The sequence below is a fragment of the Pogona vitticeps genome, chromosome 3 (genome assembly GCF_051106095.1).
Source record: "Pogona vitticeps strain Pit_001003342236 chromosome 3, PviZW2.1, whole genome shotgun sequence".
Taxonomy (NCBI): Eukaryota; Metazoa; Chordata; class Lepidosauria; order Squamata; family Agamidae; genus Pogona; species Pogona vitticeps.
In genome coordinates, this window is record NC_135785.1 from 171,897,599 (window position 1) to 171,954,055 (window position 56,457).

Here is a 56,457-nt window from a genome sequence, read left to right on the forward strand (position 1 = left end):
TTGTTGTGCAGGTACTAAACAGAAGAACATTTTAAATGCAAAAGATGGGCTTGAGACACAGCAGAATCCGCCGCAGCAGCTGACACATGCTGGTGGACCCCATTGAAAGCCCATCAGTTCCTGCTGGACTCTTGTCAAACTTTCAGGTGAGTAGGTTGTTTTGTTGGTTAATGTCCAAATGAGGCCTCAATGATTTCTGACCTATAGGCTGCTGCTGGCTAATACCATGATATTAACTGATGGATGTGTAGCTGTAAAGGCTTTTCCCCCAACCTGTTCTTTGCAAGTAGGTGGAGGATCTTTTTTTTTTTCATGTATGTACTGATAATAAAACTGCTACCAGCTCCCTTTCCTCTTTTCATACAACAGGGAGAGAGGGTTTGCCCACAATGAGAACATCTGTTCAGCCCTGTGACTGGAAGGCCCACTGAACCAGGACGTCTGTTGAAAAGCTGAAAGTTTCTTAACTTGGGAAGCATGTGAGGGGGAAATTCACTTGCAGGCTGGGTTTTTTTCTTAAAAGGAGGTACTGTATCTCAGAGGTCTTTCAGCTTTGTGTAACATTAAGAAAAAGGGAGTATAACATATCAAATTTTTTTAACAGGTGACCCAAAGGGAGAATAGTATCACAGGGCTTCTTCCTTGGGCACAATTTGATTAAACAACAATGTGTACAGGCAGTCTTGAGTAACCGTCATAACAATAATAACACAGATGCCACTCATGTGTCTAAGCAAACAGTCTACAGCTTATTCACAACCCTTTAATCCTTTCCAACTTTCCCAGGCTTCAATCCTGAAGACCCCTGAGTGGACCTGATTGACTATTGAGCCATCATCAGTATTAGCATCCTTGACATCAAAGGACTACTTATATTGTGATATTAACCTTTTCTTGACATGTCAGCCTGTAATGGGGAAGACCTGTACTTTCTGTTTGTGTGACCACATAATGGAACAGTGAAATCCATTATCCATTCCCTTCTGAATGTGAACCTCTGTGATTTTCAAACCTGCCTGGCGAATGAATAACATCTGGGCAAGTTCAAGGCCAGTCTGAAGGAAGTGCACAATGGCAAGGCAAAGAGGTAGAAGACAATGGTTGGGAAGGATAAATGCAGAGCTGAGCAGGAGATTTGGATTGAGGCAAAAACTCATTATACCCATGTGCTACAAAGTGTTTCTAACTCATTTCCACAAATTTCTTCTAATCCATGTGAAACCTGGTACATTCAATTGTCTCAACAGAAAAACGGTTTCTGACCTGGAAGGTCATCAGTACTGTGCAGCATCAGGTGTGGATTGATTGAAGACACCCACTCAAAGTATTGAAGGGGAATGAATGCGTCCAGACATGTCCTTCGTGAAGGACTGATATAGAAGGAATATAAATTTGACGGAATCCTAACAGTGTTTCTATATCGGTTGTGTTCCTACATTCTTTTCCCCCACCTCACTAGCTGTCAGAACTACAACGCCACCACACAGAAAACCAGCCCAGAGAAGAGAAGAAAAATGGTTGATTCCACGGATCCATTCGCAATCCGACAATTTGAAAGTCCTCCCAAGTTTTAACACACACACAGGCACGACTCATGACTCTTACCTTGGAAATGAGAAGTCCATACTGGTACTGATGTAAGACTTGAATACTTTCAAAGTCTTCAATAGAATCCATTCCTCTTCACTGCTCTGACAGGCACTGTGCCGTCCTCCTCGCCTGAATTATGTGCTTTTCCTGATGAGAGAACACTCCAAAAGATCACAAGAAAGACCACCCACCCTTAGCTACCTGCACAAGGGAATCTAAACAAGAAAACTGGGGGATAGGCAGACGGAGAGAACTGGGTCTAAGAGATAAAATGAAAATCTGTGGGTTTTCTACAAGAGAGAAATGTAACATCAGAGTCACAAGGAATCAAAGAACCCAGAAACTAATCCCCTGGGACAGTTTGGAAAGAGGAAGGCTTTGGGAAGTGGGTGGTGGGTGAGTGGTGGGAGGGAGAATGAAACTGCTTACCCAAGGGAGCCTGCGGAGAAAGAAACAAACCTGGAAAACAGTAGGATTGGCTGCACTCCGGTTGCATCACCTCCTTCTATAGACTGTGGGCGTTAGGGTTAGAATGGACTTTAACTCCTTCTTGTCTAGTGGAATGTACCTGGGACAAGGCAAAAGGTCTAGTGAAGCAATTGACCCTCTTAACCAACAGGGGAAAGTTTCAAACTTTAGTCACACTTTCTTCCAAAGCTGAGCCCAGAAATAAGCCTATAAGGGTGACATTCTGTGGCACTATCCCCCTGCAAATAATGGTTTCCTGTTTCAGCTGCTTTCCATGTTCTCTATTTCTTAAGGACATCGACATCAACATGAACCATTTTATGCTGTCTTGTCAATGTCAAGTTATGGGGAACTTTTCCAGGGTTTTCTAGGTACAGTATACACTACTGAGAAATGGTTTGCCATTCCGTCCATCTGGGGGCTCCCTGGGACTGTGCAGCTTGCTGACGCCTACTCAGGCTGGCTATTCTCTAAGGAGGCTCAATAAAGAATCGAACTCTTAACCTCCAGCTCCACAGCTAGATACCTGGTTGGAATTTTTAAAAAAATCCCGCTAGATTCATTGATTTTTGTCGCTGCAGTACTTTTTTCTCTTGTGTAGTGTAACAAACTGGAACAAAGGTGGTGGTGGTGGTGGTGGAGAACAAGTAGAAGTCTCTCTCTCTTTCTCTCTCTTAGCAAATACCAATACAGTAAAGCAGAGGCAACATGCTCCAGTTGCCAACAAATTGGCAGCTGGAAACGGAACATTCTTCTGAGTGTCTGGAGCACTAGAATTTGGTTAGGAAACATCCCGACAGTATTAGAAGCATGGTCTGTCCTTTATTCTCCCTGTGTATATTTTACTTTTATCAACCCTATGATTTCCACCTCTTTGTATTTGGGTAGAACACACTTTGAACAAACAAATACTGGGTTATCTTACTGATTTATTGATTGACAGATTCAATTAAAATGACTAGTCATTAAAATAACAGTTCAGTGTAATTCAAGAAGACACCAATGTTAACGACACAGCAATACATTTACAATATGTATTGTAAATCTATCAGCTAGCCTCAAGGTGTTCCTCACAAATCTCCATGACCAATTTATAAAATCCCATTTTAGTTTTGTCAGGACTAGATTACATACTATCTGCAATGGAAGGCAGCTGAGAATTTATGCTACTTGCCTCCCAGATCATAAATGAGTGGGAAATGAGAAAGATTAAATACTACCATACAAACTCCAGGTATTATCCATAGTATCAGGGAACCTTTGCAATTTTTCCTCTGATCTAATAATTCAAAATCACAATGGCAGATAACAACCTTGCAATCTGATCATTTTGGAAGAGTTAGCTTGTTAGTCTGTTCTAGTGTATCAGGCAAAAACAAAACAAATTATAAATAAAGAAGACAAAAAACATTGTGGCACCTTAAAGACTAACTGCTATATTTTAGTGTGAGCTTTTGTAAACAAGACCACTTCCTCAGACAATTTTTCTTCTTTCTTTGTGGTCTGTGGTCTGAGGAAGTGGATTTGTCCATGAAAGCTCACATTAAAGTAGAGCAGTTCGACATGTACACCTAATTCCTGCAAACTGCAGTCATACATAAAAACTTGGAATAGAGACAAAAAAAAATTCCACAGGGTAAAAAAAAAATCTTGATAGAAGAAATATTTTTGGACCCTGGAGAATAAAAATGTCCACATTTGAATAAAAAGGCCACATTCTAAATGGCTATTAGAAGACCACATTTGCACTTCTAACAGCCAAAATCTACAAAGTCGAAGAATGCATGTTGAAACATGCCATAATTTAGGAAAAATTGATTCTAATGTATATGATTTTGGATGTGGGAAGCAAGGATGAATGAGATGAAATCAGGACTGAGGAATTTTTTTGTCATCACTAAGCCTGTATCTTTCAATAACCAACCACAAATCAAAGCACACTCCATGCAATACAGGGAAGCAGGGAGAGACAAATGAGGAACACATTTCTTTCACCAGTTGGCGAAAGGTTGGAATAGGGTAGCCTCAGCAATTATTACTCAACAACCTTGTTTCAATGATGGGACACCAGCCACATATTTAAAATTATACGAAACTGGATCTTATTGATGCAATCGGCAATATTCGTGTAGATCTTTGAGCATCTGGTGCTTTCTGAGTTGTAGCAACTGCATTGGGTGCAACACCTAAAGGAAGGCAAGGATATGGAAGCGCATAACTGATCTGTTTCCACATTTAGACCATTTTTAAAAAAAATACAGAAAAGTATGGCCTGCAAAAAGCTTTAAAAATGATTTGGCAGCATGCCATGTGTTTTCTTAAACAGAAATACAAGGTCACACTCTTCTCCCACCCTTCTAACAGCAACTCTACAAGAGTGAAGCCAATTCGGGTTGAAGACGGCAGGTGGCCATGCGGGCCTATCAAAGCCCATATTCCGAATCGCATGCTGCAGAGCTGTAGAAATATCAGTTGCCCTGGTTTCCCCCCACTTAAATAGGGTGGAATAGAGTTGAAAGGTTTTGAGGTCAAAATGTATATGTCTCCAGCTGAAGTGGACAGGGATCACATGCAGGGAAACAATATTTTTAGTTAAATGGTGTATTGTGAAATCTGTTTTCAAAACTGTGGTATTCAACTTCAGTTACTGATTCTCAAAAGTACAACCAGTTCTTCTTCATACCAATAAACAGCGGGAGAGGCAAGTATAGATAAGTCTTGAGAAAGACACAGAATTGGCTGAGTTGACCCCAAGGTATAGTTGACCCCGGACCCTGACATTTTTTTGTGCATTCCATGAGCAACTTTTGAGATTATATTGAGATTAGTAAGTGGCAAATTCTGTCTAATGCAGCCTTGCAATAAATAAAGCCTTTAACCATGTTGACATGTTTCAGCCTGAAGGGTAGCAGTTTCTTTAAAAGGTCCAAGACGCTAAGTATGGCTACAGCCACCATGCCTCCATCTAGCTAATACTTTTGGTAAGGAGGAAGAGAGAAGAAGCCCAGGAGAGGTGTTCTCTCTCTCTCTCTCTCTGGGTGGACAGCTAGCAACTGTAGTCTGCATGCAAATATATGTCTTGAGAAGTCTTCTGTCAAGCAAAGGTGAATCAATCCATTAAGAACAGGAAACATTTGAAACTAATAAACTCTTCTAATTAAGTCAATCATTTTGATTGTCTTTTTTTTGTACTTTTTATTTTTTATAAGGGATAACAGAAAGGAAAAGGGAATTGGGATTGATGAGGAAGAGGGGAGACAATAACATACTTTCATCCATTCTGTACCTATTGCCATATCAAGATTTTAAATTATTCTGTTTACTCTTTTCTGCCTTCTAGATTCAGTTCTCCTTTCAATATGTACTGTTCACAAGCTGCCTGTTGATTCTGTCCACTTGTTAAATAGATCCCATCTTTCTGTTGCCTTTTGCAAGGGATAGTCCTTCATGACTTCTGATAAAATGTCCATTTCGGCTATTTCCCGTATCTTTTCAATAAGATCTTCTTGTTTCGGTACCGTTGATCTTTTCCAATTTTTAGCATATAAAATTCTAGCTGCCGTAACTATGTATATAATTATATAATTCTTTGACTTATCTATATTTTCAGGTATCATACTCAATAAAAACAGTTCTGGGGTTAATGGCACTTTACAGAGCAATATTTGTTCCAACATTACATGCACTCTTTTCCAATATTGTTTCGCTACTCCACATGACCACCACATATGATAATAGCTTCCCACTTGTGATTCACATTTCCAACACTTATTTGATACATCTGTATACATCTTTGACAATTTTTCTGGGGTCATGTGCCATCTATAAAACATCTTATATATTTTTTCTTTAAAGTTCACTGATCTTGTAAAATCATTTTGATTGTCTTGAGGTGCTGATAAGAGTTAGATGGACTCTCTCATGCCATGATGTATTTAAAATAGTGGTGGGCAACCTCCACAGTTCCAAGAGCCACACACATGAGCCCCTGCACTGTGAAGGGCTCTGCCCCCTTCTGTGCCTCACTAATCTCAACATATTTTGATTCTCACAAAGCTTTTCATCTTGAAAAAGGCTATTCATGTCCTCTTGTGACCAGCGTTTTTTGTTTTTTTTAATTAAATCCTGGAGGGTAAAGGGTGCTATGATATCCAAAACCCATGGCAAAATTGCCTCCCTCACCCCTTGCAGGGTACAAAGAGACTATAGATTTAAAGATGTTATGAAAATATATTTTAGAATATTGGGGTCTGGAGTAGTTGGGGGGCCAGTCCATGGACTATGGATCTCTCACTCCCGATTTATTAGCTTTGACTCCTGTTGAACAAACAGTGATCCAGAGTAGAAAGCAGATTTAATTCCTGATGGATCTTTGACTTTTCCTTGTTCTTTCCGGCCAGATAATCATACCTTGTTTTAAATCTTACATTGAAACAAAGTAGTCCAATTCCACAAGACTAGCAATTGTTTCATAGAGATTATGTTCAATGAAGACTTATCCCTGCAATTGTTCTGTGAATATTTCTTTATTTCTCCTGTTTGTACAGTGTTAAATGGGTCTTAAAAGTGAGGTCATGCTGCTCCGGAAGCTATTGTGACAGCACCTGAAATCAAAGTTTAGGGAAGGTAGAGATAGCGTGGTTCTCAGCCATAATTAGCGGGGGACCTGCAGAAAAGAGAACGAGGCCTCTCCAGACAACATTTCCCTAGAAATAGGTTCTTCCCAAATGTATGCTGAGGTTTGAATTATGGATTCCTGGGGGTGCTTCCACACCTAGGAGGGGCTTCTGAATGTTGTGTGATTGTCACAGCAGAAGATTTGTGCATCTATTGAAATTTGCAAATTAACTAGTTTTGCTTGTGTTTGGTTTCTGCATCTACACACTTCATTTGCAAATATAAAAGAGAGAGTCAGTGTGTGTAGTGAACAGTGTCAGTCTGGACCTCAGGACACTGAGGTTTAAACTCCATTTGTCACCAGAAACTCCCTGTTGGGTAGCAAGGGTAAAACCGGCCTGAGCTGACATAGTCTAGAAGGATGGGATGAAAATCAAATGAATGAATGAATGAATGAATGAATGAATGAATTAGTAAATAAATAAATAAATAAATAAATAAATAAATAAATAAATAAATAAATAAATAAATAAATAAATAAATAAATAAATAAATAAATAAATAAATAAAAAGTTCCACCAAAAAAAGTGCACTAAATTTTGTTTCAGATGAGCAGCAAATGTTAGAAAAATAGTGGAAGTATTGATATTTGGGGAAAACTGGAACTTACAACACTTACATTTTAAGTTTTGTTTTTTTGTAAAATTTAAATACTACTCAGAAAATAAATTCAGCATAAAAAACTTACATAAAAAACAACAAATACTGTATGATAAAATGGCAGCCACCAGAAAGATTCCCATCTAAAGTAGTATCCAAAACAATCCACGCCTGCAGACATTGTGCATTATTCTGTTACTGGCTTATTATATATATAATGATATGTTGTAAATGTCCCTCAGAAAGTAAGCAAACTAAATGTGGCTGTTCCATGTAAAACATTTAGGTCCAACTTCACTTGCTACCCCCAGTTAGATTAGAACCCATTGAGGCAAAGGCCAAATACTTACTTAGGCTCCATTGAGTCACTGGGTCAACTCAACATCATTTGGGACTAGCAATTGGATTTAAGCCCTAGTATGGAAACATACCTATGTTCTGTCACTCCATGAACACATGGAATGAGATGGTAAATGGAATATATACTGCCCAAAAGCTTGAAATCTACAGTACTTGATTTTTCCAGTGGACTAATGAAGGTATCACCAAGTACAAGCTGTTGTTGCTGTCTTTTTCTTCTTATGTTTTCGTATCTGCTTAAATAACCACGGTTTCTAACACAAGGAAGCACATTCAGACTGTAACTCCAAGCCTTAGCCACTTAGAATCTATGTGATGTCCATGGTGCAGCTATCTCTTTGCTGCTCTCAATCCATTCATGTGACAAAGTTTGTGTCCTTTCCATTCCCATCAGATAAAATGTCTCTCCTTATAGCAGTGCATGAGTGTTTACCATTTATAGCCCAGTGCCACATCAGAAATCAAAACAAACATTGTTATAGTCTATCTTTCTTAGCCAATGAGAAGCTCAGATTTTGAAGACCGCAGGATCTGCCCATCTCAGACTCAGTGAAGTCCAATTTCTTGCATCCCCAAGTCTTGCTTCCCCAGTTCCTGGCTGTTTTAGGGCTGGAATAACATCCCCCCTCCCTTGAGCTGTGCTAGATGGACATAAAATAGCCAGTCATTCTAAGTGGTTTGGTGAGGAAATATTTGTGTATGTGTGTATGTGTGTGTTAACAGCATGCGTAAAGCTAAATAATGCTTTTCATTTTTTATTTTCTTATTATAAGAAGTTTGATGTTCCAGAACATATTTTTAAGAAAGCTTTTAAAGCTTTTGGAGTTATATTGCTTTTTACTTTTAAATGAAATATTATAGAGATGTATTCTTTGCCTTTGTAGGCTATCAGCGTCTGTGTTTTAATGGACTTCTATCTATATTGATATATATTAACATGACTAAAGTTCTTGTCTGGACTCTACATAGCTATAAGCTTACAACTGAGATGTATTTTCTTACTTAAGTATTTGCCCAAAGATTAAATTCAGTTTTTTTTAGATTGTTAAGATAAGTCAGAGTGCGAGAAAGAATGACAACTTACTATGGATGAGAACATGGATTGCCCAGTTCTGAGCCAACACCATGGTAGTCATTATGTCATATTGATTCTCTTCTTTACCAGTCACTGGGTTTTCACCACAGAAGATATAATATGTAAAATGTGTGTTTATTCCAAAGGTAAGGGTTTGTAATAAACCCACAAAAGATGCATGAGGCAGTAATCTGGGCTAATATAGCAGTTCTTTTCACCAACAACTGAAAACAATCTGAGTTTCAAAATAACTCCTTTAACCCACCCTGGAAGTATTTTGTGTAGAAGGACTGAGATCTGAAAGCCCCATAAGCTGACATACTGCACCCGTTTAAATGGAAGACAACTCTTTTAGACACAATAGCCAAAATCCTATTAGTATTCATGCAGGTATTTGGCAATTTGCCGCTGTTAATTACAGCTAACTGACCAGATGTCAGACACAGTCAGGTGCATGATAAGGCATGTGACTGACACATACCTGGCCTCCTGCCGATTAGCTGCAATTAGCAATATAGTGAACTAAAAAAGGTTTTATTATTCTAATTCATTTAATAGTTATTGAACAGTAATGAATGATGGCGAGCATTATTTTCTTCCCAAAATGGCATCAAAGAACTTTCCTTTCTTCGACTCCACATCCGTGAAGCCAGCTGCGCTGAGGAGCGTGTTGTGCTCTGAAAAGGCCCGTCCTTTCCCATCAAAATGGAGTAACAAGGCCGCAGAATAAACTTGGGCTTCCAGTGGCCCACTTCTGTCTTCATCAAGAAGTGGTTCAATGATTAACACTCCACCACCTGTTTCAAAATACATGTCACTAAGTTAGGAAACAGCATTTTGAAGAATACAGTGTATAGAATACAGCCTATCCTAATATGGTCACATTTGACAACGGATAACCTAAATAACTTTAGGCCTGTTGCCAGTATCCCCTTTATGGACAAAGTAATTGAGCCAGTGGTGGAGGAACAGCTCCAGCTGTACCTGGACAAGGAAGATTGTTTGGAGCCATTCTAACCTGGGTTCAGGTTATATATACTGTATATAAATTAGCCTTCAGACTCTGACTGTGCCCTTTAGTTATTTATATACATATATAAGTTAGCCTTCAGACGCTGACTGTGCCATTTAGTTAACTGCTTATATATATATAAACAGATCTGTGAGCGCTCCACACCAGGGAGCAAGGCTCATTAGGGTGAAGAACATGACAATAATTTTGCTCTGAATGGCCCGTATCCTACTGCTGATTTATGCTTGCATAAGGGAAATTGTTAGGATCTTGGAGGCAAACTGCAGATCATTGACAAGTTGCTCAGGAACCTAATCAGCACCTTGTTGTGTGTGTGTTTAGTCGTTTAGTCGTGTCCGACTCTTCGTGACCCCATGGACCAGAGCACGCCAGGCCCTTCTGTCTTCTACTGCCTCCCGGAGTTGTGTCAGGTTCATGTTGGTTGCTTCGCAGACACTGTCCAGCCATCTCATCCTCGGTCGTCCCCTTCTCCTCTTGCCATCACACCTTCCTAACATCAAGGTTTTTTCCAAGGACTCTTTTCTTCTCATGAGATGGCCAAAGTACTGGAGCCTCAGCTTCAGGATCTGTCCTTCCAGTGAGCACTCAGGGTTGATTTCCTTTAGTATTGATAGGTTTGTTCTCCTTGCAGTCCAGGGGATTCTCAAGAGCCTCCTCCAGCACCACAATTCAAAGGCATCAATTCTTCGGCGGTCTGCTTTCTTTATGGTCCAGCTCTCACTTCCATACATCACGACAGGAAAAACCATAGCTTTGACTATTCGGACTTTTGTCGGCAAGGTGATGTCTCTGCTTTTCAAGATGCTGTCAAGATTTGTCATCGCTTTCCTCCCAAGAAGAAGGCGTCTTTTAATTTCAGGGCTGCTGTCTCCATCTGCAGTGATCATGGAGCCCAGGAAGATAAAATTTGACACTGCCTCCATATCTTCCAGTGGCCAGTGGGACCAGTGGCCATGATCTTAGTTTTTTTGATGTTGAGTTTCAGACCGTTTTTTGCACTCTCCTCTTTCACTCTCATTACAAGGTTCTTTAATTCCTCCTCACTTTCTGCCATCAGAGTGGTATCATCTGCATATCGGAGGTTGTTGATATTTCTTCCGGCAATCTTAATTCCGGCTTGGGTTTCTTCCAGTCCAGCCTTCCGCATGATGTATTCTGCATATAAGTTAAATAAGCTGGGGGACAATATACAGCCTTGCCGTACTCCTTTCCCAATTTTGAACCACTCAGTTGTTCCATGACCAGTTCTAACTGTTGCTTCCTGTCCCACATATAGGTTTCTCAGGAGACAGATAAAGTGGTCAGGCACTCCCATTTCTTTAAGAACTTGCCATAGTTTGCTGTGGTCCACACAGTCAAAGGCTTTTGCATAGTCAATGAAGCAGAAGTAGATATTTTTCTGGAACTCTCTGGCTTTCTCCATAATCCAGCGCAAGTTAGCAATTTGGTCTCGAGTTCCTCTGCCTCTTCGGAATCCAGCTTGTACTTCTGGGAGTTCTCGGTCCACATACTGCTGAAGCCTACCTTGCAGGATTTTGAGCATAACCTTGCTAGCGTGCGAAATGAGTGCAATTGTACGGTAGTTGGAGCATTCTTTGGCACTGCCTTTCTTTGGGATTGGGATGTAGACTGATCTTTTCCAATCCTCTGGCCACTGTTGAGTTTTCCAAACTTGCTGGCATATTGAATGTAGCACCTTAACAGCATCATCTTTCAAGATTTTAAATAGTTCAACTGGAATGCCATCACCTCCACTGGCCTTGTTGTTAGCCAGGCTTTCTAAGGCCCACTTGACTTCGCTCTCCAGGATGTCTGGCTCAAGGTCACCAACTACATTGTCTGGGTTGTCCGGGATATCCAAATCTTTCTGATATAATTCCTCTGTGTATTCTTGCCACCTCTTCTTGACGTCTTCTGCTTCTGTTAGATCCCTCCCATTTTTGTCTTTTATCATGTTCATCTTTGCGCAAAATGTTCCTCTAATATCTCCAATTTTCCTGAACAGATCTCTGGTCTTTCCTTTTCTGTTATTTTCCTCTATTTCTTTGCATTGTTCATTTAAGAAGGCCCTCTTGTCTCTCCTTGCTATTCTCTGGAAGTCTGCATTCAATTTTCTGTAACTTTCCCTATCTCCCTTGCATTTTGCTTCCCTTCTCCTCTCTGCTATTTCTAAGGCCTCGTTGGACAGCCACTTTGCTTTCTTGCATTTCCTTTTCTTTGGGATGGTTTTTGTTGCTGCCTCCTAGACAATGTTACGAGCCTCTATCCAAAGTTCTTCAGGCACTCTGTCCACCAAATCTAGTTCCTTAAATCTGTTCTTTACAGCACCTTGTTAATAAGTAACAATTTACCACCAAGACCTAAAAAATGATTTTCCTTCTGCAAATGTAAAACAATAGTATATTGCCACTGTTTCAATAGGACCCACCTTTCATGTCCTTGAAAGAAAAGAAAAAAGTCCTTACCTTTGGAAGACCAGATGAAAGAGAAGCCTACCCCAAACCTCTCACTACTATAATTCTTGATTTCAAAGGAAACTAAATCAGAGTGTAGCCACACAAATATGCTGGATTTTTAAAAAGCCAGTTTTAATAATCTTCGAACAAGGATGAGTAAGTTCCAATAGCAGGAGATCCTAACAAGAAATGGAGGTCAAGAAGGGTGGGAGTTTCTTTAAAAAAAGGAATTCTAAAAGCACAACTTCAAACAATTTCAACAAGAGAAAAAGGTGGGAGGCAGCAAAAAATGGCAGTGTCATTTCACAAAAGGCTCAGGGAGGACATGGGGGGGGAAAGGGACACATATCAGAATTGGAAAGAAAGTCAGGTCACTAAGGAAGAGTACAGACAAGTAGCAAGGAAATGCAAGGGTGGCATCAGGAGAGCAAAAACTGAGAATAAACTGAGATTAGCTAGAGACACTAAAAACAATTAAAAAGCATTCTTCAGATATGTGTGAAGCAAAAGACAAAGAAAAGAAAAAGTGACACAGCTGCTCAGTGGAGATGGAAAATGATAACAGATGACAAAGAAAAGGCAGAGGTGCTCACTTTCTCTTTTAGCTCAGTCTTTTCCCATAGAACAGACTATGAACCTCCAGACACATGTGAAGCGCAAGTGGAGGGGACAGGATTGCAGCTGGAGGTTGATAAACGAACAGCCAAGGAATACCTTCCCAGCTTGAACAAGTTCAAATCTCCTGGGCCAGACAAACTGCATCCAAGAGTACTGAAGAAATAGACTGAAAAACTCTCAGAACCGCTATCCATTATTTTCTTGAATTCATGGGAAATGGGTGAAGTGCTGGATGATTGGAGGAGGGCTAACGTTGTCCCTGTCTTCAAAAAGGGCAAAAAAAAAAAAAAAAAAAAGAGGAACCTGGGAGCTACAGGCCATTCAGCCTGACATCAAAGCCAGGGAAAATTCTGGAACAAATTATAAAAGGGTCACTATGCACGCACCTATAAAACAATGAAGTAATAACTAGAAACCAACACAGATTTGTCAAGAATGAATCTTATTAATCTGATCTCAATTTTTGATTGGGTAACCTCCTTGACAGAGGAAACATTGCAGACATATCGTATTTGCCGGCATATAAGACGACTGGGCGTATAAGACAACCCCCCAACATTTCCTCTCAATATATAGAGTGGATGGCTCTGCTGCGGCACCGGCGGCGGTTGCCCGGGGCTCTGCCTGGGCCCGCCCTGGAAGTTCGGAGGGCGGCGGCAGCGGAGGAGGAAGAGGAGGAGGGGAAGCAGCTCTCCGGCGGCGGGTGGGCGAGCGGGCAGCTGGCTCAGCGGCGAGGAGGGTAAGGAGGAGGGGCAGTGGCCGAGCAGGCCCAAGGAGGGTGAGGAGGAGGGGAAGTGGGCGGCTGGGTGGCGGCAGCAGAGGAGGAGGAGGAGGAGGAGGAGGGAAGTGGCTCTCCGGTGGCGGGCTCTGCTTCCCTCCCTCTGTCCGGACCAACTGCCTGCCTGCCCACCTGCCTTCCTCCCCGATCGGTGCTGCCCCACATGACTCACTCAACGGCGGTGCCGGCTCGTTCCTGACCCAACTGAAGTGCACCCGGCGTATAAGACGAACCCCCCCATTTGGAGGCATGTTTTTTAGGCCAAAAAAGTTGTCTTATACGACGGCAAATACGGTATACCTTGACTTCAGCAAAGCTTTTGACAAAGTGCCCCATTGATATCCTGATTAGCAAGCTCACTAGGTGTGGGCTGGATAGATCAAATATCAGGTGGATACACAATTGACTACAGAATTATACTCAGAGGGGGAATGATTTGGATGAGGAAGTGCGGGGAATGCTTGTCAAATTTGCAGATTACACAAAAATTGGGTGGAATAGCTAATACCCTGGAAGACAGAAATAAAATTCAAAATGATCTTGATAGGCTGGAACACTAGGCTTAAAACAATAGAATGAAATTCAACAAGGATAAGTGCAAAGTACCTTGGAAAAAGAAACCAAATGTACAGGTACAAGATGGGGGATACCTGGCCCAGCAATATTACAAACGAGAAGGTTCTTGGAATTGTCGTAGATCACAATCTGAATTGTGAACCAACAGTGTGATGTGGCTACAAAAAGGCAAATGCTGTTTTAGGATACATTAACAGAAGTATAGTTTCCAAATCCCATGAGGTGCCAGTTCCCCTCTATTCAGCACTGGTTAGGCCACACCTTGAGTATTGTGTCCTGTTCTGGACACCACACTTCAAGAAGGATGCTGACAAATTGGAACAAGTTCAGAGGAGGGCAACAAGGATGATCAGGGAGCTGGAAACCAAGCGTTATGAGGAAAGACTGAAAGAATTGGGTCTGTTTAGTCTTGAGAAAAGAAGACAGATGGGTGATATGATAACATTTTTCAAATATTTGAAAGGCTGTCATACGGAGGAGGGACAGGATCTGTTCTTGATCATCCCAGAGTGCAGGACACGCAACAATGGGCTCAGGTTAGAGAAAGCCAGATTTTGGTTTAATATCAGGAAAAACATCTTAACTGTTAGAGCAGGAGGGCAGTGGAACCAATTACAGTGGTGCCTCACTTAACGAGTGTCCCATTTAATGACAAATCCACATAGCGATGGCTTTTTTGTGATCGCTTTTGCGATCGCATTGCGATGTTGCCTATGTAGAAAAATCGCTTTGCGATTTTTCCCCATAGCCCCATTTCCCCCCAGCTGACCGGCAGGAGCTTCCGAAGGACTGTGGGGGAAGGCTCCCCCACGGTCTTTCAGAAGCCACCGCTACCGCCAGCATTAACACCCAGCTGAGTGGCGGGGGCTTCAGAGACGGGAGTGAGGGGTGGCTGTGGGAGAGCTGGGAGGCAAGGCAATGTCCAGGTGTTCCTGGCGGCCCTCCTCCCGGTGGCGGTGGTGGAGACGGGGGTGAGGGGTGGCTCAGGGAGAGCCGGGAGGCAGGGCAAGGCCCAGGTGTTCCTGGCGGCCCTCCTCCCACCAGCGGCAGCAGAGTCAGGGGTGAGGGGTGGCTCAGGGAGGCCCAGGAGGCAGGAGAAGGCCTGGGTGTTCCCGGCGGCCCTCCTCCCGGCACCAGCGGCGGCAGCAGAGACGGGGGTGAGGGGTGGCTCGGGGAGAGCCGGGAGGCAGAGCAAGGTCCGGGTGTTCCAGCGGCCCTCCTCCCAGCGGTGGCAGCGGAGACGGGGTGAGGGGTGGCTCGGGGAGAGCCGGGAGGCAGGGCAAGGCCCGGGTGTTCCGGCGGCCCTCCTCCTGAGCTCTCGCTCGCCCGCCGCCCAAGGATGGCTGACTGGCTGGTGAGCAAGCGCCGGGTGGATGGCCCACCCCTTCCCACCCCAGGCAGCTGCCTCCGAGCCCTCACTCGCCCACCGCCCAAGGACGCCCGGTGTCTCCTGAGCTGGCTGGCTGGCTGGCGGTGCTTGGCCATGATCGGTTCTCTGCTTGGGGAACCGATCATGGCAAAGCAATGCTTTTTTAACAGCTGAACGGTGGTTTAATGCGTTCCTATGGGTTTTTTTGTTCCGTTTAGCGATGTTTCCGTGGAACGGATTAACGTCGCTATGCGGGGCACCACTGTACCTCAAGAGGTGGTGAGTGCTGCAACATGGGAGGCATTCAAGAGAAACTTAAACAACCACCTGACAGATATCCTTTGATCTGAATTCCTGCATCGAGCAGGGGGTTGGACCTGATGGCCTTATAGGGCCCTTCCAACTTCACTCTTCTACTCATGCAAGGGCCATTTAAGCATGTGACCTTCCAGCCTGCAAGAAGCACTAAACCACCACGCTTTTTCTGTATTTTTGAGGAAGTCCCAAGATTCCTGGGAATAAATTACAATCTGACATATATTGCGGCCCCTGTTTTGCTCACGTGTCCTTTACAGCTCATAAATGGTAACTTTATCCGCTCCTGCTTTGTGAGTAGACATACCAGGTTTGCAGACCTTGTTCAGCTTCCTTAGCAGCTGCATACACTTCTCATCATCCCAGTTGTACAATATCCTAGCCAAAATATAGAGGTCAGCTTCAGGAACTGGATCATTAAAAAAATCACCTTTAAAAAAAAAGGTTGGAGAAGAAATGTTTCATTACATATACAGTTATACAGGAGAAATAATAGTCCCCTCTCCCATGACCAGGAATCACTAGTAGCAAGGTATGTCCTGCTGTCCACATGTCTATCTCGTGCACTATGTGCTGAGTTGTTACTGCTGCTGCTACTTGCCGTCCAGTCAGAATCAGCTCATAGCGACCTTAAAAGGACATACACTTTCAAGGTAAGTGAGATATTTAAAGACTGGTTTTACCAGTTCCACACCCTCATGAGGTTCCATAGCTGAGTGTGGATTCACACCCAGGCCTCCTGAGTTCTGGTTCATCTACTTTCTCCACTACGCCACATTGAGTATCAGCTTGCTAGGTATACATTACCAAATCTACACCTTCCCAAGGTGATGCAATGGGACAGTGACAAAACTGCAACTGCATTTCAATTTTACTAAATTTCTTTAAATCTCACCTGCATTTTCTTTATTCTGAAATTTTGAAGTTTCTTTTCACACTAAAATTTATGTGCACCGTTAATGCAGTTTGCCCGGCAGAGGCATGCATTGGTCCGGTTTATCTAATTTAAGTATATTTAAGTCTATTTTTGTGACATTTTCAGTTCTGTGGATTTAAGTATTTGCATTTTGAAATAAGCATAATTTTCACATACTGTTATTACGAAGAGAGAGCCTGTGGTCTTATGTGAGCCGTCCTCCAGCCCAGTTAACAGAAGAGCAAGAGGAAGAGCATGAGAGAGCTCTGAGTACTATTATTTTGTTTCCTTTTCCAAGCCTTTTTTTCACTCTCAACCAAAATTTAAAACATACAATTTTGTCTCGTAACAATAGTTTGAATACTTAAATGTGCTAACCATATCTTAAAAGCATGACTTTTGAATTTCAGCTGTCTTACAAGTGATGGAAGAAGATACAGTGTCCCAAATGCAGGGTGGTTAGTGGTGGGTGGGAGTGCACATACACGCTCGTTCCTTTAGCCCTCGAAAGTCGGTCTCGCCGTCCTGGTCCTTCCAAGGACACAGACCAGTACTGGTCCGTGACCTGGGGGTTGGGGACCCCTGTTTTAAGTGAAAAAGCTAAAGCAATGTGAAGTGTTAGCTTTTATTGAAAAGCTAAGAGACAGACCCAGCGCAGCACAGGTAAGGAACCCTTTTCCTGTCTTCTCTCCATTCCAAGACTTGATCGCTCTGTCTCCTTATATATATGGAGGCATCTTCCTCTCCCTTCACCTACTGCAGGACTCTTTTTCTCTCCTTGCTCACCTAGACATTCACCAAGCCGACTAGTACAAAAATAAGGGTGGCAGTGCCTTTACTAACTGGCTAGAAAGTTGAATGGGTTAGGTATCTGGCTGTGGAGCAAAAGCAAAAGTGTGCACCTTATATATCGCCCCACAATGCTTAAAGCACTCTCTGGGCGGTTTACCAGTTAATTATGCAGGCTGCACATTCCCTCCGCCACCACCGCCTCCAGCGAGCTGAGTACTCATTTTAGCAGTCTTGGAAGGATGGAAGGCTGAGTCAACCTTGAGCCTCTAGAGTCATTTTAACATAGCAAAGTGCCTTCTGGGAGAAGAGCTAGCCTGTGTGGCCTTGGGCAACCTGCACAGTCCCAGGATGCCCCAGAAGAAGGGAATGGCAAACTTGAATATTCTCTACATGGAAAACCTGGAAAAGAGTCACCGTGAGTCGGAATTGATTCGATAGCACAAGAGTATTAAGATTCCCGGTGTGGTCGGGTGGATAGAGTGACAGGCTAACAATCTGGAGAACAGAGTGTAAATCCTCACTTGGCTGTGGGAACTCACTGGGTTGTGGAACCGGTAAAACCTTAAACAACTCACCTATCTCGAAATCCCTCTTAGGGTCGTTATACGTCGATTCTGACTTGACGGCACAGAACACACTTTATTGGGCCATCATATTCACACATACATACCTAATATTTATTATTTTCCATCACAGTGCCAGTTCTTTTTCTCCTGTTGCTTTGTTTTGGTCACATCCTTACTCTTTTTCCCTGTTGCTAGTCTTTCTCTCCCTCTGTCTTTTCCCTCTGTTCCTCCCGCTTCCCATTCCTTTACAAGACAATGGGATTTCTTTTTTCTGCGTATGTGTGTCTCCCTCGGTCCCTCTCTCCTCGTTTTTGGAAAAATAAAAAAAGGAAGCAGTACGCCATTTTCCTTTCCAGGCCTCTGGTTCAAATGGAGAGAGAGACCTGGGAGCAACTAGAGAAGAGAGCATCCCAGTCCTGACGGGTTAGTTTGGTGTTTGGTACAAGTGTGTTTGCACCAAGCCCTACAGTTTGAATGGAATAGATGTTGAAAACCTTAGACCAAATGGATTACCCTATAATACAAACAAATATCTGAATTCCAAGGCTACTGGCTAAGATACAAGCTTTGACATGAAGGTATTCAACAGTGAGAGGATGCACCACAAATGAGCTTCTGTTTGGGATTGAAGCTGAATCCAGGGGTGCAGCCCATGCTTTGGATGCACAGGGCTCCACGTGAGAGCAGCCTCAGAGTTAGGTGAGGGGAAAGTCTAATTTCAGAGCCCAAGAGATGAGGTACATCAGCAGAGAGAATGCTTACTGAGGGAGACAGACCAGTACCCTGACTTGTAATAAGGCACTTTCTTAAACAGGATCTCAAAACAAATGGCACTTTTACCTTCCTGGAAAGCAATCTGGCGTCCCCCCGAAGAGACAAGGTGTTTCTTTGCTGTTTCCACCACTTCAGGTCGGTCTAAAACGGTCACAGTAGTATTTGGGTACAGCGAAATACATTGCTTGGCCAGGGCACCACTACTTCCTAAAAGAAAGAACTGAATGAATGAATGAATGAATGAATGAATGAATGAATGAATGAATGAATGAATGAATGAATGAATGAATGAATGGATGGATGGATGGATGGATGGATGGATGGATGGATGGATGGATGGATGGATGGATGGATGGACGGACGGAGGGAGGGAGGGAGGGAGGGAGGGAGGGAGGGAGGGAAGGAAGGAAGGAAGGAAGGAAGGAAGGAAGGAAGGAAGGAAGGAAGGAAGGAAGGAAGGAAGGAAGGAAGGAAGGAAGGAAGGAAGGAAGGAAGGAAGGAAGGAAGGAAGGAAGTGGATCTGAATTATTACAGGGTAGGAAAGAACCACTGGGTTAATGCAACACATAGCAGAATGTGGTGGAACAGTACTGGGGGGGGGAAGAGTGTGCTCAGTATTACAGACTAGAGAATCAGGACAGATTAACCATTTCTGCCTTATTATTAAAATCAATCTGCGACACCTCAAGGGGTGAAAGAATGGGAGGAAGACATGTCCAAACAGCCACTCTCCATCCTGAGCATCAAGAAGGAATTTCAGTCTAATCATAAAATTATTCTTAAATGGCTTTCATTCAGCTTCTCAATCTCATTATGTCACATGTGCCTAAATCTAGGTTTATTCACAAACATCTTTACAGAGAAGGAAGTTTCAAGATGACATTGTGTTTAGTCGTTTAGTCGTGTCCGACTCTTCATGACCCCATGGACCAGAGCACGCCAGGCCCTCCTGTCTTCTACTGCCTCCCAGAATTGTGTCAGGTTCATGTTGGTTGGTTCGCAGACACTGTCCAGCCATCTCATCCTCGGTCGTCCCCTTCTCCTCTTGCCGTCACACCTTCCTAACATCAGGGTTTTTTCCAAGGACTCTTTTCTTCTCATGAGATGACCAAAGTTCTGGAGCCTCAGCTTCAGGATCTGTCCTTCCAGTGAGCACTCAGGCTTGATTTCCTTTAGAACTGATAGGTTTGTTCTCCTTGCAGTCCAGGGGATTCTCAAGAGCCTCCTCCAGCACCACAATTCAAAGGCATCAATTCTTCGGCGGTCTGCTTTCTTTACGGTCCAGCTCTCACTTCCATACATCACGACAGGAAAAACCATAGCTTTGACTATTCGGACTTTTGTTGGCAAGGTGATGTCTCTGCTTTTCAAGATGCTGTCAAGATTTGTCATCGCTTTCCTCCCAAGAAGAAGGCGTCTTTAAATTTCAGGGCTGCTGTCTCCATCTGCAGTGATCATGGAGCCCAGGAAGATAAAATTTGACACTGCCTCCATATCTTCCCCTTCTATTTCCCAGGTGGTGATGGGACCAGTGGCCATGATCTTAGTTTTTTTGATGTTGAGTTTCAGACCGTTTTTTGCACTCTCCTCTTTCACTCTCATTACAAGGTTCTTTAATTCCTCCTCACTTTCTGCCATCAGAGTGGTATCATCTGCATATCGGAGGTTGTTGATATTTCTTCCAGCAATCTTAATTCCGGCTTGGGTTTCTTCCAGTCCAGCCTTCCGCATGATGTATTCTGCATATAAGTTAAATAAGCTGGGGGACAGTATACAGCCTTGCCGTACTCCTTTCCCAATTTTGAACTACTCAGTTGTTCCATGACCAGTTCTGACTGTTGCTTCCTGTCCCACATATAGGTTTCTCAGGAGACAGATAAAGTCGTCAGGCACTCCCATTTCTTTAAGAACTTGCCATAGTTTACTGTGGTCCACACAGTCAAAGGCTTTTGCATAGTCAATGAAGCAGAAGTAGATATTTTTCTGGAACTCTCTGGCTTTCTCCATAATCCAGCGCAAGTTAGCAATTTGGTCTCGAGTTCCTCTGCCTCTTCGGAATCCAGCTTGTACTTCTGGGAGTTCTCGGTCCACATACTGCTGAAGCCTACCTTGGAGGATTTTGAGCATAACCTTGCTAGCGTGTGAAATGAGTGCAATTGTACGGTAGTTGGAGCATTCTTTGGCACTGCCTTTCTTTGGGATTGGGATGTAGACTGATCTTTTCCAATCCTCTGGCCACTGTTGAGTTTTCCAAATTTGCTGGCATATTGAATGTAGCACCTTAACAGCATCATCTTTCAAGATTTTAAATAGTTCAATTGGAATGCCATCACCTCCACTGGCCTTGTTGTTAGCCAGGCTTTCTAAGGCCCACTTGACTTCGCTCTCCAGGATGTCTGGCTCAAGGTCAGCAACTACATTGTCTGGGTTGCCCGGGATATCCAAATCTTTGTGATATAATTCCTCTGTGTATTCTTGCCACTTCTTCTTGACGTCTTCTGCTTCTGTTAGGTCCCTCCCATTTTTGTCTTTTATCATGTTCATCTTTGTGCAAAATGTTCCTCTAATATCTCCAATTTTCCTGAACAGATATCTGGTCTTTCCTTTTCTGTTATCTTCCTCTATTTCTTTGCAGTGTTCATTTAAGAAGGCCCTCTTGTCTCTCCTTGCTATTCTTTGGAAGTCTGCATTCAATTTTCTGTAACTTTCCCTATCTCCCTTGCATTTTGCTTCCCTTCTCCTCTCTGCTATTTCTAAGGCCTCGTTGGACAGCCACTTTGCTTTCTTGCATTTCCTTTTCTTTGGGATGGTTTTCGTTGCTGCCTCCTGGACAATGTTACGAGCCTCTATCCAAAGTTCTTCAGGCACTCTGTCCACCAAATCTAGTTCCTTAAATCTGTTCTTTACTTCCACTGTGTATTCACAAGGGATTTGGTTTAGATTATACCTGAGTGGCCCAGTGGTTTTTCCTACTCTCTTCAGTCTAAGCTTGAATTTTGCTATGAGAAGCTGATGATCAGAACCGCAGTCAGCTCCAGGTCTTGTTTTTGCTAACTGTATAGAGCTTCTCCATCTTTGGCTGCAGAGAATATAATCAATCTGATTTCGATATTGCCCATCTGGTGATTTCCATGTATAGAGTCGCCTCTTGTGTTGTTGGAAAAGAGTGTTTGTGATGACCAGCTTATTCTCTTGACAAAACTCTATTAGCCTTTGTCCTGCTTCGTTCTGAACTCCAAGGCCAAATTTCCCTGTTGTTCCTTTTATCTCTTGGCTCCCTACTTTAGCATTCCAGTCCCCTAGAATGAGAAGAACATCTTTCTTTGGTGTCAGTTCTAGAAGGTGTTGTAAATCTTCATAGAATTGTTCAATTTCAGTCTCCTCAGCAATGCTGGTTGGTGCATAAACGTGGATTATTGTGATGTTGAATGGTCTGCCTTGGATTCGTATTGACATCATTCTATCATTTTTGAGATTGTATCCCATTACAGCTTTTCCCACTCTTTTGTTGACTATGAGGGCTACTCCATTCCTTCTACGGGATTCTTGCCCACAGTAGTAGATATGATAATCATCTGAGCTGAATTCGCCCGTTCCTGTCCATTTTAGTTCACTGATGCCCAGGATGTCGATGTTTATTCTTGCCATCTCCTGTTTGACCACCTCCAGCTTCCCAAGGTTCATAGATCTTACATTCCAGGTTCCTATGCAGTATTTTTCTTTACAGCATTGGACTTTCCTTTCACTGTCACAAGATGACATTCCCCCTCCCATAAGCTACTGGTCTCCAGGTGATGAGCAGAAACGGAGGAAACTCTGGGTGAATTAAGGGCAGGTTCAGCCTGGATGATTTAAAGGACAGGGGCCTGATTAGTGTTAGGGTGGGAAACCCAGGGTTACCCTCAAGGCTGGGTGAGTTCTGCCTTGATAATCCCTCGACCGAGTAACCCTGTCTGACAGGGCCTAGATTTAAACGTTTTCATTTTGAGAGTTCATAAACGTATGCTTCTAACTGCTGTGTGTCCTGTCCTGACTTGAAGCCCCAAAAGAAGACCACAAAATAACTGGCTGAAACATATTGGGCTCTTTAGTGAATAAAACCCATGTGTCTGCTGCTTGAGCCTTTGTCTCACCTTATTGTTGACCTTTTCCTTATCATGACGCTCAACAATTACAGTGGTGCCTTGCTTGATGAGGATAATCCATTCCAGCGAAATCGCTGTAGAACAAAATCATTGTCAAGCGAAATAAAAAAGCCCATTGAAATGTATTAAACCCCAGTTAATGCGTTCCAATGGGCAAAATGCCTCAGCATCCAGCAAAGATCCTCCATAGGGCGGCCATTTTCTGCTCCCTGTAATGCGAGGAATCCATCCTAAAGCACAGCAGGGAGCCATTTTACACAGTGGGTGGCCATTTTGAAAACGCGACGATCAGCTGTTTTGATCGTCGTAAAGTGAAAAATTGGTTCCCGAAGCAGGGAACCGATCATTGTGAAGCGGTAAAAGCCCATAGAATCATTGTTTAGCGGTCGCAATAGCGATAGCAAAAAACTACTCAAGGTAATCGTCAAGCGGGGCACCACTGTATCTTGATCCTACCTACATCCTCCGGGATGCTTATTTTCCTTCTACTACCCCTCTGTCCTTCTTGTTGTCTTCTTCTGCATCCTTTTCTGACTGGACTAAACATCATAGCAATATGAAAGTCAGTCAGTGTTTATCTAGTTCATTCTCCCATCCTGCAGTAATCTTCTCTCTCCCTCACACACCACTCTAGCAAAGTACAAAATCTGCTTTGTTACAACTTTTATTTCGTGATTTTCCTTCCAGCAACTTTGAAGTTTGGTTTCCTGTACAGAAAGTTAAGGGTTTTTTTGTAAAATTTAAGAGGATTTGGAAATACACCAGAGAAGCATAAGTCGTGGTATAGGATTCAACATGCCAGCAGACATTGAAAAGCTGGTACTTCCCCATCAGGCCTCTGTTCAACCAGTCTGTATCACCAAGGAGTCAATGAAACTCTCCAACTTTTGTTTCTCGGTCTTCCCTCCTTTTTCACACATACACACAGCTTGATGACACCACCCAGAATGAGAAGCTGGAGAAGAAGAACATGCTCATTTCTCCAGTCATGGAGTTGGATGGGAACTTGGAAGGACATGCAGCCTTCTCTCCAAATCAGATAATGATATAATTTCAAACTCTAAATACAGAGCTGCAAGCGAGGAAAAAAAATTGTCTACCTACCTCCCAGATCATAAATGATGGGGAAATGGGAAAGATCAAATGCAGACAACACTTCTTGGCCATACAGACTCCAAGCATCATCCATACCACAGAAGAATCTTTGCACCTCTTCCTTTGATCTAATAGTTCAAAATTAAATAGGCAAATAAACAGAGGAGGTGCCCAAAAAAACAATCTGATTCTGGAAACCACGGTCATAGCTATGGACCCAAATCCACAAAGCCTATGATGCTTTTAACATCCTTTTATGTTATTACTATAGCTGAAAGGAACAGTCCAACAATCTCCAGCTGGAAACTGCATGGCTGTCACCCTTTCTGTGCATGGAGCCATGTAATCTCTGAAGCTGACACCACTGTAAGAGTACAATTTTCCCGGGATATGCAGCATATCGCTGCAAATGTTGCTAACCCCAGTCCCTGTATCCATGGGGTTGTTGGAAGGAGCCTGGTAACAAAGTAGTGTCATTTCTGGAGTCCAAGCATGTATAGGCAGGCAGACCGAGTAACTCCATACTACATTTCCAAATAAATTTGGTGCATATGATTAGGTGTAGTCTGCACATAAACCAAGACCACTGTTTGAATCTTGGTTTGTTTTAATAACTCAAGAACTGACATCACCCATGTGCTCCCAAACATGCTTTTACTCCTATTTTTTGCTTACACTATTGCAGTCCAGGTTAATATACAATGTGTTCTAAGGTATAAAAGAGACTCCAACCCCCACACGAATAAGACTTCCTTGTTTTAATCAAGCTCTCATCTGCATATACAATATAATGTTCAGATAGATTTGTTTTCACTGCTGATCCAATTGGTTAAATCCTGATCTAAGGTATGGCAGATTGGAATTTGACATATGTGCTCCCAAACACTCTTTTGCTCCTATTTTTACCTTACTTCAGAGGCCCTAAATAAAAAGTTCTGCACATTATTGCCATCACGTAACTGCCCCTCAATGCCATGAAGAATAATTTGGGAAGGGAGAGTATACTGCTAGACATGGAAAACACTGTACAGTATGTGTGAATAGTACCCAGATGTTTCATAAAACAAGACAAGGTTTATTTCACTCCACAAGAAATATCCACATTGTTATCATTCTCTTAAAAATAAGAAACAATACAACTTTTACCTGGAAAATGCCTGATAGCAATTATCCAGCGATGGGCCATGTATTGATTCCATCTGTTTTTTTCCTTCCCTGGAGGAAAATTAATTAAATCAAAATAATGCAGCTAAGTACCACATGCAATGTCAGGTTCTTCTTGTTGGGATAACAGAAATCTTACATGCACTGAGGCTGGATATCAATGGGATGGGTGCTTTTCCAGTCTAATATGATTGCCCTTTGCCATTAATTTGATTGGTGAAGTTCTTTTCCCACTTCCGGCATTTGTGTCAAGCCCCTCCCCCTCTTCCTGTTTGTTTCCTTGCTTCCGTTGTTTTTATCGTTGATTACTCTTCTTCTTTCTCTGACCTCTTACCAAGCAGCAAACATGGAGGTCTCCTCAAGTGTTTGAGACTGCATTTCCTTCTTTTTTTTATCCTTTAACTTTAAATGGGCTACCACTCTGAGACTTGAAAACTCACAAAATAAGAATGGAAGCAACCTTCCCTCTGCTGCTGTTGCTTCACTCTCTCTTCCAAGCCTTCCCTGAAGGACCTGGAAAGCACCAGAATATGCAAATATTACCAAGTGCAGTGATCGGCTGAGAACATCTCAAGGGCCTCCCATTTCAGATGCAGATATGTACCTCCTGATTGGCTTTTGAGGAACTGCTAAGTGCCACATACGCAAAATTCATCAGATCAGTCATGTTGGACATTCTGATTGATTGTTCCTGTTAGTGCCTTTGCATAATTACATTGGAAGTTAAGAGGGAAGACACAGAAAGCTCACAAGAGAGCTCTCAAACAGCAGCCAAGAAGGCCTACAAAACTATTTCCAGCATCAAGAGAGGTAGAGAGGGGTAAAGAGACAACAAACGAATGGTGTACAACCAAAGCTGTCTGTCCTTTTTGGAAGAGGCAACAGAATTTGTTGGCAGTCCACTGCTCCCCTTGCATTGATCTCCTATCTAGTTCCCTCTGGGTATGGAGTCCATCAATCCTACACCTATGTCATGGTTTTGCTTGTCTGTGTTCAATATCCCTTACCTCACAGCATCAGTGAAGTACTGGAAACTTGCATACCCATATTCAGAAAGGAGTTTCATGTAATAATATTGGGACTTGGGGCTTGACTTTGCAAGGTAGAGACTGGCAAGATTTGTATTTCTGTAAAGACCTTAAAATAAAGAAGAGGAGGGAGTTGTTACATAAAATCATGAAAGAAGTAAGCTAAGTTTGTTATTCAACGAACCTTTTTCAACCCAGCAATTCTTTGGAAACAATTTAAAGTCATATTTTATGTCTGAGCTCAAAACATTTTTCTCTGAGCATACTGCATTTTTGTTTTTAAGAAAGTTTAGACCTTTTCTGAGTTTAGGCCTTTGCTGGCTGTATATGAATCCCTGAAACATTCCCCATATATGCATGTTTCTTCCTGCTCAAACTACGGAACAGCAGCTTATAACTAATCACATTTATTCAGGTGCAAGTACAACAGAATTCACAGAGCAATGATTCCTAACCTTGAATGTCCCAGAATTTTTTTGGACTGATTCTCCCACAAATCCTGGCCAGCGCAGATGGTAGTAAAGACTTTAACAACAACACCTTGAACATAACACACAGTAGTAATAATAGAACAAAGAAATGTCCAGTTCATTGACATTGCAATTCCAGGGGATGCCAGAATTGAAAATAAAGAATTGGAAAAACTAACAAAGTACAGAGACCTGGCAATTGAAACATCTTGCCTCTGGAAGAAACGCACTTCAGTGGTCCCTGTAGTCATTGGGGCTTTGGGAACAGTATCAAGAAATTTCACAGAGGAGTATAAGCAGTTGCAGATTTCAGAAATCAGACCATCAGGGCTACAAAAGCAGCAGTATTCGGAACAGCATACATACTGCACTGATATTTTACAGATACTTAGGTTTTTGGTTAAAACTTGCATCTGTTATATAATACTAGTCAATGTTTTTATAATTTTGACTGGACCTATCCAGTATTTCTGAAAAATAATAATAACAATGTGCTCTCAAGTCAATTCTGACTTATGGTGAACCTTTCAAGGGTTTTCCAGGTAGAGACTATTTAGAAGTGGTTTACCATTCCCTTCTTTTAGAGGTACCTGGGAGTGTGTATTTTACCCAAGACCACGCAGGCTGGCTCTTCTCATAGAAGGCACAGTGGAGAACCGAACTCTCAACCTGTGCCTCTGCAGGCAGATACCTAAAACAGTGGTAATTATTGTCTGGCTGGCCAGACATTGTAGACTCGAACTACTGGAATCCATCACAATTGGCCAAACTATCTAGGGCTTCTGCAAGATGAAGTCCAAAGGGTCTGGAATAGAGATGGGGACAAATAAAAAAATATTGCAATATTCATGAAAATAGCTTATCTGTTAAATATTCGTCCCTTCATATCATCAGTTCCAGAGACCCTGACGAATATGAAAGGATGAATATTTCCCCATTTTTATTTGCCTCCCTATGGTTTTCCCATTCTGCCTGTGGGCCCACTGATCAACTGATTGGCAGTCCGATAGGCAGTCAGCCAACCCCACAGCTTCGGCAGCCACGGCCTGCCGTAAGGGACACTGGCTGCCCTTTGCAAAGATGGCAGCTGCGGCTTCTCTTAAGCAGGGAAGCTGCAGCCACCATCTTTGCAAAGGGCAGTTTAGATTCCCTTAAGGCAGGCCATAGCAGCGGAGGCCATCGTAGCAAGTGGTGCTGGATAGTGACTGCGGAGTCCGCCATGGCACAGGCCTCCGTGGATGGTGGTGGCAGTGGCAGTGGCGGCACAGACTGCAGCAGTCAATGTAGGGAGGCGACAGGGGTAGTGGGAAGGGGGCAGGGGGGCAGGCTGTAGGGGTCAGCTTTTTTTAGACCCTCCCCCCAACAAACCAATGAATATATTCATGTTTCATTGGTTCATGGGGAGGATCTTCATGCTTCGTCAACTTTGACGGATCATGAAGCACGACGACTCGCTAAAATGGTGATTTGTCCCCATCTCTAATCTGGAAGATCAAAGGCTCAGAACCACTGCTCTCAAATAGTATTTGTAAGATGCAAAGCTAAGAGGCAAGGAAACTTAAAACAGGTTGTAGAGTTCAAAGCTAAAAGACAAGGAAGCTTTGAACAGGTTACAAATCTGAAAGACTGCTGTTGCTGGGATTCTAATATACAAATATATAATGATATAATCTTGTTTTAAAACAAATCACCAGACAAAATTGGCAAGACAGATGGGGATATAGATGCAATAGTAAACAAATGAAGACTAGGATACATAAATTTACGTTGAGACTTCTTTCCAGAATAGATTGAAGACTGACAGAAATAATTGCCAAGCTAAGTGCACTTTTAATAGCCATGTTGGCTGCAAGTTTCCAGCTAATGTTAATTAAATGAGAATTTTCAAATATCCCAGCTTGAATTCTCCATTTCATGTAGTTACCTTCACTGTCCTTTTTCTCTATCCTCAGGAGCTTTAAACCCGCACAGGCCTCCAGCAGTCTCTCCGTTCCACTGGGGCTGGTGCCGAGGCATTCAGCAATAGCCCCTGAGCTCAGGGGTTCTTCTGATTCCAAGAGCAGATCAAATACTCCCAGCTCAGAGGCAGTGAACACAATCTGAGGGAGAGTGAGGTAAGAAAGGGCAAAAAAAGTTTACATAATATACAGGTATAAAGCTTGCTTTATTATTATGTATGTTTGTATACACCCGTTCCAAAACAGCTAGTTTCTGAAGAAATTCAACTGAGTTTTCAGTGTCTGGGTGTTCAACATTAGCCTCTTGTCAGAACATCATGTGATGATGGGATTGCTGTCTTAATTCATGCCTGCATGTGACCCTCGCGATCTTCAGACTTGCCTGCCCTTTGAGTGCATGTTCAAGGCCGTTATTGGGAACAAAAATAATCTGGTAAAAAAACAAGTCCTTGAAGAAAAAAAAAGCAGAGTTGTGCAAACGCTTTGGGTGGAGATGGACACTTGATGCCGCCATGGACTCTAGTGTTTTCCTGTCCCATTAGTGAATTCCCCAACTTTGGAAGACGTTAGATGGGTATTTGTCCTCCTGTTGGTGATTTGTTTCTCGCTGTTCCTTCCCACAATTATCTCATCAGCTAAACACATTAGAACTACTTGTAAGCAGATCCAATTTTTAGCATGAATATTTTTGGATGTGCACCTGTGTGTTTTTGCACATCAATCCCCAGAATTCTCTGAGAATCCCCCAGACAGAGTTCTAAGAGTTGTAGGTTCTTTTACATACATACACACACACACAGAAACAAACACACACACACACACACACTCTTTCCCTCCCTCCCTCTCCCTTTCTCTTCCACACAAAGGGGAATAACGTGCTTCAGTTTCTAAAAGTATATATACAAATATTTTATATTCTTCACCTTTAAGGGCCAGTTGAGAAACCGCCTACAGTTAAATCCATAGTGATAGCTTCAGCTGCAAGCAGTTTCTCAATTGGTACTTTAAGAGAAGTCACACTTTAAAAAAAATTAAGAAAATGATTGGTGCAACACAATAGTCTAAATACAGTCAAAAACATTTTTCACTTCCACTTCCCCCACCCCATGAGCAGACCCCATGGTTTGTTCTCCCTCTCCGTCGTATTGCCCTGAATGATCTCCAACCAGCATTGCATTAGCTGTTTTCCCAAGACATTACAGTATATGGAACTCTGACATGAGGGAGTCACTGCTTGTGCAGTGCTGGTTTCACCGCACCCACCCACCCACACACCTATGTTGTGCAATATCCATACCTAGAAACAGCCTGCTTCTTCCCCGTAAAGCTGATTTCAGAAATGGGGCACCCAAATACCATGAAAGTAAAGGGAAGAATGATGGTGTACTGTGACCAGTTTTTGGCATTTTTTAAGAACAAAGCGGAGACCATCTGTTGGGACCTAGACTCACAGATTGAACCAGTAGATCAGATTGTGATGTCCACTGCACCGCCTTGTCCTATTATATTAAGTCAATTTCAGCCTGTAGTTCCAGGTGAGATTGACAAGGTGCTTGACAGTTGCAGGTCCACCACAACTTCCCTTGATCTTTGCCCGGCCTGGCATCTAAAAACATACAGGCTGATAACTACAGAATGGGCCACATGCATCATTAGTATATCTCTATTAGAAGGTCAGGTTCCCCAAGCCCACAAGGAGAGCCTAATTTAGCCGATCTGGGGGAAAAAACAATATGGGGCTGGATGATTGTAACAGTTACAGACCCATCATCAATATTTCATTTCTAAGCAGGCTAGTGGAGAGGGTGGTGGCTGATCAATTTCAGGCACTCTTGGATGAAACCAACGGCCTCAATCCCTTCCAGTCTGGGTTCAAGTCACATCATGGCACGGAGACAGCATGGTTCACCTTGCAAGATGATATTTTGAGGGAGGCTGATAGAGGCAGTGTATCCCTATCTGTCCTCTCAGCAGCCAGATCAATGAGAGGAATGAGTAAGTACCATCACATTTCCCCAAGCTTGGCATCCTTGCATTGGTTACCAATCTGCTTCTGCATCAGCTTCAAAGTGATTCTTATAAACTCTGATCAGTTTGGAACCTCAGTACATGATCAAACACCACCTAGAACTGCCCATCCGATTCACTCTTCGCTGACCCAGAGGGAGGCCCAGAGGAAATAAAAAGGAACCAGGCCTTTTCCGCAGTCACACCCCACCTGTGGAATGATCTACCACCAGAAATTTATCCAGCGCCCCCCTTGATGAATTTAAAAAACTTCTTGAAACATTTTTATTCTGGCAGGCTTACCAGAATCAGCCAGTCTAAGATCTTGTGAGATTATCAGCCTTTTACTCTGTATTCATTGCTAACTGCTTGGTCTATTTTAAAATGTTTTTAATTGTTAATTCTTAATTGTGATTGTTTATATGCTTCTTATTTAATTTAGGTTAGTTTAATCTGGAGCACTTCGTTATATTATGTTTAAGTCTTATTGTGCTTTGAACCACTCAGAATGACCACAGGTCAGATGAGCAGCCAAATAAATAAATAAATAAATAAATAAATAAATAAATAAATAAATAAATAAATAAATAAATAAATAAATAAATAAATAAATAAATAAATAAATAAATAAATAACATACATACATACATACATACATACATACATACATACATACATACATACATACATACATACATACATACATAGGTAAAGGTAAAGGTTCCCTTTGACAATTTTTGTCCAGTCGTGTCCGACTCTAGGGGGCGGCGCTCATCCCGCTCTTCAAGCCATAGAGCCAGCGTTTGTCCGAAGACAATCTTTCCGTGGTCACATGGCCAGTGTGATTTAGACACGGAACGCTGTTTACCTTCCCATCGTGAGATGGTACCTATTTATCTACTCGCATTTGCATGCTTTCGAACCGCTAGGTTGGCGGGAGCTGGGACAAGCAACGGGCGCTAACTCTGTCGCGTGGATTCGATCTTACGACTGCTTGGTCTTCTGACCCTGCAGCACAGGCTTCTGCGGTTTAGCCCACAGCGCCACCACGTCCCTTTTACATACATACATACATACATACATACATACATACATACATACATACATACATACATACATACATACATACATACATACATACATACATACATACATACATACATACATACATACATACATACATACATAAAAAGTCAAGGTGGCAACAGGCAACCAGATTTAGATAGTCTTCAGACCTGAGATTATCAGCCATATCTCACTCTTAGGTATTGAAGGCATATAAACACAGAAATGCTCCCTGTATGTTCAGTTCAGTGCTTAAACATTAAGCGGAAGTTAAGTAGTAGTGCAATAAAAATGGGCAACACTGTGAAAGGTTATGTTCCACTGCCCACCCAATATTTCATATTTCTCGAGCCTGCACTGGTGTCTGGGATAAGGACAAATGCACCATTCCCCCCCCCACAAAACTCCAAACGTATTTATTATTTTATTATACTCAGAGAGACACTGTATTGCACTGCCAAGCAGTGTGTATGCAAACACACTCCTGCTCGGTCCCCTCTTTCCCTTTGGTAAAGATTTCTGTGCATATGCTTGCAAGCCCATCTTGAAAACCCACAACTAGAGCATAAATGAAGAGGATCATAGCAAAGAGGTCGCAATTGGGGGGTGAGGGAGAGCATCAGAAAGTGTTGGTTGAAGGATTCAGCTGCTACATGGGGAATACAGTGAAAGACTGTCATCGAAGAGGGTTTTTTTATATCGGTCTGTGCCCTCAGGTAGGAAAAACAATTCCCTCCCACTTGGAGAGCTTTCTGTAAAGGTGTCATGATGTGTATATAGAATTGGACAGATCAATTTCATTAATACCAAATTGAGCAATTTTGAGAAGTCACTCCAACTCTGCTGGGAAGTACTGTCCACAGAAGTAACCTTTCCAAGTTCTGAGAGAAGCTTCAGAATGAAGCCTTTTATTTACTTATTTATTTAAAATATTTTCATCCCACTTTTCTCCTTAAAAGGGCCTAAGTTTCTTTCATAATTAAAATATAATATTAAAAAGTTATATATAAAAGAATCAAACAAATATCACACTCAAACAATAAACAACATCAACCACAGAAACACATTCAAATGCAACAAGGAACAACAATCCCTTTTTAAAAAAAAAAAAAAAATCCTACTCAAGCAGCCAGTCACTGAGGGGAAAGCCTGCCTGAAGAGAAAGGTCTTTGCCTGCCTGCCGAAGGATAACAAAGACTGAACCAGCCTAGCTTCCCGAGGGAGGGCATTCCAGAGCCTGGGAGCAGCAACCGAGAAGGGCCTCCCCTGCACACTGACTAAACATGCCTGTGAGGGCAGGATCATAAAAGGAGATGCAGTCCTTGAGATAGCTTGGACCCACACTGTTTAGGACTTTACAGGCTAAAACCAGCACTTTGAACTGTGTCTGGAAATGGGCCATTAGCCAGTGCAGCTGTTGTAACAGGGGTTACGGGCTCCCTGTAACCAGCCCCAATCTGGTTGCGGTATTTTGGACCCACTGAAGTTTCCAAACACTTTCAAAAGGCAGCCCCACGTAGAGTGCATTATAGTAATCCAGCCAGGGTGTCACTAAGGTATGTGTCCCTTTGGCTAGATCAGACCTCTCCAGGAATGGGAAACAGCTGGTGTGCTAGTTTTAACTGTGCAAATGCACTCCTGGCCACTGCTAAAACTGAGGCACCCATTGCTGACACCATATACTGATTTAGAGCTAAAAGAGTTTTCTTCAGTTTAGATGGAAACGAGAGTTGGGAGTCATCCACATACTGGTGATGCTGAACCCCAAAACTCTGGACGACTTCTCCCAGTGGTTTCATGTAGATGTTAAATAGCATAGAGGGCAAAACAGAACCATCAGAGACCCAGCAGGCCAATGGTCAGGGAGTCAAATAGGGGTCCTCCAGTAATACTCTTTGAGTTCTCCCCACCTGGAAGCAGAACTAGAGCAAAGAAAGCACATCCATTCTATGCTATTAACAAGGTAAACTTTTCAGTTTCATTGTACAGCTTAAGATTGAAGGCATGATCTATTGATTTTACCTTTGAAATGATAAACCCATGCTGATATTGAAATAAAATCTTAAGAGCTTCATTGTCTTCTGGAGAACTCATTCTTCTCGACTGCTCTCTCGGAGGCACTGAATGTTATCTGTTGGGCCAATTGTATTGCTCAAGGTTCCCAGTGGTACAAAAAAGACCATCCTTTATAAGGTGCTGCCGTTGCTCCATAGCTCGATTGCAAAACACAAAGACATTCAAAAAATGTGCTGTTGGATGTTGAAGTTAGTGGATCTGACTTAAAAAGATAAAGAGAGGTGCGGAGATTTCATTTCTAAATGGAAATACTTGTAGAAAAAAAGGGGGGAAGCAATGGTCCAACATGATAGCTTCAGGGAAATGTCCTATCAAAATACAGAAGGAACCATGTATACATCTCAAGATGTTTGAGGTGATGTTTATATGTGTTAAAAACCTAAAGCCTGTTGATTTGGAATGGGCATGGACCACCAAAATGACGGTTCATCTTGGATTGTGGTTTTGAACTAAGCAGTGGTACAGGCAAGGACCATCCAATAATATTGAAGATATCATGGCTGACCATACTGCTGGCTGAAGTTCTGCCTATTATTTATACAGTGGTAGGTGGTCTCCTTCTTTATCAGGGATAGAAAGATCCATTAAAAATTATCTTGGGGCATATTTTACATGATGGAAATGACTCAGGAGATGGATCAGAGTTTTTGAATTTGACTGAGGGGAAAGAACATCCTGAACATCATGCCCCAACACCACTGAAATACCACCCAAGGACACACACGCCCATCTTGACAAGATCCCATGATCCTATGGGGAAAAGTCAACTGGAATTGCTCCTGGACAATTCCTCTGTGGTAGAGGGGGGAAAGCCATGTTAGGAGCAAAAAAGGTCGGACAGATTCCACAATTACAACATTGACACATAATTTGCACAGGAAGCCACATTATACCAAGCTTGACCATGGGCCCATCTAGCTCAGTATTTATCAACACTGAGCAACAACAGAAAACAAATAATACCACTGTGGTGCTTTTGATGCAGCTGGAGTGCCGTCTTTACAAAAGGAAAGAAACTATCTCAGCTGTTGAGTAGGAAGCCTGTAAAATGGAAATGCAAGGTAGGGTAGAAGACATGTTCACTGATGCAAATTTGCTGCAATGTTATGGTATATCACACTGTGTGGCATCTTTAGTTTCTGCTGTGACATACAGGAGACTTGTTTTTTTTAAATCAAATCTGGTTGATTCATAGATCACTATTAAAATTGCAATAAGAGAGATCTATGCTGTATCAGACTGAAATCAGTTGAATCCAAAATTTTGCTCCCAACGGTTGCCGATCAAATCTAGTAATGTGAAAGATGGAAAACATTCTTTTTCTGTCAGTTTTGTCCAAAAATGCATAAGAATTATTTCACATTGGAATGGATGAATCATGAGAAGTGTTGGTTTCTCATACCCTGGAGGGGTGTAAATAGAGGCAGGGTATCCATCTGTTTGGGAGGCTACACTTACATCTTGCACTGGGCATGGAGTTGAACCTGTAAGGTCCCTTTCAGCTGTGAGATTCCATGATTCTGCAATTTCTAAATGCAATCCTATTTCAAGAGCTCTCCACCACGAGTGAAATTCAAATGCCCACGATTCTAAGTTCATGTTGGATACTTAATAACTTCTGGTTTTTGGATGGTAAGATGGTAACTTGTCTTATTATAAGTAAGGATGCAGCCACGATAAATTTAGCATACAAATCTAAAAGATGTTCCTTTAATGTCATGGTGATTTCTTGTTTATTTACAATTATATACCACTTTCCTATAAGGGAACTCAAGGTTTTTTACAGCAGAATGAAATGACAAAAAATTGTTCAATTTATTGGATGGGATTTAGTGCCTATGTGTTCATAGGATTGCAGACTTAGAGTCAGAGTATAGGTGGTGTAGGAGCTCTATTATGAGGGGCTTCAGAATAGTTTATAATCTGCAATTCACCACAGGTATGAGACAATAAACTATGGCAAGGTTCACCTTGCCAACAAAAGTCTGAATAGTCAAAGCTATGGTTTTCCCTGTAGTGATGTACGGAAGTGAGAGCTGGACCATAAAGAAAGCTGACTGCTGAAGAATTTTTGCTTTGAATTGTGGTGCTGGAGGAGACTCTTGAGAGTCCCCTGGACTGCAAGGAGATAAAATCTATCCATTTTGAAGGAAATCAAGCCTGAGTGCTCACTGGAAGGACAGATCCTGAAGCTGAGGCTCCAATACTTTGGCCATCTCATGAGAAGAGAAGACTCCCTGGAAAAGACGCTGATGTTGGGAAAGTGTGAAGGCAGGAGCAGAAGGGGACAACAGAGGATGAGATGGTTGGACAGTGTCATTGAAGCTACCAACATGAATTTGACCCAACTCCGGGAGGCAGTGGAAGACAGGAGGGCCTGGCGTGCTCTGGTCCATGGGATCACGAAGAGTCGGACACGACTAAATGGCTAAACAACAAATGAGACATTCACTTGTTCCACTTTTATACCCATACAATAAATTGGAGTGGTTTTTTTTTTTAAAGGTCTGGTAAGTGGGCCTAAGATTTGCAGCCTAAGGTTGGAATCCTAAACATGGTCTTTCTAAGAGTATGTTCCACTGAAATCAATGGAGCTCATATATAAGACCATACACTGCAAGGTCATATCTTAGATTCCCATGATGCAGGGAACATTGAATTCAGTTCAAGAAATAGCAATTGTATTAATAGGATTCCAACTGGTGGTTATTAAGGAATGTGTATAACGTCCTGGGAATATTTTGAAATTATGCAAAACTACAGGGCTATATTTTATCCATATGAATGACCCAAATAATTGTTCATGTATGCATCTCCGTGTAAGCTTGTTCAGTTAATCTTCCAAGATTCAGGAACCAGGAGGCTGGACACAAGACGTTCAAGGTAATATTCTTGTTTCGTTTAAAAGGTTTAGAGGCCACTTGAAATGTTTACAATTAGTTGCTTGTTTGCACATTGAATAGCTCATTTCAGCACAACCACACAACAAACACTCTTAACATGAAGTTAGAATTTTATCTGAAACCTTGGCAGCAACCTTTGAGAAAAATGAGCTATGCTGACAGGGATGTCTCCTAGTGCTGTTAGATGTCTCTAGTTCATCTTTGTCTCTTTCACTTAATCTCTGACTTTCTTCATTTATTTCCCTCCTTAAACCCTTTCTGTTTCACACAGAAAAAATGAGAATCAATCTCATTGTTGGAGAAGGTCAGCTTTTCTCTAATCCCAGAAAAGATATCCCCGCTAAAATTCCACAATTAGTCAAAGGTACACATTCAGAGAAAAGGAAGAGTCTGGGAGGCATATTTCACAACCTCCACTCCTGACTTAATACAGTACTTCAGCTGTTCTCCTACACACTTTCCACAGTTCTAAATCTATTCCTCAGAATGGCAAATGTTTTCTTTTTTCCTGAGACACTGTGTCAGCTTTCTGCCCAATATCAAAACAACCTAAAAAAGGGAACTGGCTGGGAGTTGTTGTGGGTTTTTCAGGCTCTTTGGACGTGTTCTGAAGGTTGTTCTTCCTGACATTTCGCCAGAACATGGCCAAAGAGCCCGAAAAACCCACAACAACCATCAGATCCCGGCCGTGAAAGCCTTCAAGAATAAACTGGCTGGGAGCTTTTGGTCTGATAGCTACATTGACCCAAATCAACAAGCAATTTAAATTCTCCATTCAATTTCCTCATATATCTTAATTTATTTATTTATTATTTTATTTATTTATTTGATTTATATCCTGCCCATCTGGTATATTCTACCACTCTGGGTGGCTAAAGTTAATTTAGGTAGAGAAAAGAGAGTTACCATAACATCTTGACGGGAACCCATCCCCCACACCCCACCCCAACAGGGCCATTATTCCTGCAGACATTATTGCATCTACTGTCCTTACCCATGCAGATTACTGGTAAGAGATACACGCTGAGAGAATGCACTACCTGCAACGCTAGCAGGATAGTGTATGGCGTAAGATGCTCCTGCAACAAATTATGCACAGGAAAAACATCCGAGGCTCTCAAAGTGCAAATAAGAGAACACCTAAGCAATATTAGGAGTGCAAGAATAGGAACCACTTTGGTTAGTTATTATATAGAAAATAACCATTAGAGATGGCTACAAACCTAAAAACCAACCAGGAAGTTTGTTTAAAATTGCTGCTTCATTGGTTTGGGTCGGTTCAGGGTTGTCAAACTTGGCAAACCCAAACCAAAATGAACAATGAACTTTTAAAGCAATTTCAATGAATTTCTTGGTTTATTCCCCAACCCACTGTGCTGCCCCTGGTGCCTCCCTACCTGGTCTGCTGGGGCTTCCTTTTATTCTACTGCCGCCGCCATCTTGAGAGTCAGCCTCCCCGCTTCCCTTCCAGAGGAAGAGGAGGGGGTGGCGGTACCAGGTAGGGAGGTGGGAAGGGGGCAAGGTTTAGTTTTCTTTTTAAAAGGCACATACTTTTTAAAGCCACAAACCACCATGAACCACAAATTTTATGGTTTGAGACCATCTCTAATAACTCTTTTAAGTGACTTGTAGTTTGGGGCATTAGATATACTGTAGTCTACCTACACAGGGAAAGGCCTTACTGAAAAGAGAAAAGAGAAATAGATTGGCCATTAAGGTTAAATACACTGGTTCCAAAGGGAATAAATGATTTATTATTAGTAGTATTTTAGTAAATCACAATAGAGTATAGTGAAGCAGAGGTGACACATTCCAGTTTCTTCTGGAACAGAGCAGCACTGGAATTCATTGTGGTCAGGAAGTTTCCCCATAGTATTAGAAGCATGTTCTGTATTTTCTTTTATCTGTGTTTACTTTATTTTATTCCACTCCTGTGGTTTCCACTTCTTGGTATTTGGGAAGAACACACTTTGCACACACATACACTGGGATAGCTTATTGATTTGTTGAGATTAAAATGACCAGTCATTAAAATAATGGTTCAATGTAATTGAAGAAGACACCAATATTAATCACACAACAATACACTCACAATATGTACTCTAAAGGTATCAACTAGCCTTAAAGTGTTCCTCACAAATCTCCACAACCAATTTATAAAATCCCATTTTACTTTTGTTAGGACCAGATTACATACTTCATTTTTTTACAGTTTCTTCAAGTTATTAGGAATGTGTTCTTCGAAGAATACAATCAAGTTTGGGTCCATATCTAGCCCCCATAAATGTGATGGCGCTGATATGTGTCTTCACATTACAGCCCTACACAAAGTGCTTCAGACAGAGCACAGATAAATTCTCTGCATGCTACCTTACCACAGAATTTGAATTCTTCTGCAGCTTTCAGTGTTCCCAAATGAGGCTTCAACTGAAACAGGTCAAAAAGAGTCAGCTAAGTGTCAGCAAGCCTGTGAGCCCTGGAGAGCAACGAGTCCAAAGCAGAGAGCTTACTATGGCTGCAACTACACTTCAGGAAGGACTGAACTTGCTTCACAGCAACTTTGGTCCTTTCACATGACACAAGCCCTGGAGTGGCTTTTAAAAAGATGACAGGCCTGCTTTTTACACTGCACCACACCTTCTGCCTTGGTCATCTGCTGATGGTGCCAGGATCAGAGCACATCCTATGGCAAAACTAGAGCCGAAGGAATTGCCCCCGAGGCAAGAACAGGGTTGCTGCCTGGCCAGTGCTATGGAGGCTTCCTGGTCACCTCAGCACTAGCCAGCAGATAATACCATTTTTTTTTTTTTGCCAGGGTTGAGGGCAGCCCTGGCGGCACCTTTTGCTCTGCATGGCAATCGGGCAGGGCTGCCTAACTCTCAGCCCTGTTAGGAGCCTCAGGAAGCCTCCTGGGTCTGGCCTACCTGCAGGCCAGGAATTGCCCCATGTGCTTTCTGTAAAGCCTGTTTCCAGATAACCCATAAAAACAACTTACTGCAGGTTATCTAAAATATGTCATTCTTGTTTGTATGGGGTAGAGAGGATTGCACAAGACAGCCTTGTAGCCATTCGGAGTTCAGAATCATGTGGAGAGGCTCCATGTATACAGGAATGTCTCAGTATCAGATTTGCAGCCTTCAGATAAGGAAAACAATGGTTGTGCAATGAGTGGGGGTAGCACCTTCCCCCTCATATGTTTAGTTTACTTGTACATACAGTGACTGAAGGCACCTCAAGCCCTCTGGAATCAAGCAAAACCACTTTGAAGGAGAATGCTAGAGTACATGACATTTTTCCTCTTTGGAAATAAACTGATATCTAGAAAAATTCATTTGGCTACAGACACAAGTTTTATTATTTTAGCTTATTTTATGCACTAAACAAATGACACTACTGTTTTCTTCCTAGAATGATGCTGTAGCGGCTTCCTTTCTTGTGCTGAACCTCCTTGAAGCCGGCGGCAGTGTAGAGTGCCTTGTATTCAGATGGAGTCCGTTCTTTTCCCTCCGTGAGAACCAGCATCAGCATGGAGTGTAGGTGGGCTTCAAAAGGTCCACATCTGTCCTCATTGAGAAGCATTTCAATAACTAGCACTCCACCACCTGTTTCAAAATATACATTTCACTGATTTAATCCAGAGGAAACAGCATTACTTATTTCTACAGTATTTTGAAGAGGACGACTTCCTCCAGACACATTTCATTCCAGGTAGAACATGCCATGATAGAGAAGGGAAGTCATAGGAACTCCTCTGTAAAGGTGTTGCCAAGAACCAGGCAGGTAAGGCCTGAATAAGGCTTCTCAACACCTATTTTCTAAAATACTGTGTCTGAAATGCCCATTCCCCTGCATTTTTTCCATGTTTGGCTTCTGTTATACATCATTTCACCTTAGAAAAGTGAAGATTGCATTATTATCAAAGAAGGTATTTCAGGGAAATGCATAATTTCAATACATGTGTTGCATGCAGAATTCCCCAGTTCAATACCAGATCCCTCCAGGGTGAACCAAACTGTGGTTTGTGCCTTTCTATAATTCCTACTCAGGAATAAACTCTCCATGCAAACAAGACCCCAAGTTTTTCAGGTTTCCTGCTTGCAAGTACAGCATAGATGTAGGCAGAACCCTTCCTCTTCAGACACATTGCATTCCAGATAGAATATTCCAAGAGGGAGAAGGGAAGGCATAGGAACTCCTCTGTAAATGTGTTGCCAAGAACCAGGCAAGTAAGGCCTGAATAGGGCTTCAGACTACCTATGTTCTAAAATACCATGTCTGAAATGCCCTTTCCCTTGGATTTCTTCCATGTTTGACTTCTATTATACCTCTGTTCAACTTACAGACATTAGAAAAACCAAGGAGGCCTTCAAGATTCCTGTGCATGATTATCAAAGAAGGTGTTTCAGGGAGAAACATAACTTCAGTATATGTGTTGCATGCAAGGTTCCCAAGTTCAATACTGCATCCCTCCAGGAACATTGTAAGTCTATTCAGAAAACATGTGGTCCGAGTCTTAATTGTTCTATATCCTCTGCCGGATGGCAACAGTTCAAAAAAGTTGTAAGCGGGATGGGAAGAGGCTCTCAGGATGTTGTGTGACTTCCTCAGACAGCGGGATGTGAAGATGTCATCCAGGTTTGGTAGCTGGAGCTCAATGATATTCTGGGCAATTTGAATGGTTCTCTGTACAGCTTTTTTTGTCCACTACAGAGATACTCCCACACCATACCAGAATGCCATAGGTTAGGACACTTTCAATGGTGCTATGATAGTATGACAAAAGTAAATGCTGAGATAAATTTAAATTCCCAAGCATTCTCAGGAAGTACAGCCTCTTCTGTGCCTTCTTCACTAGCATGTTGGCATTTATAGTCCATGAGAGGTCCTCTGAGATGCAAGTGCCCAGAAATTTAAAACTACCAACCCTCTCCACTTCCTCACCATTTATGTACAGTAGTATTTGTGCATTTCTATTCCTCCTAAAATCAATTATGAGTTCTTTAGGTTTTTGATATTAAGTGTAATATTATTTTCTTTACACCAGAGTATTAACCGTTGTACTTCCTTTCTGTAAGCAGACTCATTGTTCTTATTTATGAGCCCCACAACTGTTGTATTGTCTGCAAATTTAATAATTGTGTTGGTGTTATACAGTGGGGTGCAATCATGTGTGGACAAGGAATAAAGGAAGGGACTTAGCACACAGCCCTGGGGAGCTCCTGTACTTAGTACCAGGGTAGAAGAATGGTGAGATCCCATTCTTACTGACTGTGGCCTATCTGTAAGAAAGTCCTTTACCCACACACAAATCTTCTGAGGTAATCCCAGGTTGATCGTTTTAAAAAACAACCTATTGGGTAGAATGGTATTAAAAGCAGAGCTAATGGAAAAGCAGTTCACAGAGGCATCAAGGCAAAGCACAATGCTTTCAAGGCTATTTTGGTGCAGTGGAAATAGACATACCAGGCCTGCAGGCTTGGTGCAGTTTGGTTAGCAGCTGCAAACACTTTTCATCCTCCCAGTCATGCAGAATCCGAGCCAAAATATACAGGTCAGCTTCAGGAACTGGGTCTTTAAAAAAGTCCCCTGTAATAAAACAGGCACAGCACAGTTGAGTTAAGCATTTTGTTTTAGGGTCAACCATGCTGCTAATAACAGGAGTGGACACTTCACATGATTTATCCATTTTCCCACCACATAGGGACATGCTTGCAGATTGAGCCTGGGTTTGCCTTCCAGTGACAAATCAGAAAACAAACCATACAAAATGCAAGATAGGAGAGAGAAATCACATTATGGCTTTTCACCATTTGGATGAGCCATTCTGCAAAATGTTGTGCTGAACATATGGTCTGTTTTGCCCCTTCAGAGAAGAATAATTTGGTCTAGTTTTTGGAAATCGTACATCACAACGAGGTAGAGGCCTGCTGTCATTCCGGCTGAGGCAAACATTACCTACAGTTTAAACTTAGATAAGATCTCAGAAGAAACCATATTTTACCTTCCTTGAACGTAATCCGCGTTTTGTTTGAGGACATAGGTTGCTTCTTTGCTCTTTCTACTACTTTAGGAAGGTCAAAAACGGTTATCGTAGAATTTGGGTATAAGGAAATACATTCCTTAGCCAAGGCGCCACTACCCCCTTAAAGAAAGAACAGAATGTAAAAATTTTACAAGATTGTTACGATGTTGTGCATTTCAAGCTTTTTTCAAAACACCCCTTTGTATCCTGCTTCATTGTTTCTGAGAGAGTCTTAGAGTACTTGACAGTAAAGTAGTGCCACAAATACACAGGGAGCAGAAAAACAAGGCTGAGCTAGAGCAATACAAAGATGAACCTGGTGGAACAGAAAGAACAGAATTTAAAATTTTCACAAAACTTTGTAAAACATTTCACGATGCTGTGCTTTTCAGACTTCTTTCAATTCTGTAAAACTTCTGAATAGAAAATCATATTGATGGCTATCTAGCTATTTCTTGAACATGACAGGACAAAAACAGACATACCCCAATTCATTGGTTCTGAGGTATTCCTAGAGTAGTTTACAGCACAATATCCCAATGACATATCCATAATAGAAGGCAGCTGAGAATTTATGCAACTTACCTCCCAGATCATAAATGAGTGAGAAATGAGAAAGATTAAATGCAGACATCACTTCTCTACCATACAAACTCCAGGCATCATCCATGGCATCAGAGAATCTTTGCAACTTTTCCTCGGAACTAAGAATTTAAAAGAACAATGGCAGAAAATGTTCCTATAGTCTGATGTACACCTAATTCTTGAAATTTGCAGACCATAAATAGGACAGGGAGGAAAAAGAAATCAACTGGATAGAAGAAGCATTTTGGACCTCTGGACAAAGAAAATGTCTACATTTGCAGTGCAGGCAGCCAAAATATATGCAATTAAAGAATGGCCATAGAAACATGCTGTAGTTAATGGAGAAAATGCATACATTATATATTGTATAAGTAAGTGTTCACTCTAGGGAAAATGCACAGAAATGAATGTTGGCATCAGAAAAAAACATATCAAAATGTAACATAAAGCAAGAATGAGAAGAATGAAATGAAATCAGGACTGAGAAACTTTCAGCCATCACTAAGCCAGTGTTTAACTTCTACTAACCAGTCACAAAACAAAGCACCTACAATGGTGCCTTGCTTGACGACGTTAATTCGTTCCAGCAAAATCACTGTAGAGCGAAAACGTCGTCAAATGAAACTAAAAAACCCATTGAAACGCATTGAAAACCCCTCAATGCATTCCAATGGGCTGAAAACTCACCGTCCAGTGAAGATCCTCCATAGGGGCGGCCATTTTCGGGTGCCTGTAAAGTGAAAAATGGCTCCTAAACACAGAGGGGAGCCATTTTGTACACCCGGCGGCCATTTTGTAAACCCGACGATCAGCTGTTTTGATCATCGTAAAACGAAAATCGGTTCCTGAAGCAGGGAACCGATCATCGCAAAGCGGGAAAACCCCATTCAAACCATCGTTTTGCGATCGCAAAAGTGATTGCAAAAACCTCACCATCAAGTGGATTTGTCATTAAATGGGGTAATCGTAAAGCGGGGCAAGACTGTATATGCAATACAGGAAAGCAGCATCAGCTGCATATGTAAAAATATAAGAAAATGATCTCTATTGAAGCAAATGGCAATATTTGTGTAGATCTTTGAGTGCATGGTGATTTTTGGGTTATAGACAATTGCACTAGCAGAGCACAGAGACATAGAAAAGCTTAATTGTTATATGTTTCCATGTTTAGATCATTCTCTCAAAAATAATACAGAAACATCTTGGTGTACTTACCTGCAAGAAGCCTCAAAGAAACTTTTTTGTAACATGCCATGTGTTGTCTTAAACGGGCCCTTCCCTTCCCTGAAAGAGATTATCTGTATTAATAAAAAGAAAAAAAGAGACAGCCTATGTACCAAATACAGTATCACATTCTTCTCCAACCTCCAACACCTTAAGTGCAATTTAAATCGCTTTTCTTGAAAGTTAACCCTTCCAACATCAAGTCCTCAAGAGTGAAGCCAATTCGGTTGAAGACAGTAAGTGGCCACGCAGGCCTGTCAAAGCCTATTAGGAATCGCATACTGCAGAGCTATAGTTATCAAGTTGCCCTGCTTTCCTCCTACTTAAATAAGATGGAATAAAATTAAAAAGTTTTGAGGCCAAAATGTGTACGTCTCAGTTGAAGTGAACAGGTGAATATTGGTTTCAGCTAAACAGTGTATAATGAAATTTGATTTCAAAACTGTGGTTCAGTTACTGGTTCTAAAAAGTACAACCAGTTTTTCTTCATGCCAATAAACAGCAATGAACCCAAGTATAGATAAGTCTTGAGAATGCCCTAACATTCAGTCTTGACAGAGATGTTCCCCAGGGTATGTTTGGCCCCTGACATTTTTTATGCTTGCCATGAGCAACTGGATGAGATTAGTATTCCAGTGTCCATTTCAAAATATAATATACACAACTGGCCAATCTTGTCTAACACAGCCTTGCAATAAAAAGCCTTTGGCCATGTTAGTCCATGCTGAAGCGGGTGGAAATTCCTCTAAAAGGGCCAAGACGCAAAGTATGGCCATAGCCACCATGGCTTTGTCTAGCTAATATGTTTGGTAATGAGGAAGAGAGAGGTTTGGGAGAGGTGCTCTCTCTGGATGGACAACTAGCAACTATGGTCTACAGCAAATGTGAATGTAGATAAGTCTTGAGGAGTCTCCAGTCAAGGGTCAACCAATTCATCAAGAATATGGAAATGGTATTCATTGGAAACCAGTCAAACTGAATTGTCAATATTCAACTCTTGGCAATTCCAAGAGCCAGCTCTTTCCATGGTTTTCAATCTTGCACAAAATTTTTGCTTGGTTTGGTGATTAGTTTCTGCATCTACACAGTTCATTTGCAAGTGTAAATGAGAAGGTCACTGTGGCGTAGTGGATCGCGTGTCAGTCAGATGCACATTTGGGGTTTAAATTCCCAGTGAGTCAAAAAAGCTCACTGGTGGGAGGCAATGGCAAACCCCCTGCTTGAACATCTCACATACCTTGAAAACCTTATTATGGACACTAGAGGTTGGAAGCAACCCGATGGCACATAACAAGAACGTGATTTGCACACTGTTTGGGATGTGTATATTGTGATGTATTCCATTCATATTAATGAGTATACCATAGCAACAACAGGAGTAGATGGCTAAGATCCATCTCACCTGAGAAGTAATGTTTAAAAACCCCTTACTCTTAAGAGGGACTCATGTAAGGGTATTGGGAGTTGCCGTTAACATCTGAATAAACCAAGTGCAGAAAAAATTATTTTAGATAAGGAGCGAATTTGTAAAAAAAAGTAGTATCTGTGTTGGTTAGCAACTAACTTGTGTTATAACACTTACACTTTATGTTTTATTTAATTTGCATATAATATAAATGCCCAGAAAATTAATTTAGCTAAATAAAAAAAATTATATTTAAGCAAAACCCCTGAATGATAAAATGGCAGCCACCAGAAAGATTTCCATGAAAAGTAGTGTCCTGAACAATCCATACCTGCAAGACATTATGCTGTTCTGTTAGTGGCTCATTTTATATTATTTTTCTTGATCCAAGAAAAGAAACTAAAAACCACCAGGAAATAGAGCCAAACAGTGCTTTGGTGATTTTGATGCACTGTAGAGGCCTTGCAAAAACTAAGCCAACTAAATGTGGCTATTCCATGCACAACATTGAAAGCCCATTGAGTCAATGTACAAGTACTTACTTAGCTTCCTTGGAGTCTGTGGGTCTCCACAATTTGGGACTAGCAATTGGAATTCAGCCCTCATGTGGAAACCTCCCTAGCTCACTCAGGGATATGGCTCTGGTCATACGACATGGTCCTGTGTAGCTTGTTCAGTATTTGCATTAACCTGCTCACCTTACAATGTCAGTCAAGAACTGCAGACCTGGATAGATGACTTCAGACTGGAACTTCAAGTAATGATACTGAGACTTTGGGCTTGATTTAGCAAGACAGAGATTAGCAAGGTTTGTGTTACCATAAAGGCCTGGAAATAAAAGGAAGGGAGAGGAGATGCTATAAAACCTGGGGAAAAGTTTGATCATAGATTGTTGACAAGCTGAAAACACAATTTTCGCCAACACACAAGCAACTTAAATCATTTCCTCCTCCTAGCATGCTTACCTCCACTGTCCTTCCTCTCCATCCTCAGGAGCCTTAAGCTCACACAGGCCTCCAGCAGCCTCTCCGTTCCACTGGGGCTGGTGCCGAGGCGTTCGGCAATGGCCCCTGAGCTCAGGGGTTCTCCCGACTCCAAGAGCAGATCAAATACTCCCAGCTCACAGGCAGTGAACATAATCTTGGGGGGAAGTTGGAATAACGTAGGGAGAAAAGTGACGGTTACTGCAATCTTTAAATATTTATTTATTTTTAAATGTGTGTGCCCATGCAGAAGTGAATAAATACAATACTAGAAATGCTGACGTTTCTGAAGGAAGAAGGAAGCCAGGGAACGTTTTGTCCATTACTGTGTTTGGGGTGTCCTGGTGGGCCTTATTCAAGACAAAGCAGTTCCAATCAGGCTCTTACTGAAATCTTCAATGGAACTGGCATATGAAGTTTCAGCTCTTGACAGGATATGACGCCTGTGATTTTTTTAAAAAAGACCCGCCTGCCTATTGAATGATAACAGTGCAAATTTAAGCCCACTCTACACAAACAGTAAAATGACAAAAGTAATGGGGGTCGAAATGCTTCAGAGCCTTCGCGAAGCAACATGAATTAGTTGGTGTTTAATTCTCAAATATTTTTATCCAGTGCTTTCAAAAGCACAACATTTTATGCGGTATTCCTATCTGCTTCATTCTGACTTCACTTGTGGTGAGAACAAGAACATTTGAACAAGAGCAAACATCTGCTAATATTTAATGAATTGTATCCAGAAAATAGTTGTTGTTTTTTAATTCCAGACACTCACAAACAAGTTGAAGCTTTAAAAGTCATTGCAGGCTTTAATATCTGTATGGGGATTGCCAATGGCTCCTACCTTTGACATGAGAAAGCCATGCTGCTGCCGAAACAAGGTTCTAATAGTTTCTGTGTCTTCTGTAACACTCATTCTTCTTCGCTGCTCTCAAGATGCACTGGAGTTATTGACAGCGGCATCCGTGTTTTGCTAGAGACAATGCCTTCCATTTGATGGTATCAGAAGGAGTACTTTGAACCCTAGGGTGTATTTATTTGATGCTTGGTTGCCTTGCGAATACCTAGTGCTTAAAATAAATTGTTAACTGTTTGGTGTCCAAGTCAGCGAATCTGATTTGCAAAAAAGTTTGACCGTTGTTCAAATAATTCTCTTCTAAAACTCATAAGTAATGCAAAAAAGGACAAAGACAAAAGCAACTTCATAGTTTCAGGAAAATGTGCAATAGGGATCATGAACTACAGAGGAACGGAAAGGCAGAGAAGGTGAGCGTTCCTTTTTTGGACTGTGTTGTTGTTAAGTGCCACAAAGTCACCTCTGACTTAAAGAGACCCCATAAATGAACAATCTCCAAAATGTCCTGTCTTCAACTCAGCTCTTGTAAACTCAAACCTATGGCTTCTTTTTGGGAATAATATATCTTATATTTAATCTCCCTCTTTCCTGCTGTTTTCTGCCTTTCCCAGCATTTTTGTCTTTTCCAGAGACTCTTGTGATGTGCCCAAAATAGGACAGCCTCAAGTTTCTACTTTCAGTTGGACTTTCAGCTAGGGGGATTCTGGGAATTGTGCTCCAAAAAAAGGGAACATTTCTGAAGTCTGGAGAAAAAGAATTGGTATGTTCAAATGCCACGCCCAAGGACATAAATGAATCTAAGTGAGAAAAGGAACACCTGCCATTGAAACAACTTGATAGACTGATAAATGAGGAATTTCTCCACTATGAAATGTAAACTGAGAATTGAGTTATTTCTGGAGGGAAGGAAGGAACCGGACTGCCTGCCAGTGGAAGGTGGCATGAGAGAAGCAGAACTGAAAGCATGTTTTGCTCAGTATACATCTTTTATCTTCCAGCCGGAGAGTTTGGGGGTAGCTTGGGTCATTCCCAGGGGCCAATTTTCTACCATGGAGTTCCTCCATGGGGTGCACAAACTGCCAACAAATGCTAACCCAAAGTGGAGAGAAAAGAATGAAAGGTATAGTGACTGAAAGTTCACTTCCAGTTTTAGTTTGTTAAATAATGCCAAAGGGGTGTGTGACCTCTCCAAAAGGCGAGTCATAGCTCAAAGGCACTTGGGGGTGGAAGCTGCAAAAACTGCCTTCAAAACCACATCCTACCTCTCTTTGCTCACCCCTGTTTTATAACCGGCATAGTGTCAAGGGAGCCACAGCTAGCAAAATTCTTAGGGACGCATTTTTTAAAAAAATATATATAACAGAAAAACAAACAAAACATACATGCAGTTTACTATACTACAATATCTAATATATAATCTTGACTGCATAACTGTGTTACAGTACTAAAATCTTTAACCTATGTTATATTCTCTACTCATGTTTATACATGTTTAATCTATCTATCTATCTATCTATCTATCTATCTATCTATCTATCTATCTATCTATCGATCGATCGATCGATCGATCGATCTATCGATCTATCTATCTATCTATCTATCTATCTATCTATCTATCTATCTATCTATCTATCTATCTATCTATCTATCTATCTATCTATCTATCTATCTATCTATCTATCTATCTATCTATCTATCATCTAATCAAATCAACACTTTCTAATATTATATTCAGCAAGAGCATTTCTAGTTTGAAGTGTTTACCATAGTACAATATCTAAAATCTTTAACTTGTTTTATATTCTCTACTTATGTTTATTCCTGGGCTCAATCAAAAACATTTTTCAGTTTTCTTTAACATAACTTCTCAAATTCTCAGATAATATCTCTAACATTTTAATCCCAGATCAACCTTATAACTCTAAATATTTATGACCACATAAAATATCTTTTTTATCTATCTCCAGAATTGTTTTACTCTGTCACTTATCCACCACCTATACATAAGAGAGTCTGAAGTTGCTGACAATATTTTAAACTGAATTAATCTCTAACACCCTTTTTGCCAGTTTTGAAGTGCCATCTATAGAACATCTTTAAAACATTTTCTCTCAAATTTACTGATTTAATCCATCTATAATTATCATTATAGATAATTGTATCAAATCCATCTATAATTATCATTATAGATAATTATATCAAATCCAATCACATATATCTAAATTATAGCCAAGATTTTGTACCCCTTCCATCATCACTGCTTTCACCCTTTCCTTCTCTGAATTCTCTTCTAACAAACAAATATACATGTGTTTGAGTAATCTTCTCATTAATATAAATCCACAGCTCATCCACCTGGGCTTTCCTCTCATAAAAGCCCATTATTTTATCTTCATTCGATCTTAATTCTCAAATCTCTTTTTCTGCTGCTCCCACTCCTCTGGTGAAATCCTCTTCCTTCTGAATATTCCTTTCCACATCATCTTTAGATCCTGAAGTTACCGCCTTAATCTCCAGCATCTGGGCATTGATCTGATCCTTAAATTGATTGATAATGTTCATTTGAAACTCCTGTATAATGTTTTTAAAAGAATCTCGCATTATTAATTTTGATGGACTTGTACATTGACCAAATGCTATCATTTCTGTTTCTTGGGTATAGATTTATTGTAGAATAACTCTTTCCGCTGAAAAATAAAACAATTCAGCTTTTAGAAAGTTCAGATATTTTGATACCTCTTCTTATAATCTAGCAGGCCTGTCTCTGCTTCTGTCTTCTCTCCAATTCACACCACGTCAACCAAATCCACCCCCTTCCTGTATTCCAAATTCTGTCAGGAGGCATAAAACAGTAAAATCATTAATCAGTCATCTTCGTGTTAAATGAGTAAGTCTAGGCCCAAACTCCCACTTAAAACACCCAATTGTAAATCCAGCTTCTGCCAGGGGCAGTTTTAATTTATAATCCACCATTCGCAGCTCACAGCAAGGCTGCTGGGGATGGGTCCCCCCTTTTTGTCTATCAATACCCAGATTTCTCCCCAAGTGCCTCTGTTAAACACTCTCTTTAAGAACTCAAATCTTCTTAAATCTCTAGTATTATGGTATAATAGTCAATTCCATCGAGGGAGGACAGGGGGATGAGAAAGTGATCTCCATCAATGTCTTTTAACTTTAGTTTCTCTTTCAAGTGTGACGCAGTTAAAAATTAGCTGATGTTTCAGGGATACACTAACAAAACCATTTAGAAAATAGAGTTCTCCATTTGATTTCAAAGAGAGATTGAGTAACAACTAATTTGTCTCTTAAGTACACCAATTTAGCTGGCTTTTGTTCCTGGTTTCATTTTTTTCCTCTTTATTGCTCCTCCACTGCTTTTGTGTATTTCTTTTCTGCTTTTAAGTCAGCAACTGCTTTTGTTTATTTCTTCTCTGCTTTTAAGTCAGCAACTTGATTTCGATCTGTGCTTTTTCAGGCTAAATGTTACTCACAGTTCATGTAGTCAAGCAGGAATCTTCTTCACACTTCCCACCTTGGCAAAGTTAGGCAGCTAATTCACCAGAAATGGCATCTCCCGAGCCAGATGCTTTGAGAAGGGGAACTCTCATGAAGACAGATTGCTGTCTGAATCCAGAGATTTCCCAGCTCTCCTTTGCTGCACGCCCACTCTCCTGTATATCTTGCCCCCCCTTCCACTGCTGTGGGGAGTTTACACAGGGGTCCCCAGAGCCCTGGGAATTCCCTCTGCTCTCACTGCTGGTGTTTTTTTTAAGGACTACTAATAATTTTTTAAAGTACTATTAATAATTTTTGGAATAGCATGCTTTACCCCTCACACAGAAAATCACCCTCACTTCCCTCTCCTGGTTCTAGATAAAGCAGACTGGACGGCTTGCTTGCTCCCAGTCTTGCCGGTGTGTGAAGATGTGGTCTGTTTTTGTCCACCTGCTTCTTTCACTTCTCCTCAGCCATGAAGCCAGTCTGTATGACTTAGGAGGAATACATTTCTCTTAAGAACAACACTATGATACAAGGATATCTGCAAGCAGGATCTGAAGGCCTTAGGAATGCACCTCAACAGATGGGAAATGGCCTCTCCCAATTTGAAGAGACCCTTGTCCAGCAGGCCGAGGCAAAAAGGCAGTCCTGAAAGCAGCAAAATCAGGGAGCTGGACAGGGGACAGATTGTATTTGTCTTCAGTGTGGAAGGGATTGCCACTCTCAAATTGGCCTTCTCAGCCACACTAGATGCTGTTCCATGTCCGCCATACAGAGCACGTTACCATAGTATCTTGAGACTGAAGGATGCGTAATCTAACATTTCTCTTTCAGCCCAACATAGTTTTATATATTGTAATTCAGAGAAATTATGTTACTAATTGTATGTAGTATTGGGAAATGTAGAGGTGTAATCAGTGGTGGCTCCAGAGGGGCACCTGGGGGGCCAAGATATCAGAGAGTTCGTGCACCTTGTTTTTGCAACAAAAACAAAAAACAGCACTGCTGTTGAAGAAGCTGCAAGGGGGATGAGACAGAAGCAGCTGAGTAGGAGGCCTGGGAAAGCAGAAGAGAACTGATCGAGCCCAGCCTGCCGAAAAGGCGTGAAGAAGACTTTGTTTGGAGGACTCCAGATGAGAAAGAAGAGGCTCAGCCAAAAAATAACGATCACAAGCCTGGAGGTAAAGAGAAGAGGCTACTGCCACCGGCTCTAGAAGGGCAAGAGGTCAGTCTATGTTGCCCCTTTGGGTCATTATTGATAGCCACCTTGTTGCATCTGAAGAAGTGGGTACTGCTCTGCCTATGAAAGCTTGTGCTGGAGCCTGGAATACAGTTATTAGTCTTTAAAGAGCTACCAAGGCTATTTTGTAGGCGTCACAGTTGGGCTATAGGATCTTTGCCAGGACTTTCCCCTCCACCCATGTTCTGCAGGCCTCACTTTGGAAAGAAGGAGGTATTAATCCATCTCTTCTCTGGCCTTCTTTCTTTTTTCTCAGGGCATTAGGCCAGGAAAGGAGGGGGAAAATTAAACTCCACTTTCCCTACAGCTACCACTGGGTGTAATTAATATTTTCATCATAGCATCTCTGCATCAGTGTGATTTAACCACCACATCTACTGTTACAAAATTCTTAATATATACTATTTTTGTCATACTGTCTCTCCCTCACCCCTTTCTTCAGAATATAAAAAGTATAAATTATGAATTACCGTATTTTTCGCACCAGAAGACAAACTTTTTTCCCACAAAACAGGGGGGTGGAAAGTCTGTGCGTCTTATGGAGCGAAGAAAACAGATTATATTTTCCTGTTTTCTTCTCCTAAAAATTGGTGCGTCTTATGGAGCGAAAAATACGGTATCTCTCCAAAATGTATTCTCACAGATCAGGAGCCCAGAAAAGACAAGAAAGAAGAAGAAAATAGAAAAAAAGTAACTAAGAAGACGCCAATACACAAAAACAAATAATTATAAGCAACCCATGTAACACAATGTTTAACAAGCATGAACTGAGTGTAGATATATTGAAAAATTAATAAAATTTTAATTTAAAAAAAAGGAAAAAGGGTTCAACAAACACTCTTTCAATTTGGATTAAGTGCAGCCTCAACATTTTTTTCATTGAACTCACCTATAGAATCGGAGAAAGAAGAAACTATTGGACACCTAATCCCCAAGCAAGGAGTAGTTGGTTTGGGTAATCATGCACAGTGTTTTGATGAAGGGGCAGTTGCAGATGCAGAAAATGAGGCAGGAGTTGACATTGTCTTAGAAGAATCAATCAGTTCTGAAGATGTGAAATGGTACAACCTTTTAAAGTGCACCATCGATGTTGTACTCTTCTTGGGAGAACATGGTTTAGCATTTACTGGTTCATCCCATTGAACTGGTGATTCAAACAATGGAAAATTGTTAGGACTCATTGAACTGCTCTCCAGGTGGGACCCCATCCTTCAGGAACATGTTTTAAGGAGTCACAGGAAAAGAGTGAGATGCTTCAGGTTCATTATCTGTCCCCTGGCTCACAAAATGAATTTATTGCTGAATGCTCAAATCTTTTAAAACAACACATTTTGCTTGAGAGGCAATCTGCAAATTACTTTGCAGTCATAATAGATTCCACACCAGATTTTTCCCATAATGAACAAGCAACATTTATTTTGAGCTATGTACTTTGAAAAGAAATGCATTCTGAGATTCAAGAAAGATTTCTCAGGTTTGCAGATTGTAGCAACAAAAGAGGGGAAGAAATTGCTCAAATGATAACTGATACACTGAAAGAAAATGCTATTCCTCTCAGTGATTGTAGAGCACAAGCTTACGATAATGGGGCAAATATGGCTAGAAAATACAAAGGTGCACAAGCAAAAGAATAATGCAAAACAGCAATTTTTTACCTCAAGGTTGTCACACACTCGACCCATATGGAAATTATGCTGCTGAATGCATACCTGAAACAATAACCTTTTTCTGAACAGTTCAAACAGTGTACCACCTGTTCCGTTCCAGTCCTAAGTGATGGGAATTACTGTACTCCAAAATTGTATCGGTTGTTGTCCTTATGGTATGTCTGAAACAGGATGGTCAGATCATGTTGAATGTATAAGGCCTTTTGCGACTCACTTGCCTGGCATTAAATTAGCACTGGAAGACCTACTAGAACTAAATATTTTTTTAAATAATTTTTTATTTTTAACAAGGGGGGTGACAAAAAGGAAAAGGAGAATTGAAGTTAATGGGGAAGAGGAGAAACAATAACATACTAACGTCGATTCTATACCTATTGCCATATCAAGATTCCAAGTTGCTCTATTTACTCTTTTCTGCCTACTAGGTTTAAGTTCTCATTTCAATATATGCTATTCATAAGCTGCCTGTTGATTCAGTCCACTTGTAGAATAAGTCCCATCTTTCTGTTGCCTTTTGTAAAGGACAGTCCTTCATCACTTCTGATAAAATGTCCATTTCCGCTGTTTCCCGTATCTTTTCAATGAGATCTTCCTGCTTCGGTACCGTCAGACTTTTCCAATTTTTGGCATAGAGAATTCTGGCTGCAGTAACTATATATATAACTATATATTCCTTTGACTTATCTATGTTATCAGGTATTATACTCAATAAAAACAGTTCTGGGGTTAATGGCACCTTACAAAGCAATATTTGTTGCAACATAGCATGTACTCTTTTCCATTACTGTTTCGCTACTCTACATGACCACCACATATGATAATAGCTTCCCACTTGTGCTTCACATTTCCAACACACATTTGATAATCTGTATACATCTCCGACAGTTTTTCTGGGGTCGTATACCACCTATAAAACACCTTGTATATATTCTCCTTAAAATTGACCGATCTTGTAAGCTTTATATTACTTTGCCATATTTTCAACCATTGATCAATATCAATATTATGCCCTATGTTTTGTGCCCACTTGATCATATATTCTTTAACCATTTCATCTTGCATTTTGATTTCTAACATATAATTATACATTTTCTTAACAATTTTGTCTTTTGAACCTAATAAAAGCTTATCAAACATCGTTTGTTCTGAGTAGAAACCTTCTATTTTATCTTTTGTGTATTTAGATTCCAGCTGTGCTCTGGACCACCAATCTATATAGATATTCTGTGACTCTAGCTCTTCTTTAGACCTTAATTCACCATCCTTTTTTAATAAATCTTAAAAATTTTGCTTTTGTCATGAGATTAGGTTGTGTAAAGGCCTCTATAGGTGACACCCATACAGGTGTTCTGTAGTAAATTTGTTGTATAATCTTTCTCCACATTCCCAATAAAGCTCTTCTTATCATATGTAAATTAAAATTCTTTTGCTCTTTATCCTTTTTATACCATAGATAAGCATGCCAGCCTAATTGTAAATCGTGTCCTTCCAAGTTAAGTAATCTATCATTTTCCAGAGTTATCCATTCTTTTATCCAATCTAAAATACAGGATCTATAATACAGAACCCAGTCAGGAAGATCAAAGCCACCCCTCTGTTTAGCATCTTGCATTGCCTTAATTTTAATTCTTGGTTTTTTAACTTGTCATATAAATCTCATGATTATCTTATTAAATTCTTGGAAAAAAGACTGTTTTAATATGATAGGAATTGACTGAAATAAGAATAGGATTTTTGGCAAGACGCTCATTTTAATCGTCGCAATTCTTCCCAGCAATGATAATTGTAATTTATCCCATTTCTCCAAATTGGTCTGTATCTCCTTCATCAATTTCATATAATTAACTTTAAATAATGTGCTCGTCTTCTTTGTAATTTGTATCCCTATATATTGAATTCTCTTTTCCTCTTGGAAGTTTGACTTCTCTGTTAGGTTCTGCCGTTCTTGTTCTCTTACTTATTTTTAGTAAGTATTTTTGTCTTCTTTTGGTTTATTCTCATTCCTGCCATGTCACCAAAGTTTTTTAACATTGTCATCAGGTCTTCTATTGAAAGCACTGGATCTTCCAGTATGATTATTAAGTCGTCCGCAAAAGCCTGAAG

General features: G+C 41.2%; 3 protein-coding genes across 4 annotated transcripts in view; all 3 read right to left on the minus strand.

Moving 5' to 3' along the window:
• The window catches only part of LOC110090148 (acetylserotonin O-methyltransferase-like), a 13,915-nt gene extending 11,866 nt beyond the window's left edge, over window positions 1–2,049 (minus strand). The window contains exons 1-2 of one of the 2 annotated variants that reach the window (XM_078390297.1): window positions 2,020–2,049; window positions 1,606–1,737 (exon numbers count right to left, since the gene is read on the minus strand). In XM_078390297.1, the coding sequence (XP_078246423.1) occupies window positions 1,606–1,677 (72 nt within the window). In that variant the 5' untranslated portion in view covers window positions 1,678–1,737; window positions 2,020–2,049. Of the gene's footprint in view, window positions 1–1,605; window positions 2,000–2,019 lie in introns of those variants that run through there. The other variant, XM_078390296.1, reaches the window with a different exon arrangement.
• A 6,835-nt stretch (window positions 2,050–8,884) lies between these two features.
• Window positions 8,885–37,282, minus strand: LOC110070785 (acetylserotonin O-methyltransferase). The gene is made up of 8 exons (XM_078390300.1): window positions 33,918–37,282; window positions 28,790–28,964; window positions 26,375–26,504; window positions 25,350–25,418; window positions 24,213–24,331; window positions 19,030–19,170; window positions 16,223–16,345; window positions 8,885–9,567 (listed from the first exon to the last, which is right to left on the minus strand). The coding sequence occupies exons 1-8, from the start codon at window positions 33,987–33,989 to the stop codon at window positions 9,359–9,361; spliced, it is 1,038 nt and encodes a 345-aa protein (XP_078246426.1). The 5' UTR covers window positions 33,990–37,282; the 3' UTR covers window positions 8,885–9,358.
• Window positions 37,283–40,201: 2,919 nt separating this feature from the next.
• Window positions 40,202–48,112, minus strand: LOC110070786 (acetylserotonin O-methyltransferase-like). The gene is made up of 8 exons (XM_020778499.3): window positions 47,938–48,112; window positions 47,076–47,250; window positions 46,809–46,938; window positions 44,697–44,765; window positions 43,482–43,600; window positions 42,876–43,016; window positions 42,338–42,460; window positions 40,202–40,476 (listed from the first exon to the last, which is right to left on the minus strand). The coding sequence occupies exons 1-8, from the start codon at window positions 48,007–48,009 to the stop codon at window positions 40,265–40,267; spliced, it is 1,041 nt and encodes a 346-aa protein (XP_020634158.3). The 5' UTR covers window positions 48,010–48,112; the 3' UTR covers window positions 40,202–40,264.
• Window positions 48,113–56,457: the final 8,345 nt, after the last annotated feature.

What these genes read in the sequence shown, in the direction of transcription:
- LOC110070785 (XM_078390300.1), bottom strand. Translation starts at nt 33,989, where the DNA reads ATGAGTTCTCCAGAAGACAATGAAGCTCTTAAGATTTTATTTCAATAT. An exon ending in CATCATTTATGATCTGGGAG is followed by an intron (nt 19,171 to 24,212) that starts GTAGGTAGACAA and finishes TCTTTCTTTTAG; the next exon opens with GAAGTAGTGGTGCCCTGGCC. An exon ending in CCAGATTGCTTTCCAGGAAG is followed by an intron (nt 16,346 to 19,029) that starts GTAAAAGTGCCA and finishes TTTTTTTTAAAG; the next exon opens with GTGATTTTTTTAATGATCCA.
- LOC110070786 (XM_020778499.3), bottom strand. Translation starts at nt 48,009, where the DNA reads ATGAGTGTTACAGAAGACACAGAAACTATTAGAACCTTGTTTCGGCAG. An exon ending in ATGGCTTTCTCATGTCAAAG is followed by an intron (nt 47,251 to 47,937) that starts GTAGGAGCCATT and finishes CTTCCCCCCAAG; the next exon opens with ATTATGTTCACTGCCTGTGA. An exon ending in TTCTTGACTGACATTGTAAG is followed by an intron (nt 44,766 to 46,808) that starts GTGAGCAGGTTA and finishes AATCTCTTTCAG; the next exon opens with GGAAGGGAAGGGCCCGTTTA.